The sequence below is a fragment of the Protopterus annectens genome, chromosome 6.part0, assembly GCF_019279795.1.
Source record: "Protopterus annectens isolate FY-2018-M chromosome 6.part0, PAN1.0, whole genome shotgun sequence".
NCBI classification, from domain to species: domain Eukaryota; kingdom Metazoa; phylum Chordata; order Ceratodontiformes; family Protopteridae; genus Protopterus; species Protopterus annectens.
Window position 1 is genome coordinate 1,610,550,329 of NC_056737.1, and position 72,089 is coordinate 1,610,622,417.

The following is a 72,089-nucleotide window of genomic DNA, read 5'->3' on the forward strand; positions in this document are numbered from 1 at the left end:
CATTAGAGACAGGTAAAGACTGCCATATAGTGGGCAAAACCTGACATAGCACAGAGTGGTGACCACAGGAGAAGGCTGGAGGTAATAAGAAAATTAGAAAGGAAGGCTTGAAAAAATATTGCTACTAAAAGGCTAGGATAACGTGGGTGGGGGGTTCAGAGAAGAAAGCAAAACAGAGGGGGGTATGACTGCTGGCTATTCTGGTGGGTTTACACTACAGACTTAGCAAGTTAGTCAACAATATCATGTGGAGGGAGGTATAACCTCATTTGACATACTTTCTTTAGTTATCTTGGAGTACAATTCAAGGAATACTTTGGTTTCCCAGAATGGAGTAGGACAAACAGGGTATGGTAGTTGAATTTTATTGGTCTTGGATGTCCAGCAGGGCACGACCAGTAGCAGAAAAGATTAGGTAAAAGTAATGAACAGTTTCTTTAGTTATCTTGGAGTACAGTTCAAGGAATACTTTGGTTTCCCAGGATGGAGTAGGACAAACAGGGTATGGTAGTTGAATTTTGTTGGTCTTGGATGTCCAGCGGGGCACGACCAGTAGCAGAAAAAATTAGATAAAAGTAGTGTGAGCAGTTTCTTTAGTTATCTTGGAGTACAGTTCAAGGAATACTTTGGTTTCACAGGATGGAGTAGGACAAACAGGGTATGGTAGTTGAATTTTGTTGGTCTTGGATGTCCAGCGGGGCACGACCAGTAGCAGAAAAGATTAGGTAAAAGTAGTGTGAACAGAATATAAATAGAAGATAAAGTATAACAGGATAGGAATAGGATAGAAACAGAATATAAATAGAAGATAAAGTATAACAGGATAGGCTATGTAAGATGCAATGAGCACAATGTAAACTGGCAAAAAGGTTCTGGGTAGATGCCACCTAATTTTTGTGTTCTGTAACAGGTATCTTACCATATTTGTCAAAGTGAATATTAGATGGAATTTTCGATAATCAATTTGTGTATAAGGCCGAGAGAGATCCTGATTACTGTTGGCTTACTTATCAGTCAGTAAAATATATAATTTTAGAAAGATTGACAGAATCTAGGTTACTTTCAGTAGAAAAAAAGGTTTTTGATTCTTGGAAACTTTTTGAGGGATACATCCTGTATTACTTTCCAGAATTTATAGTTTAGGTTAGTAAGTGCATAGCAATCATTTAAAATATTTTTCATCAGTTAGCCTAATATACCCTTGAGATAGGCTACATAAGTGTTTAGTATTTTTTTCTGCAGACTCACTGATTGAGACTTTACAATTTCTCCACACTGAATTCATGTCCTTCATGTGGCTCCTAATACTATGTTCTAGCCAGGGCAGCATACCATTTGTAATCTTGCATAATCTTTAGGAAGCATATTTATCCAATAAACTTGAATGCTTTTAAGAAATGTAGTTGCATCATAAATGATGATGACTTAAGTTAATACACCGAGCAGTTGACAGAATGTTTTCAGCTAGGATTTTTTTTTGTTTGTCATTATCTTTGTTTTGTTCAGGAGGACAAGGAGTATGTATTTACATGTGGGGAAATAACTTAAACACAAAATAGCATTAAAAGAAAGAATATTCTGAAACAAAGTGAAGGGAGAGAGAGACAGAAAGAAAGAGAGAAATTGCATAACATCAGTATAATTAATCTATGAAATGCATGACTAGGGACATCATACAAATATAGACATGTTGCTGTATAATGCTACAAATATGATTAACTGCATTGGTGCCAGATGTAACTGCTGCTATGCTACAATGTGCTAGCTTAACAGGGTGAATGCAGGTAGCCATCCTGACACTTTTGTAGTTGGTCCTATGACAGTCATGTGTAGGAGTTCTAATCTGACTCAAAACTGCTGGGACATAACAGTGAGCCAGTGGCCATCTGCAATTTTATACCTGTCCTGTGGTCCAGCTAGTGCAGGTGTAGCAGACTGACAACCTGAATAACTGTATTCGTCATACTCTGGCTATCATCCAAACTGCACTTGGAATGCCTGCACATCTAAACATACTCAAATTTACCAGTCCAGGGTGACTCACATGCATTAAGCTGTCAGATAATGCAATAACAGAACTTTTCAATAGAATTTTAATTACTGAAAGAAATTAATACATACCCTTGCACCCAGAAAGCCTTTCCATTCTTCTCTGAAATAGAAGATGATTCTTCTGTATGGCCTCAGGAGCTATAGAATAAAATATAAAATTCAGTATCATGCCTGCAACCCATACTTTAATACTTTACTAAACAGGATAGCAATATATTTTTATAAACTGGGCGGATGCAATACATCTCAGGTGCTCTTGTTTTGGCCTCTTCTTCCCATCAGCTGAGAAAGTCAGAATGGTATTTATATAGGTCAGTGTAGTGGTACCAGTACTGTTTCAGAGAATGGAGTATGCCAGGGTTATCAGACACCAGTCTGGTAATACTGCACCGGGCAGTCCCAGTGATCTGTATACAGCAGATACAGGAAGATTATTGATTACATGCTGTATCACAAGATGTCCTCACACACACACACACACACACACACACACACACACACACACACACGCACACACGCACACACGCACACACACACACACACACACACACACACACACACACACACACACACACACACACACACACACACACACACACAGTGCAATTAGAAGCCATGGCCATTTAGTAGGTCTCACTCCAGAGAATTTAGGCATCTTGTGCTCATGTCCATTGTTTGTTTCAGCACGCGTTGCACAATAAAGACCATTTCAGCAGTGTGACCTATGGTGAGGTATCCATTATGTAGTGCAGAAAATGATGGCATGTTAATGGGGCACATATGTATGAAAAATGGCTTGAAATATTTGTACTATGCTTATGTGTGAGACAATATTTGCTCTATGGCACCTCCATCAGCTGCAAAGCATATGTTGAAAGATGCCCTTGTTGAGGTCACTGACCTGCAGACTCAAACTTAGTGCATTCTGCAAGTGTTCATGTGACTCTCTTTCTCTCTCTCTATATATATATATATATATATATATACATATACATATATATATATATATATATATATATATATATATATATATATATATACATATACATATATATACATATACATATATATATATATATATATATATATATATATATATATATATATATATATATGTGAGATGTTTAAAAAGAGTGATTTAGTAACATTCTTTATTTTGTGTGTCATTGGCATATGTGCCACACTCAAAGGCTCAAATTTACATAGTATAAACCCTGTCTGTGACCAAGAGCCTCAAAACACTATAGAAACTTATTGGCAGCAACCAAATACTCAACAGATACAGGTTTACAGACTGTGTATATTAGAAGCTACTTTTCATCCTTGTGAGGTAAGGCTGTTTCTACATTTTCACTTAACTCTTCCGTGCCCAATAGGTACTGTTCTGTTAAACTGCCTAGCAATGAGTTGTATGAAAGGGGTGGCAGCAGAAGTCAAGTGCATTTATATAAGTTGTGTCAGTAAAAGGGGGCTTACCTAGGATTAAAATGCTGGAAGTGAATGAACAATTTAGAATTAAAATTGCAAAGCATATACTGTACTGATATTTTGAAAGTTAAATTGAAGAAAAGTTTTGCATGTGTTGGGTTGGTCTGCTGTTGTATCAGCCTGTGTCCAGGTTTTGTTATAAGGACAACAGTACAGGTAAGCCAGGATTGCTTTTTCCTAGGGAATGGGGGAGACACTTGTATACCAGGCATACATAAATAGTGGTGAAGAGGATTGTTAAGGCTTGATATATGTAGTTTGACTGTCTGTTGCTAGCTGCAATATAGATTGTTATGTAGTACCAACATGAAACACGTAATGTCACGATTCTGAGCAGTCACATACTTCATCATCATCATGGTCATCGTGATGATGATGAGGATGATGACAATGATTATCATCATTATCAGCCTCCTTTTTCCACGTTTTTACGTAGGGTTGGAGTGTTGCATCAATTGTCAACATCTCTCTCATTTCTCTCTCCTACCTTCTTCGACAATCATGCCTGGCTGTCACAGGTCTTCTCTCACACAGCCCATCCATCTCTTTACTGGATGCCCTCAATTCCTCTTGAATTCTTGCTGCCTGTCCCAAATCTTCTTCACCAGATTAGCTTCTGCTTTTCTGCACATGTGCCTGAACCACTGTAATCTGTTCTCCTTGACCTTCTCTCCAATTGGAGCTACTCAGACGTCTGCTCTGATGTCCTCATTTCTTTGTCTGTCCCATAGTATGCATCTTATCACCTATCTCAGACACTTCATCTCCATCACCTCTATCTTTCTTAACTGCTGTTCCTTCACTGTCCAGGTTTCTGTACCATACAGTAGTACTGGTTACACCACTGGTTTATACATCTTACTTTTTAGCTTCTTTGACATTCTTCTGTTATACACTACCTCTGACACTCTGTGCCAGTTGGCTGCACTCTCTGTAATTCTATCTTTGACCTCCTCATTCAGACTTCCTTTCTCCAGTCAGACTTCCTTTCTCCATGACCACCCTTCCCAGGTACTTGAAGCTGTTAACTTGCCCTACTATTTTCCCTTCTATTTCAATTGTCAGCTTCTACTGATTTCCCCCATTTTCTGTCACTATAACTGTCTTATCCATACTCAATTTCATCCCATGTACCTTCAGTTTTGCACTCCATTCTCCTATCATTTGCTAAAGTTCTTGTTCAGAGTTTTCCTGTAATGTCATGTTATTTGCATACTTCAACTTAGTTGATCTGTTCTCTCTGACCTCGCTAATGAAGCCCATCACCAGTATGAACACAAATGGGCTCACAGATGAACCCTGATGCATACCCATTCCCACCGAGAGCACCTCTGTGAGTCCAAACATTGATCATACTTACATCATTGGTTCCTTGTACACAGCCAACATTAATTCTATCAGTGTTTCTGGGATGTCAAACCATCGCAGGACAGTCCAGATCAGCTTTCTTGGGACCCTGACATATGCTTTCCCCAAGTTTAGCAATGCCCATTTGGACTCTTTCTTCATCTCTAGCTTCTTCTCAACTATCTGTCTCACTGGAAGCATTGGATTGGTTGTGCTACATCGTAATCTGAATCTGAACTTCTCATCTTCCTTCTTACTTTCTACTATTCTGTATATTCATTTATGAGTCATCCTCTTTAGCACTTTCATGCAGTGTGACAGGAGTTGATACCTCTGTATTCCCCAGAGTTGTGAACATCTCCTTTCTTCTTGTACACTTGGACAAGTATGCTTATTCTCCAATCATGTGGGATACACATTTCTCCCCATACTGCTTTGAGTATCCTCAGGAGCTATGTCTCCCTAAATCACCCAGCATCTTGACCATATCTGCTGTGACCTCATCTGAGCATGCTGCTTTACCTGATTTCATGTTTTTAATGCTGATCTTACTTCTGCTTGAGAGAGCTCCTTTTCTTCTTTCATTGTAGTCTGTTTCTGGGGCAGTACAGCTTCTGTGGGGTTTTCTTCATTGAGAAGCTGCTGGATATACTCCTTCCATCTGCTTTTGATGTCCTGTGGACTGGTGAGCAGGTTGTTGCTGGCATCCAATATGAGGGGTGTCTGACTACCTTCTTTATCTTTCTGTCTTTAACTAGCAACCTGATAGAATTTCTTTGTGCCGCTGGCATCCAATATGAGGGGTGTCTGACTACCTTCTTTATCTTTCTGTCTTTAACTAGCAATCTGATAGAATTTCTTTGTGCCAGTTACTGAGTCACTTCCAGAAGATGGTAGATTGCCTCTGATTTTCTTCGCTATTACAACTGCTCTCTTAGCCTCTTTGCTATCCAACCAGTATTCCTTCTTGGTCTGTTCCATCTTTTCTATTTCTCACTTTGTCATACACTCCTTCCTTCATTGATAACTTTCTAGACTTCTGCATTCCACCACCAGCTTTACTTATGTACCTCATTTCCATACCTGGCTCAGCCACATATCTGTACTATAGTCCTCACAAATGCTGCTTCGAGGTGCTGCCATTCTTCTTCATCTCCACATATTTTGTCTTCTTCGTGAGGTGCTAGAACCTTGAGCATTTCCTTATACTCTTGTGGTTTCTCTTCAATCAACTTTCAGGTCTTCAGCTTAGTCTCTACTGACCACTGCCTACAGCTGATTGTGGCACCAGTGGTTTATGCAGGGGCTGACTATTTCCTCTGGAGATATCTTTGCAATCACTAACTCTGCCCTTTCTTTATCAGGAAGAAGTCAAACTGAGTTGCATGTTGACCACTCTTCAATGTGATCTTGTGACTGTCTCTTTTGTTAAACCATGTATTGGCCACCATCAAGCCATTTGCCAGACAGAAGTCTAAAATAGCCTCTGTTGCTTTATCACTGTTGTCTCACCCATGTGAACTCAAGCAGTCCTCATATCCTCTTCTATCTATCTTAGCATGTGCGTTTAGGTCCCTGATTATCAACAACAACTCCTGTTGTTTTGCTTTTTCTACAAGGTCCTGCAACTTCTTCCTGATTACACTCTTTTCCTTGGTATCACAACCCTGCTATGGGGCATAGGCTGACATTATGAGTATTGCCCTATCCTTACACTAGAGTCTGATCAACATGAGTCTGTCACTAATTCTGATGATATCCATCACTGTTTTCTAAAACCTCTCCCTCACCATAATTCTTTTCCACACCATTTTTAGTCTGTCCTCCCAAAGAGTAGTAGAGTCTAGATCCCATGCCAAGTGGCTTTGCTGCACTGCTCTTTCATCTTGTCTTCCTGGATACATAGAATGTCCAGCCTCCCTCTTACCATCATGTCATCTACTTCTAAGATCTATCCTGTCAGTAAACCTATATACTGAGTACAGCAATCCTTCTTTCATGTTTGGCAGGTTCATTGGTTTGACATCCAGCTTTCACTTAACAGAGTTATATCAGGTAAATGACTGGCCAGTAGCATATTTATCCAGGGCTACTGGGCTTTATGGCTGGCACACACTGTCCAATAGGGACACATAGACTCCTGCTACCATTAGCATGTGCTCCTAACATAGGTAAGGGTAAGCCACTTATTACTGGCAAATACCCCTACACATTTTTGGTGACATTAGTCAACTTGACTCAATCACCTCGAGCCAAGATTTACACCATAGAGTGGCTAGCCTTGCCATGGTACACAGTCTGTGATCCGTGTTCTGCTATCTAGAGGATACTGTGCAAAATAGTTGATACCCAAGGCGGTTAGTCTGACAACTCTTTACCTCAATACGCATAATTTAGAATGTGTGGTGTTGCCAACATCTCCATTCTTTTGAGTGAATTTGAGGTGGAAACACTCACCATGTTTTTGGGAGATGGAAGGAACCCCAAAGAGACACTGGGAGAAAATGCAAACTCCGTACAGGCATTGGCTGCTGGTCAGAATTGAAACTTGTACCCTATGCATGGGAGGCAAAACACCTTAACCATTATGCCAATTATGCTGTGGGTGGTGACACACCTGTAGGACAGAAATATAGAATGTGTTTTTGTGGCTGCTTAGCACAACATAGCACAGCATGCAACTAAAACACTCAGCTGTTTACCTCTGGGTAAAGCACATGTATTGTGCCTGCAGGCAGTCTGTCCTTATACAGGCTGTGTACCATTTGTTATCTTTGCTTCTAGCCATATAGATACTTACAGAGGTATTTATATATACAATCTCATGCAATCAAATGCATGCCATATGCAGGATTAGCAGCCACAGTCAACAGAATCACAGATGATTCTTGACAGATGCTTTTGAATTGAGGCTGTTGCCTGTTGATGTCAACTGCAGGCTGAATATAACGAGTATTGGCCACCTTTTCCCTTTGAGGGCACAATGTTACAAAGCTATATGAATAGTGGGAATGGTTATGCAAGTGTGTTTGTGCTTGTGTGTGTGTTACAATCAGCTTTTACATAGAATGGGCAGCTATCAGCAGAATGGACAACAGTAGAATGCATAAGTTTGTGTGGAAGAAATGCATGATAGCCATACTCAGAAATAATTTATTCTTTCTCACACAGCATTACATCTGGCACATGAAAGCCACATAAATGCACTCCCATACAGGGAATGACATATTGCTGCAGATTGTCCATCTCCATGGTCAGTGGATGATCAGTCATGATAAATCTGACCAGCTCTATTGTGACTGTGCTTAGTGGAATGGAATATGATTAATAACATTAATATCAGTGCTGTTAGTGGCCAGAGCAGGGATTATCAGCAAGCCAGATGCCGGACCAACAACATGATTTAAGTTAACTTTTAAGGTAGAGTACCCTCACAGAAACTTTGTCCTCCGCTCCATTGCAGAAGCAAAGTGAAGCACAGAAAAGCTCACCCACCCACTCTGAGGACTGAACCCAGCATCCAGGAGCCAGTCTATATGGTGTTTAAGTACAGAACTCTCACAGAAACTTTATCCTCCACTCCATTGTAGAAGGACCCAAGCAAAGTAAAGCACAGAAAAGCTCACCCACCCACTCTGAGGACTGAACCCAGCATCGAGAAGCCAGTCTACAGGGCATTTAAGTACATCATAATGTATCTTTTTACCTATCTATGTATTACCCCTCAGGCTCAGATTACTCCGCTCCCTAGTATAGCCTCTCTTGACCTCTACCACTCTCTACCCTATTCTTTCATCCTATCTCCCAACTATCAGTAATAACCACTTCTAGACCCTGTATTCCCAAAACTAATCTTTCATTTTTCTCTGCACACTCTTCTCTGTGACCACTGCTTCCCCTACAATGTAATTCTCTCATTAACATAAGTAGCTTATATACCTTTACCACATCTACTATCCTTACCCATGCTTTCCTTGGCTGCTCTCTGCCCCTCAGAAATAACTTCCAGGCTTTAAGTCAGCTGCATACTCTGTTCTATCTGCTACAATCCATGATTATCTGCCTAATTTAACAAGTAAGCTAAAGCTTACTGGCTGATTGTTTTTGCCACATTAGTATCTCCAGGGCCAGGGACACTACATATCCCCGCCCCTCACACCTATTCTATTTCCTGTTCTTTGCTCTAAACCTGTCTTTCATGCCCTTTTACTCCCCATGCGCTGTCCTTAAACATTCCCACTTTCCCATGCTCCCTTTGTCATTTAAAAACCTCCCTCATTTTGGCACCTTTCCCTTTCCATACACTCTCTCCAACTAAACGCAAGACACCAGGATTACTGCTAGAAGCCGAGCAAGTACCAAAACCTGAGTTAACTTTTAAGGTATGCATTATAATTGTTTGGTGTATTACTGTCACTGTGAGCATAAGACCTGTTATATTTGCATGGTGCACCATTAAAACAGCTGAATATAGCTAATGGAACTTTACTATATGTGGCATAAAGCAAAACACTGAACCTTAGCATGACTGCTGGGTCTAAGTTGTCTAAAAGCAGTTAGCTATCTGCCTCTGTCTAACAAATCATTTGCTAGATGTGCGGTTTAAACTAGAACTGCATTTTGCTGTTAACCGTCTGTTCAGTAGATCATTGTTAGTGCTGCCGTCTGCACTGCATAACATAAAGGCTGTTAACTCTCACTGAACTAGCAATATATAATGGTGGAATATCTTCTTTAGCCAAAACAGCAGTTGCTATAGCATAGATGGCTCTGTAGGTCATCTGTTTTAATTCTAATATGCAGCAAAGGTGTCGCTAATACTGGGGATTGTTTAGCACATGAAAAATAAGTTTACAGTTATCTGCTCTACAAATAGTGATCTCTGCTCATTAACTGCTTTCCACAACATATCACAGACATTGAGATAGAAATGTTGATGTCTATATCTCCGGTAACATATTGGAAATACTTAGTTCTCATACTGTGCGTATTATAAGCTGCCTCTTCTAGATGGAAAGCCCATGTTCGGGCATAACACGGGTTTTGAGACTGAAATTGTATAACATGCAGTTTCTATAAGGCTATTGTGTTCTAGGGATCTGGCAATACACTACTATTAGGCTTAATGTACTGCAGTCTTGGTAATATACTGTTTATATTGTTAATACAGTTTATACTGTTTTAACTTTATTTTTCATTGCTAGATACTGTTTCATTACTCTAATTGCATGTTTACTGAATTACTTAACTGTAAACTGCTTTTTCATACTGAGAGTTGTATTTTCTGTTTGTGAGTGCTCTATCCGAGCTTTTCTGTGCATTTTTGATTTTTTGAGGGTTCTGTGTTCTAATCTAGTCTGTTTACAGTTAAAAGCATTCTCTAGAGTCTGCTTGCTCCTTGATCTGTTTAAAACTTTCATTTAGTGACTACAGCTAGGAACTGTAATTTTTCCCACCCACCGTCCCTAGTGTTGTGGTGTTCTTACACTTGGTGGCTTTGCAGTTGCCCGCACATACTGTATATTTGATTTGTGACACTCCTCCCAGTCTAGTGTCATTAGTTCATTCAATCTAATAGAGAACATTTGTGAAGGCCAACCCACTTAGATTCTTAACCTTGAATTAACTTCTGTTCCAGCTTTCTCCATTTCCACTTTACTGAAAAAAAAAAAATTACTGGAAAAAAATTCTAAGCTTGCTTCCCCCCTTTTCTGTGGCAGATCTTGTCCAGATACGGATTTGCTGTGTCCAGGACTGTTTGTGAGCTCCTGAGCCTCCCCCCGCACTTAACTAGGGTTAAACTATTCCTGGTGCCATAAAGTCTGCTCTTCAAATTTTCCCTTGCAACTAGTCAGCTTTTTAGTTTTAGCACTCAAATCTGTTTCTTTGAGCTCAGCACTTGTTCAGAACTCATTGTAAGCACTAAATAAGCTACAAATTACTACAGCACTCAACTTTCCTCACTTGTCTAGAGGAAAACAGTTTTTAGTACTTAATAAATAAGCACCTATCCAGGCATGTCTAAAGGTCAGCTCCCAGTGTTTTCTCCTGTCTACCTGATGAATCTGGGCATCTTGGGACAATGCAGCAATTGCCTCATGTACACAGACAACCCTTTCCTCCTACCACCCAACACTACGACCTGTATGAGATGCACTTATATAGCCAAACTGGAAGCAAAGCTCTCTTCACCGAAGACTGGACTAGACAGTCAAGAGGAGAAGGTAAACACTTGCACCGCACCACACTCATCACATAGTCCCTCAAAACCTACACCACCAAAACACATACACAGAAGCACAAAACACACACCTACATTTGTGGAGGCTCTCAGTAAATATCTGGCCAAACAACCGAGACCTTCAAAGCAGAAATGCAAGCAACCTCCACCTCCCAACACAACCCAAATGACACATAGCCCACATACTCAGTGTGCCACTCAACTACAGCCCATAAGGCATAACATACCCAATACTCTAGTCATAGGTGACGCTATAATCAGGCACACTGATGTTCCACTCACCAGGCTAAACAAGGAGAAAGTTACTGTCAGCTGCCTGTCAGGTGCCAGGATCCACCACGTAATGCACACACTCAGGTCACTCCACAACAAGTACAAATATGACTCTGTCATTGTCCATGTTGGTGTGAATGACCTGAGACATACCTCCCTGGACTACATGAAAAGAGACATGGAGGAGCTCTCCAATCTTGTAGCCCAGGCAGGTATGACCCTAGCCCTGAGTAGCATCTTGCCATCACCTAGAATGATAACACAGTACAAGGACAAAATGATTGACTTCAACAATTGGCTAAGCTTCTGGTGCTATTCTAAGGGAATCCAGTATCTGTCTGCCTGGGATGACATGATCAACAGACCACACTGCTTTGCCAGAGATGGCCTGCACCTGTTGCCCTTGGGATTCCAGATACTGGCAAAGGCTCTTGCCACCCCTATAGTGCCTTTTTTAGGCAAGGTTCAAATGACAAATTCACCACTGTAATGGGTACAAGCAAGCAAAATCTGAGGGTAATGCTACTCAATGCTAGAAGTCTAAACCTCAAAATGCACTCACTCGAGGCACTCCTTAAAATGGAGAACATCAAAATCTGTGCAGTGACAGAGACTTGGTTCAAAGCTCCAGTGAGCACCCCTGCATTACCAGGCTATAATTCATACTACACCTTTCGGCCACCAAACCCAGATCGAAACACTAAAGGTGGAGGCGTGTCCATATTCATTAAGGATATCCATACCTTCAAGCTAGTTGCTCAGCATAATGCATCCTAGATTATCCAAGTTCAACTAACTCTGGGCAAAACCACAATCCAGTTTGTAGCTTGCTACAGACCCTCCACCATTTCCACTCCTCTTTACTTGATAATATTGAAAATATTAAGGAACAACCCAACACCCTAATAATGGGTGATTTCAATTACCCCACCATTAACTGGGAAAACTACTCATGTACCAGCACTTTTGCTCAGCGTTTTCTGGAATTCATCAATTCCAATGCCTTGGATCAACTTATTCACACCCCCACCAGGGGCGGCAATATCCTAGACCTGGTCATCACCAACATGGGTGACCAGTGTTCTACACCAGAGGTCAGCTCCTCGTTGGTCAGATCTGACCACAAGCTGATCACCCTAGACATCCACATCCCACTCCCACCCCCCCATGAGGAAAACAACTGTAAAACATTTCTCCAAAGCCAACTTCACTCTTCTTAAGACAGAAGTGGCAAACTTCATGACACCCATGCAGATGGACAATAGAGGTACGACTGCTGAATCCTACATAAATGCACTTTATAAGCACTTACATGAGTGCATGGATTGTGCTATCCCTAACAAAACCAATATACTATCCTCCAAAAAAAAGAAGCCAATCTGGTGGTCTTCTGCCATAAACAAACTCTAGACCAGAAGAAAGAAACTGTTGCAAAAAAAAGTAAAATCCCACGATTGGAGGAACTCCCTGGTCAGCCTCAGTAAGAAGCGGAGATCCCTCATAAAATCCTCCAAAGCTAGTTATGAAAATAAAATTGCCACTGATTCTAAAGACAACCACAAAGCATTCTATAGCTATGTCAAGAATCTCAATGGCAACACTCAGATCTGCTCTGAGTTACAGCACAATGACACTAAATATACAGAACCAACTGATATTGTTAACATCCTGGCAGATAGGTTCAGTGCTAACTTTACCCCCCTCTCACCCTCTAAAGGGCCCATTTTTATACTGTAAGAATGCAAAGTTCCTGTAATCACGGCTGCACAGGTAAAAACCTAACTCTCCAAAGTCAAGAACACAGCATCCATGGGACCTGACAGCATCCCAGGCTGCCTTCTACATGAACTACAGAATGAACTGGCACCCCACCTAAGTACCATGTTCAATCATAGCCTCACCTCAGGCTTTGTGCCCATTGAATGGTGCACTGTGGCAGTTATCCCACTCCACAAAGGGGGGGGGGTAACAACAGACCCCAGGAACTACTGCCTCATTAGTCTGACGAGCCTGGTCTGCAAGGCCATGGAACGTATCATCATGGAACTCATAAACAAAGACATTGGAGATCCCAAACTCTGGACCCCACACAGTTCGGGTTTGTAAAAGGCAGATCATGTCTCCTAAACCTGATAGACTTCTTTGAAGCAGTCACCAAAGCCATAGATGAGGCTAAGGTGGCTCACACAGCCTATCTAGATCTCGCCAAGGCGTTCAACACCATCCCCCACTCTGGAATTATAGATAAACTCACTAAACTAGGTATAAATCCCTATGTCACAAGATGGGCTGCCAACTGGCTTACTGACAGAACCCACACTGTGAAAGTAGCAGACTCCAAATCAGACTGCAGACCAGTGACAAGTGGAGTACCACAGGGTTCAGTCCTGGGTCCTCTCCTGTTTGGTATCTACTTCTCTGAAGTACAGGCTAACACAGAAGGTCTTTGGCTAACTAAATTCACAGATGACTGCAAACTAGGAGCCATAATCGAAACTCCTAATGATGTGGACATCCTACAAAAGGGCCTTACTGAGACAGATGCCTGGTGTCAAAACCATGGTCTCAAGCTCAATGCCAAAAAGTGCATTGTCATCCCCTTTGGTAAAAACGCTGTACCCATGAACTACCACATAGGTGGTAGTCTACTTAACACTGAAAGTGTGATAAGAGACCTAGGGACACAGGTGGACAGTAGTCTCTCCTTTGATAATCACATTGTCACAGTGGTCAGGAAATCCTTCTACGTGGCACACCTCATCACAAAAGGTTTCTCATCCAGAAAAAAAGAGGTCATTGTTCCCCTGTACTCATCACTCATTAGACCCATTATAGAGTACAACGCCCCTTTTGGTATGTACCTCACAAGACATCTACAACAACTGGAAAGGCCGCAGAAATACCTCACAAAGAGGATTACTGGCCTCAAACAAATGCCTTAAGCAGACCGACTCAAAAAAACTCCAGCTTTACTCCGTTGCATATCGCCTACTCAGAGGCGATATCTGCCTAACATACAAAGCTATGTCAAACCCAGAGCTGTTGGACATGTTCCACTTAAATAAATACCAGTCCCTCCGAGCTACACTCTCTAGGGACCTAAACCTTGTCACTACAATAAACAGAACGTACTGGAGGGATAGATTCCTGTTCCAGAGACTTCCCATACTCTGGAACAGACTACCTATCTATGTCAAACAGAGCTCCTCATTAGCACTCTTCAAGAAAAATCTTGATGATTGGATGGGTAATAGGAAATTCACCCCGGGGATCACTTCTGTGGTTCTGCTTGACAGGGGCACAGGAAAATAATTTTCTTGGGTGGCGAAAGCCAGGGTACCTTTTTGGCTAGGCTTATGTAGGCCCTAGGGCCAATAGCCTAGTACCTGCCTATGAACCTATGAACCTATATACGGATACTCACCCTGGGGCATAGGCATCTTACATGGAATAATGCTTATATACCTAGGAACTATTAAAATTGTGTGTTAAGTGGTATAACCTGTATCCCTTAAGTTAGCTAAGCACATGCTGCTTATTATACTTAACATTCATGAATGTCTTAGAACTGGGTAGCTGCATTACTGTATATAATTACTAAGGATTGAAATACTGCATTTTACTTATGCTGTTTGGTCATGCTTTACTGACATTGAATGTGGTTATTTTGAAGCTAATCATTTTGAATGTACAAACACACCTGCTGGGTTATAATAGTGCACTGTTAAATTTCTAGTCTAGTTTACACCACCTAAAATTGCAAATAATCTATCCGTCTGTCTGATTCAAGAGTTAACTTATTCCTATCTTCCTACTGTCTTGCCCTTTATTAGGTAGAGTACCCTCACAGAAACTTTCACCTCCACTCCATTGCAGAAGGACCCAAGCAAAGTGCAGCACAGAAAAGATCACCCACCCACTCTAAGGACTGAACCCAGCATCCAGGAGCCAGTCTATAGGGCGTTTAAGTATGTCATAGTGTACCTTTTTACCTATCTATGTATTAGCCCTCAGACTTGGCTTACTCAGCTCCCTAGTATATTCTCCCTCGACCCCTACCACTCTCTACTCTGTTCTTTCATCCCATCTTCCAACTATCAGTAATAACCACCTCTAGACCCTCTACTCCCAAGACTAATCTTTCATTTCTCTCTGTACACTCTTCTCTGTGACCACTGCTTCCCCTACAGTATCATTCTCTCAATAACCTAAGCAGCTTATATTCCTTTACCACATCTACTATCCTTCCCCTGCTTTCCTCGGCTGTTCTCTGCCCCTCAGAAATAACTTCCAGGCTTTAAGCCAGCTGCATACTATGTTCTATCTGCTACCATCCAGTATTATCTGATAAATTTAACAAGTAAGCTAAATCTTACCTGGTTGATTGTCTTTGTCACATTAGTTTCTCTAGGGCCAGGGCCATCCTGGTCCGTTTGCCCTCCGCTTTGCTCCAGGCTCACTCTTCTCCCCTACCCTTTCCCCTTCTCACCCTCCACTGCATCAATTTTATTTATAGTTACAAACCACACCCTCAATTACCACTCAGTACTTGCCACCAACCCAATTACCCTATCACACATCACTACAACTTGAACCACACCACAGCAACCATGCCTCATTCTCATTCTATCTAATCTTACCAAATAGACTTACTGAAATACTCCACTTACTCCATCTGCTTATACTCCTAAAGGGAACAATGTTGCATAGTTTACAAAATCACATACTAAAATCTCTATTCTATACAGTTATAACTATCATACTGCTCCAACTCTCAGCCCTAACTACCTACCACATTCAACTCCAAAACAACAATTCCTCTCCATGGCAAACTGTAAATATTGGCCATCACATTGTACCTCAAAACATACACATAGTTCCATGCCTGTTCAAACCCTCCCATACTGACTATTACGTACATAAAATACAGCCACTTAAATACAAAACCCAGACCTCTCTAAAACACTGCATGGTAATCCATAAGTTTAACAAACTCTACTTACATATACTAAATAAACTAACATGTAGTGGTAACATGCACCACAACCCTGGTCCCACCACTCTACCCAACCCAGACCCTGAGCACCTTTCTCCTGTTATCCATAGACACATGGTCTCTCTCCTCTTTCTTAACCTTAATGTAAGAAGCATTTTAAATAAGGTTCTTGAGCTTCATGCCCTATTAGCTCTACATAAACCTGAAATTGTATTGCTGACAGAAACCTGGCTAAAACCAGAAATTAATAACAATGAAATAACTGAAACAGGTTATAACATCATATGCAAGGACAGAAAAGGCAGAAGGGGTGAGGTTGTAGCATTACTCTTCCGAAACCATCTCATCTTAGAACAACCTGATACTAATATACCAAAAATAGACAATGCAGAAATCATCCTTACAAGACTAAAACTGAACCCCAATAAACAAATAAATATTATAGGCTGCTACTGTCCACCAGGCAACAACATTACCAGTATGGAAAACCTACTAGAATGGATCTCAAATTCCGTTCCTCAAGAAAATATTTTGTTAGGAGATTTTAATATGGACTGGCACAACTGCTCTGGCCACAATCCATCCACCCACATTAACCTCCATGGGTTTACCCAGCTAATCTCATTCCCTACTAGAACTGATAAAATTTACAAGCATCAGTCCATTCTGGACTGGATTCTTATATCTCATTCCTCACTCGCATCTCAAGCAGGATGTCTTTCCGACAGACTTAGCGGCCATCAAGCTACCTTCCTTCTTAGGAGTAGAACTCACCAAATTAACCAGACAACCTTTAGAGAGGTCAGAAAAAAAGAGCTTCTAGCCAGATGAGTTTATACATGCCCTAAAATGTTGCACTTGGAAACCACTAACCCAACTATCTCTAGATGTGGCAGTTCACTACTTTAACTCATCTTTCCTACAACTAAATAAATAAAATGAGAACTGGTGCAGACTCGGATGACTTCCAACACAGCTCGAACAAATATACTTTTATTGCGATAAAAATCTTCCACAGGTTAAGCGCTTTCAACTGCCTAAAACACAGTCTTCATCAGAACCAGCTAACTTGATAACTGCCCTGTTTATATATTAAATACTTGAAAAAAGGCGCCAACTTATTTAAAGCTGTAGCTCTCCATAGTTCAATATTATAATATATAAATATATAAATATTTAAATATTTAAATAATTATTTCAACTCATCCAAATTAATCAAGTATAAAACACAATATGTACATAATAAATCATGTATATTGAAATATAATACATTATACTGTAGTTAATATAAAAATATAGTATAATAAAATAATAATCATATTGCATTTTAACTATCATTTAAAAATTATAAAAATGTTAAAATAGTATCACACTACATATAAATTTCATTAAATTCATATCTACTATACACATCTATCTACTATAGAATGTAATACTTAGCCTAATATTAAAAAAGGTTTAATACTGATGCTATCATTAATACCAGGTAGTCTAGTGGCATCAGTATATATTTGCCACTTACTTTCTTTCAACGCTAAAGACGTTTTCCAGTCCCCTCCATATAAATGACTGGTAACCTGGTCAATTATAGCAAATTTAAATAAATGTTCTCCACCTTTCTCTTGTATATGCCTAGATAAAGCATTATTCTTATCCTGTACTTGTATTTTATAATAATGTTCATAGATACGTTTTTTCAATTGCCTCTCTGTTTTGCCTATGTAAAATGCAGGGCAGGCAATACAGGTGGCAAGGTATACCACCTGTTTGGTGTTACAATTGCCTGCCCTGCACCTCACAATGGTATTATTAATATCTGCCAGTCTAATGAATGCTGCTTCATTAATACGACTACATTGTTTACATGTTCCACATTTTTTAGTAGTCTTCTGAGTATCCTTATCTTTTCCATAGCTGTCAGCCCTTTCTAATAACCTTTTGAGATTAGGAGCAGTTTTATAAACAAAAGATGGATGACCCCCTAATTTAGTACCTATATGGTTGGAGGTCATTATCAAATCCCAATGTCTGCATACAATATCCTTTATATAATTTACATACGGTGTGTACATTAACACACACACCCTGTTATAGACCACATCCCTAGGTTCATTTTCCAACTTAACCAAATTTGTTTCTCCATTATTTTGATTGAATTTTCCCATCAAAGGCACATATTTTTTACCCCATTGTTTGGATACATAATCTATTGTATCCTTTAACATTATCACAGGATATCCTCTATTCTCAAACATCCTAAAAATCTCCTGCAATTCAGCATCCATAACTTCCCTTGTGGATGACATGCGCGCCGCTCTAATACATTGCCCTTTAACAACGCTTTTAAAAATATATGATGGATGATTACTATTAAACTGGATATAATCATTTGAGAAAGTAGTTTTTCTATATATCCTTGATGTAAAACCTTCATCCGTGTGGCTTATAAATGTGTCTAAATAAGCAATTCCCTGGCTGCTTAAATTATGTGTAAACTTTAAAAATTGTGTAGTACTGTTTATATACTCCATAAATTCACCTATTGTCTCCTTTTGGCCATTCCATAATATAAATAAATCATCTAGATATCTAGCATAAAATGCTATGTCTGTATAGAATCACTTGTAAACAAAAATTCTGATTCCCATTCCAACATTACAAGGTTGGCAAAAATGGGGGCACAAGACGCCCCCATAGCTACTCCCTTGCTCTGCCTAAAATACTCTCCTTGGAATGTAATATAATTATGATCAAGTATTAATGCCATCATATCCGTTATTAAGCAAATCCTATCCCAACTTAAATCAGAAAATTTCCTCAGACTGTTGCAACAATATTCTAGTCCGATATCCTTAGGTATACTTGAAAATAAGTCTATAACATCTATTGTCAAATAAGTTAGACCTGCATTCCACAAATCAGGTGTAAGTTTACCTAAGAAATTCCAAGAATCTATCATTAAATGTGGAATGTGTCTATACATGTGTTTGGTCCATCTATCAATAACCACCCCTATATTAAATGTTTTGGACTTAGAACCGGAGATAATAGGTCTAAATGGGGGGTTTTCTATAGATTTATGGACCTTAGGTATACCAATAATTTTGGCCAAAATAGGGAAATCAATTTTCATAAACAAGTATATTTCATTCGAAATTCTGTCATCTAATAGATATTCTTCTAGGGCCAAGTCAATTCTTTTGTATCCGGTATTAATTTGATTAATAGAAACTTCTTCATAGTTGCCAGACTCATGCAATATGCTATGTATTTCCATATTGTAATCCAACGTATAATAAACTACAATGCCTCCCCCCTTGTCGGGCTTCATGATTCTTATATCATTATTGTGCATCAACTGGTTCAGACAATTCCGTTCATTTACTGTTAAATTATCTTGATATATATTATTGTATGAATTGTCTTTTTTATTCCTAATTGTTTTGTTAAACCAATATATATCTTTACATACCATTTTTTCAAATTGTGCTACTTGCAAATTGGATACTGGAACATATGAACTTTTTTTCTTGAGTTCATTATTCCTAATTACTTCATTATTAGTATCACTTTGTCCAAATTGTAACGCTAGATTCAGCCTTCTGCAGTAAAATTTAATCTCCTTAATAGTATCCACTAAATTGATACCTGTAGTGGGAACAAATTTCATACCTTTACTTAACAGCTGAACCAGTACCTTACTAATATCTAAATCTGTGTAATTAAACACATTAAAACCATTGTGTGTGCTTAATATATGTGTAACATCACCTTTACAATTAATAACTTCCACTTCTACAACCAAATCATAACCCTGTTGTATGCCGTCATCAATCTTTAACTCAACATACTGTTGTGTGGTATTAATATTAAGGGGGTGAGGTAACATATCTAACTCCTTATTCTGGATAACATTTATCTTACTACTTTGTTCCACTGGTTGTACTGCCTCTTGGGGGCTGGAAAAAATCTTCCCCCTTGAAAATTCTCTTCTCTTTCCACACTCGTTAATCTATTTCTATTGCTCATATATCTCTCCTTTTGTATGTTGCTTCTATCCTGTGGCCACACATAAGCTCTATTATTCTGATATAATTTTATATCTCGTTGGATCTTTCTATTTTTCCTTTGATAAATACTATTTGCTTTATTTTCAGCTAAAGTAAATTACTTATTATATAATTCCTTCCATATTTCAAATTCCATATGCCTAACAATATTGTCATTCAATCCTTCCACCTCACTAACTAAAGTGGTCAGCTTTTCATCATTTAATTTGATAAGTAATTTCATATATGAAAATCCAAAACCATCAAACAAGTTATTAAATTCATTAATAACTACCGCTTTGTAATCAAGACCCAACGGTAGTTTAAATAAGGTTCTTGAGCTTCATGCCCTATTAGCTCTACATAAACCTGAAATTGTATTGCTGACAGAAACCTTGGTAAAACCAGAAATTAATAACAATGAAATAACTGAAACAGGTTATAACATCATATGCAAGGACAGAAAAGGCAGAAGGGGTGAGGTTGTAGCACTACTCTTCCGAAACCATCTCATCTTAGAACAACCTGATGCTAATATACCAAACATAGACAATGCAAAAATCATCCTTACAAGACTAAAACTGAACTCCAATAAACAAATAAATATTATAGGCTGCTACTGTCCACCAGGCAACAACATTACCAGTATGGAAAACCTACTAGAATGGATCTCAAATTCTGTTCCTCAAGGAAATATTTTGTTAGGAGATTTTAATATAGACTGGCACAACTGCTCTGGCCACAATCCATCCACCCACATTAACCTCCATGGGTTTACCCAGCTAATCTCATTCCCTACTAGAACTGATAAAATTTACAAGCATCAGTCCATTCTGGACTGGATTCTTATATCTCATTCCTCACTCGCATCTCAAGTAGGATGTCTTTCCGACAGACTTAGCGACCATCAAGCTACCTTCCTTCTTAGGAGTAGAACTCACCAAATTAACCAGACAACCTTTAGAGAGGTCAGAAAAAAAGAGCTTCTAGCCAGATGAGTTTATACATGCCCTAAAATGTTGCACTTGGAAACCACTAACCCAACTATCTCTAGATGTGGCAGTTCACTACTTTAACTCATCTTTCCTACAAATATTAAAGCATCATGCACCCACCAGAACCATTAGAATAAAAGCAAAATATGCTCCCTGGCTAACTAAGGTACCTAAATTCATTCTCAAAGATACAGTTTCATAAAAAGAGGACCCGGTCAATAAAACAAAACTGCTTGGAACTCCATAATAAAGCCAAAAGACTCTTTAAACTAGACAAAATCAACTACTACCAAAACTTCCAGGAAAATATACTCACAATCCTCAAACATTCTGAACCACTACAAATTCTATACTTCCACCAGGCAAATCCAGTACCCCTACACCTGCAACCATAAACAACCATGATAATATCTCCACTCAGTTCAATAAATATTTCACAGGAAACAGTTGAGGCCCTAGCAGAAGCCCAAAGTAACAGTAGCTGTCATGTCTTACCAACCACACAAAATAGCACAAACACACATGATAACATCTCCCACTTTAGCTTGCATCCATTGTCAACCAAATCCATTTTAAAACTTCTCCACAAGCTTAAACCTACCAACCTGCTCGCATTTAATTTACCAACAGAATCCCCACAGCTAGCTGCAGAGGCTATAGCCTATCCTGTTGCTATTCTAATTAATAGGTCAATATTAGAGTGTAAAGTACCTACTATATGGAATATCTCCTAAATAATACCACTGCACAAGGTTGGCAGCTCCTTAGAACTCAATAACTACCAGCCAATTGCTATTCTATCACCCTTATCAAAAATACTAGAAAGAATTGTTCACACCCAGCTAATGGACTACCTTCTAAAAAACAATTTACTAACTAAATATCAGCATGGCTTTAGACCCTTCCACAGCACCACCACAGCTCTAATGCCATTTTCCAACACCGTTAACCACCACAGAAACAAGGAACAATTAGTTTCTGCCATTTTTTTAGATCTGTCCAAACTTTTGATATTGTCAGCCATAATAGACTCCTTAATACACTATCCACTCTAAACATCAACACCCCCTCTATCTAATGATTTAAAATCTACCTATCAGGATGCCAACAAGCAGTAAAATGTCAGTACCAACTAGCCTCTCTCCTACCAGTATCCTTAGGAGTCCCTCAAGGTTCCATACTGGGCCCACTACTCTTCTGTCTATTAACCAATCAGCTCTCATCCTCCACACCCAATGCCTCAGTAGTACAGTACGCTGGTGACACCATCCTCATATGTTCAGCCCATACACAAGATGACCTTCACTCCCTAACCCAAAACTGCTTCTCAGCTGAAACCTGCTTCACTAACTCCCAGCTTATCCTGAATCCAAATAAAACAAAACTTCTTATTTTCAGCCCTTGTAGATCCCCTCCCCATGTCAAAAATTTACAATCATGTCCAGTAACAAAACCATGATCACCCCTACCTCCCACACCAATCTGTTAGGTGTAGAAATAGAGAACAACCTAAAATATGACATTCATATAGCCCGAACTATCGAGAAGGTTCACAAAAAATGGGTCTCCTTTACCAGAACAAGGAATTTCTCACTAAACACACCAAAACCACTATAGCCAGGACACATCTGTTGTCCTCCATCCTCTATGCATTCCCAATATTAACCAACCTCTGCAAAGCCAACCTAAACAAATTAGAATCTTGTTATAACAAGATTGCTAGATTTGCTACTGAGACCCCATATAGGACCCGTCACTGTGTAGCTCTCAAACAATGAAACTGACTTGAGCTACCCCAGCTACTGAAACTCAATCAATCATCATTGGCACACAAACTATACTACTACACAGCTAAAACTGCAGCACTCCAGAATCTAATTATACCTTATTCTACAACAAGAACCTTAACATCTAGTACCCAAAACCACCTAGATGTCATCAAACATAATACTGATGCTGGGAAATCTCTTTTCAGTTATTCTATTTCTAAAGCTTGGAATACCCTACCTAGCCACCTGACCTCCATTAGCTCCACCACACAATTTAAAAAGCACACTATATGAATACCTAATTATGCTGTTGTGACTCCCCAGGATAAACACTTACTCAACAACCTATTCTCCATCAAAACCCAATATGCCTTACAAAGTCCTTCTCTATCTATTAGAACTAACCCATCTGTATTCTTGCTTAGATCCACAGATCTTGATTTTATTTTGCCCTTGTATTGATCCAGAAATCTTGTTTTCATTTTGCCCCTCTAAGCATTGTTTCACTAATCAATTCTGTTATGCTGCTTCACACCCTACTACTTAGTAACAACTTGACTATCCACAACATCTCTGCTGTTACGTTGTTTCACCCCTTTTACTTACCAACGTTTCAGTATTCCACACCATTACAATAAGTGTAGCATATTTATGTATCCCATCTATACTGCTATAAGTGATGTGTCTTCTAAGTGTGATTTCTATAGTAGTATCATCAACACTGTTGCAAGTAATATATATTTTTACTATGTACTATATGAAACTATATGCTAATGTTTCTCATTTTGTTTCCTATGTGTTATCTCAGAACATTTACTATCTTATAGCTTGATATCCGTAGCCTAAGTCTTGTTGATCTCTTCCTGTTTGATTTATGTATTTTATCCGGAGCTTTTCTCCCCGGGCCTCCGCTGAAAATGACCTGTGCCTAGTTGGACTTTCTTGGTAAAGAAATGTAAAATAAAAGAAATAAAAATGATTCATGCTATAAAAATGTGTGCTGCCTGTCTGGCAGAAAAACTTAATGTGATGGATGAGATGTAGTCTGCTGGCTGAACTGGAGTTCCATGTCTTTCTGCGTGGGGGATCACAATCATCCCTAATCCACATTAGGATGCTGGATATTGGAGAAGAACTGCAGCAGGCTCCAATAAATTCCACCAGGTATACCCGATGGTGTGTATCTTTGATGCGTTAGGTTATTGCATATTAGATAAATGCGTACAGCACTATATTCTACTGCATATTACTAAATGTTTTTTTTTATGTAGGAACATCAGGGCTTCAAACTAAAAGACCAGCTATACAAGGTAAAGTCTATGCTATTATTTTCTACCATTACACACACTATTTAGCATTCAATCAGTGGAATTAGAGTACTGGTGATGGATGTTATTTATTATGGGTATATTTATGTGGTTCACAGGTGATGTACTTATCCCGTGACTACTCCACCATGGCTATATCATTGCTCAATATTTGTGATGAAGTTTGCTCTGACAATGATGTTAGTGTAAAATATACATAAACTGCACACTCTGAGATGCCCTGGGTTTGTGACAGTGCATTTTTGTAACCAATGTCTGCCATGGTCTATGGATTTTTTTATGGGAGTCATCGATCATGGCAATAGGGCATATCCAGCATTGCCATTAAGATGCACCTGGTGGAAATCTCCCATCCCAGACTGTTGTTATAAATATGCCTTATCAGGGAAATGAAGGTACCATCTTTGTAGTACAAAGAAACCATATATACTCCCCAACATGTTGTAACATGGCATTAAGAAACTGGTGAAGCATCCTTAAGGCCAATGCCTGGGATACCCTGACCATGTTTCCTGCTGGTTTCTGAAAGGTCCATGTAGCTAATATTCTCAAAGCCAAGCATATTTTGGTCGCAACAATAATATGTGCTCCACAACTCCTAAGTGCTTACAAATGAGGGAGAAACATCTCAACCAGCTCTTTCTTGGGAATGTTATCCACACAGTAACAGTACTCAATTTCAGTGTCATAAAGGGAATGAATGGCTGATTATGGATGAATGATATGGCATCTCCATGAATGCTGATGCTCAACATCATGACTATGGCCCATGTGTACAGACTGCTGCATACAGAAATGTGTCATGATGAGACTGCCTCAAACATTGCTCCCTTATTCCTGTTTTGTAATACCAGATTTTGTTGATGGTTAGGTGGCCTACAGCTCATGCATGCAGTCAGAGAATTTATACATTTCTGAATCATGCCACCATATTGTTTATCTCATGTGATCCACTGAGTCCCTCATTTTAATACTGTTTCTCACTGCCATGTCATTGAACTGCCATTAGTATATGGTGTTAACCCCTGGGTTGTTTAACTCCCACTTCTCGGTCTCACTGCATTTATGGCTGCTCATTTAACATAATTGATGATTACAACTTGGAGATTGACAACTGCAACATAGAGAATGCTTCTGAATTCCACAGGAAGTCTACCACATCTGATCTGTATTCCAGTCTTTTTGTGTTTACTGATATTTGGAATTCTGGAATTTTACTACAGATACATTTTATATTTAAGTTAAAAAATTATAATAGTCAGTGTCACCTACAGCAGACAGAGTAAGCATGAATTAATTATTTGCTTTAAGTCATTTTTGACACATAGGCGAAGTATATTGAATGTCTGAGCTGAAATGTATATTTAAGGCTTAAAACAGGGAGGCGGTAAGTACATCTAATCATGGATATAATTACATCAGCATAGAGACAGCATTGAAGAATTTTAAGCCAGGATTGATACAGATGCATTGCAGATGCTACTGAGATGGAGGATCTGTGTAAGGAATGTCAGTGGTATAGTACACACCATACTCCGGTGGCCCAGTAGCAGAGGTGGACTGGTCTAGAAAATCCACAGTTTGATGCAGAAGGGTTGATGTGTAATGACCCAGTATGATGACTGTGAAGTCCCCACTCTGGGCCAGTAATCAAGGAGCCTAAATCTACACCACTGACACTGGAGAGGGACGTTCACTTGGAATACAAATGGATACACTCAGTATTTCCAGATGCAGACCTCTCTGCATCAAACACAATTTCCTTCAAGAGTACACAGGGAACACTGTCAGCCAAGGTCTGGACTTCTCTGTCTGTCTCCCTCCAGGTCCCCAGTAAGACTCTCCGCTGGCACAGCTTCAGAGTTAAGTTCTCAGCTGAGTGCCCAAGCCAAGTCCTCCACCACTCTCTCTGTGAATCTAGTGCTTTGTGCTCCTGCTCCAAGTAGCAGACACACACACACTTTGAGATTTGATTTACACACACACACACACACACACACACACACACACACACACTGGGAAAGGCTGGCACAGGTTTACTAGCTATGGCCCCTGTTGCCCAGACTATAAGGACATTATCACTGCCACCAATCACTACAAAGCCAGCTACCTAAGACTCTTGCAAGGGTACCCAATTATACTGAGTGAGATTAATATTAATACAAATGGTAATGCTGACCAAACAGCCAGGCTTTCAGGAATGACCAGAGTTATCACCAAATAAATATATGCAAATACTCTCAAAACTCAAATATTTTTTTTCTAGAAGGACTAGCCACAATGACAAGTTTAAATATATTTAATAATAAATAATAAAAGAACGCGAAAATACTAGATATCTATATACAGTAAAGATCAGAGTTTCAGTCACAGGAAGCATTAAAAATAACACAGCTGGAAAGATTCACACAATTACAGAAAAACAATACTTAACTATTCTCCCTATATTTTCCTAACTGATTTAGAGAAGACAAGATGAAGTGGGTGAGTGGTCTTTCTCCTTTGTCAGGTTCCAAGAACAGACTACTCCTGAGACTTCAGTCTCCCATGATATTAAAACATTATTTCTGTACAGAATGACATCTCATACATCTGGTTATCTGACTTCTGCTTCCCACACTATTACCAATGCTAGAAGCTGCTAGTGTTTAGCACCTATGTGCTGCCATACATATCTGGAGCTTTTGTAAGATCTGTTGTAGCATCTGGAAACCATAAAACAATAAAACTATTCCACTCTTCCTACAGGAGTTGCAAACTATTCTCTATCACAGATATTGCATATCTGGCTCCCTTCAAAACTGTGGGATAACATCGTTATGGCTTAACCCATAAAGTAATTTAATTTCAAGAATATTTTTTTCAAAGTCAGGTGGATTAACCTCTTCTCTTCCAGTATATGCTGTTACAATGTATACATCTAAACAGTTACAATAATGCATGTATATTTATTTTCTGTACAGCAGGAAACACTGTTGATACATTTTAACACAAGCAACTTTACAAATACATTTTTAAACACAAGCATCTGTGCAAATCAGTTTGATACACAAATGACATATAAAATGTTACACCTCCACTGCCCTACTTCTCCTGGCATAGCTGGCTATACCTCCTATTGTCACAATGACACTCAATTACCACCTCCACCACCATCTTCAGATGAGCTGGGTCAGCCAATTGGGGCAGGCTACTTGTCTGAGATAGGACAGAACCTCCATTGCTAGGCAGTCCTGTCCTGCTAACCCATGTAAGCTGTGGGTATGGTAGAAGTATGGGCAGGTGACTTCTGACATAGCTGTAGCTCAGTACTACCATAATGATCCGTAAAAGGGATGGGTAAAGAAAGGGAAGGGTGCCATTTTTGAGTATGTCCCACAAATGTTACAAACTATATGATTGGAGTTAAATCTCATACACCTCACAGTACTGAAAATCTTTGAACCATCTTGGGGTGAAATCATCTACACTGTTATATGCATGTGCAATGAAACAGAAGCCTGAGATGGTCCTTACAGGCTGTCAAATAATCAACACTACTACATGTGTGTGCATTGAAGCAAACGTCTGAGATTGGGCCACAGCCTGTGAAATAATCAAAGCTGCCACATGTATGTGCAATGAAATAGAAACCTGAGATGGCCCCTACAGGCTGTGAAATCATCTGTGTTACCAGATGCATTTGCAATGATGAAGAAGAAGCCTGAGATGGTCCCTACAGGCTCTGAAATCTTCTATACCATCAAGTGTATATGTAATGAATATGAGTCCTGAGATGGTCCTTACAGACTGTGAAATCATCTATACTGCCACATGTATGTGCAATGAAACAGAAGCCTGAGATGGTCTTTACAGGCTGTGAGATCATTTACACTACCACATGCATGTGCAATGAAGCAGAAGCCTGAGATGGAACCCACAGTCAGTGAAATTATGTACACTATTGCATTTGTGTGCAGTGAAAGAGAAGCTTGAGATGTTCCCGCCAGGTTTTGAAATGATTTTCACTATGACGTATGTATAAAGAAACAGAACCTTGTGATGGTCCCAACTGTCTTTAAAATCATCTACACAACCACATGCATGTGCAATGGATCAAAAGTGTGACAAGGTAAACACAGCTTGAGAAATCATTTACACTACCACATGTATGCACAATGAAGCAGAAGCCTAACATGATCTCTACTGTTTGTGAAATCATCTACACTACTGCATGTATGTGCAATGAAACTGAAGCCCGAGATGGTGCATACAAGCTGTGAAATCATCTGCATTACCACATGTATTTACAATGAAAAAGAAGCGTGAGATGGTGCTGACAGCCTGTGAAATCATCTATAATACCACACATACCTGCCTGATATAGTCCTTACAAGCTGTGAAATCATCTATGCTGCAAAATATATGTGTAATGAAACAGAAGCCTGAGGTGTTCCCTACAGGCTGCAAAATCACCTACACTGCCAAATGTATGTGCAATGAACCAGAATATCGAGATGATGTCTACAGCCTCATCTACACTACAACATGTATATTCAATAAAAAAGATGGCTGAGATGGAACCTAATGGCTGTGAGATTATGCATTAGTTTAAAAAAAACAAAATTCTTCTTTTAAACTGTAATAAACTGCTTGCTAGAAATTTAGCAGACAGTTGCTACAGTTTAGACCACATACAGAGCACTGCAGTGCTCAGGTTTAATTGCAAACGCATTACCAGATTTTAAAAGCCAGTATTGCACAAAAGGGAGAGAGAAATCATGATGAAGGATGGCTGATCATGCCCCCAACCCTTTCAGCCCGGGGCAATTGCCCTCTCGCCCTGCCTTAGCTACACTTCTGCATTGCTCTACAGGCTCTGAAATCATCTGCAGTACCACATGTATGCACAATGAAAAAGAAGCCTGAGATGTCCTCTGCAAGTTGTTAAATCAGTTTCACTACCAAATGTATGTGCGATGAAACAGAAGCCTGAGATGGTCCTACAGGCTATGAAATCATCTACACTGTCTCAAGTATGTACAATGAAACAGAAGACTGAGATGGTCCTTACAGGATGTGAAATAATCTATGCTACCACATGAGTTGGCAATGAAACAGAAGCCTAAGATTGTCCCTGTGAACTGTGAAATCATCAACACTACTACATGTATGTACAATGAAACAGAAGCTTGAGATAATCCTTACATGCTTTGAAATAATCTATACTTCCACATGTATGTCCAATGAAACAGAAGCCTGAGATGGTCCCTGCAGGCTGTGAAATCATCTACACTAACACATGTATGTGCACTGTGACAGAAACCTGAGATGGAGCCTTAGCCTGTGAAATAATTTACACTACCACAGGTATGTGCAATGAAACAAAAGCCTGAGATCTTTACTACAGGCTGAGAAATCTTCTTGACTATCACAGAACCCTGAGATGGTCCCTATAGAGGGTGAAATCATCTACACTAGCCCATGTATGTGCGATGAAACAGAAGTCAGAGATGGTGCATACAGTCTGTGAAATCATCTACACAAACAAATATATGTGAAATGAAACAGAAGCCTGACATGGTTGCCACTGGTGCAATGAAACAGAAGACTGAGATTGTCCTTACAGGCTGTGAAATCATGTACACTACATGTATGTGAAATGAAACAAAAGACTATGATTCTTCCTATAGGCTGTAAAATCACGTACATGACCTCATGTATGTGCAAGGAAATTGAAGCCTGAGATGGTCCCTACAGACTTTGAAATTATCTCCACTACCACATGTGCAATCAAGCAAAGGTCTGGGAAGGTGCTCACAGACTGTAAAATCATGCACTCTACCACACGTATGTGCAATTAAACAGAAGCTTGAGATGTTATCTAGAGCTTATGAAATCACCTACACTACACTTGTATGTTGAAAAAAACAGCATCCTGACAAAGGCTTTACAGACTGTGAAATCGCACTACCACATGTATGTGCAATGAAATAGAAGCCTGAGATGGTGTCTACTGACTGTGAAATCATCAACTCTATGACTTGTATGTGCAAAGAAACAGAATTCTTAGGTTGTCTCTACAGGCTGTAAATGTATCTACACTGCCACATGTGTGCACAATGAATCAGAAGCCAGAGTTGGTGCCCACAGCTTATGAAATCATCTATCTCACCAGATATATATGTAAGGAAGCAGAAACCTGAGATATGACCTGCAGCCTGTGAAATGATTTATGCTACCAAATGTATGTGCAATGAAATAGAAGCCAGAGATGGTCTCTACAGGCTGTGAAGTCATCTACAGTATTACTTGTATATGCAGTGAAGTAGAAGCCTGAGATAGTCCCTAAAGGCTGTGAAATAGTCTACAGTACCTTATGTATGTGCAATGAAACCATAGCGTATGATGTCCCTACAGACTGAAATTATCTACACACTGACTATTGTATTTACAATGAAACAGTAGCCAGAGATGGTGCAAGCAGCCTGTGAAATCATCTGCACTACCACATGTGTGTATGTAATGAAAAAGAAGCTTGAGATGGTCCCTACATGCTGGGAAATGATCTGCGCACTACATGCATGTGCATTCAATCAGAAGCCTGAGATTTTCCTTATAGGATATGAAATCATGTACACTATCTCATGTATGTGAAATGAAACCAAAGCCTGATATGGTGCTCACTGCTTGTGATATCTACTAAACCTCATGAATGTGCCATGAAATAGAAGACTGAGATGGTCCCTACATGTTGTGAAATAATTTACCCTACCATATGTATGTGCTATGAAACAAAAGCATGAGGTTGTTCCTACAGGCTGTGAAATCATGTGTACTACAACTTGTATGTGCAATAAAACAAAAGCCTGAGAAGATGCCCCAGGCTGTGAAGTCAACTACACTATGACATGCACATGCAATGAAACAAAAGCCTGAGATGGTCCTTACAGGCTCTGAAATCATCTAAACTGCCACATGTATGAACAATGAAATTGAAGACAGAGGTGGTGCCCACAGCCTCTGAAATTATTTACTCTACAACATGTATGTGCCATGAAAGAGAAGTGTGAGTTGGTGCCTACAGGCTTTAAATTCTTCTACATTACTAAATGGATCTGCAGTGAAATAGAAGCCAGAGATGGTCCTTATTACAGGCTGTGAAATCGGCTCCCTATTACACTGTCACAGACGCAGGTTATCAAATGCGTCTTTGTTGAACTGAAAAGTGCAAATTTCCCTGGGAAAGAATTTGCTTGCCCGCTTTCGCTAATTTGCCATTTTTGGCACTGTAGTGTGATGTCGGAGTTGGTATATTTAAGTAGAGGGGTGTAGGGGGCATAGCCACCCACATTATGTAATGTTTTACAGTTTTTTTTTTTTTTTGTTTCAGAAAGCGATTTTTTTTCCCCTTGGAAAAAAATCGCTGTTCTGAAGTTTCGACGTTGTAAGCTTTCGCTTATAGGGGGTCGATTATGTGTCGTTTGCTCTTCTGAGCATGCATATCATAATATAGATCCATGAAATCATCTACTCTACATCATGTATGTGGAATAAAGCAGAAGCCTGAGATGGCCACTATGGACTGTGAAATAATCTGCACTGCCAGATGTATGTGCAATGAAGCAGAAGCCTGAGATAGTACCTACAGGCTGTGAAATAATCAATATTACCACTTCTATGTGCAATGAAACAAAGCCTAATATGGTCCCTACAGGCTGTCAAATTGTCTGCACTACCACATGTTTGTACAATGAAACAGAAGTCTGTGGTTGTCCCTATATGCTGCAAAATCATGTACATAACCTCATGTCTATGCAATGAAACAGAAGCCTGAGATTGTCCCTACAAACTTTGATATCATCTGCACTACTGCATGTATGTGCATTCAAACAGAAGCCAGAAATGGACACTACAGGCTGTGAAATTATCTACACTGCCACATATATGTGCTATGAAACAAAAACTAGAGGTTGTTCCTACAGGGTGTGAAATCATCTGCACTACTACATACAGGGCCGACCTTTAGTCAACTGGTGCTCTAAGCAAAAGGTCTCCCCAATTCCTCCTAAACACCACTTTGTGCCCCCATTCTGGTGTACCTACACCATCCAGAATACTGAAAAAGTGCCCCTGATAGAGACTCACCCTAGGCAGCCACCTAGTTGGCCTATGCCTAAGGCCGGCTATGACTACATATATTTACAATGAAACAGAAGCCTGAAAAAGTACCCACAAGGTTATGAAATCATCTATACTAACAGATATGAGTGGAATGAAACAGAAGCCTGAGGTGGTCGCTACAGTCTGTGAAATCATTTTCACTACTGCAAGTATGTGTAAGGAAGCAGAAGCATGATATGGTCCCTATAGGCTGTGAAGTCATCTACACTATCACTTGTATGTGCAATGAAACATAGGCTTGAGATGGTCCCTACGGGCTGTGAAGTCATCTACACTATCACTTGTATGTGAAATGAAACATATGCTTGAGATGGTCCCTACGGGCTGTGAAGTCATCTACACTATCACTTGTATGTGCAATGAAACATATGCTTGAGATGGTCCCTACGGGCTGTGAAGTCATCTACACTATCACTTGTATGTGCAATGAAACATATGCTTGAGATGGTCCCTATGAGCTGTGAAGTCATCTACACTATCACTTGTATGTGCAATGAAACATATGCTTGAGATGGTCCCTACGGGCTGTGAAGTCATCTACACAGCCATATGCATGTTAAACATAAGAGAAGCCTTAGATGGTCCCTAAAGGCTGCAAAATGAAGTAACCTACCAAATGGATGTGCAATGAAACAGAAGCCTGAGATGGAGGGATGTACAATGAAACAGGAGCATTAGATGGAACAGAAACCTGTTACATCATCTATACTACCATTTATATGTGCAATGAAACAAAATCCAGAGATGATCTGTGGAAGCTGTGAAATCATCTGCACTATGACTTGTTTGAACAAAGAAACGGAAGTCTGAGATGGTCCCTAAAGGGTGTGAAATCATCCAGACTACCACATGCATGTGCAATGAGCCAGAATCTTGAGAATATGCCCATAAGCTGTAAAATAATCTACACTATCACATGCATGACCAATAAAGCACAAGCCAGACATGGTTCCTATAGGCTGTGAAATCAGCTACACTACCAAATAGATGTGCAATGAAACAAAAGCCTGAAAATGTCCCTAGAGGCTGTGAAATAATCTACACTACCACACATATGGTAAATAAAAGACAAGCCTGAGATGGTCCCTCCAGGCTGTGAAATCATTTATACTACCAAATGTATGTTTAATAAAACTGAAGCCTGAGATGCTGCTCACTGACTGTGAAATCATTTGCAATATCACATATATGTGCTAAGAAATAGAAGCCTGAGATGGTCCCTATGTGAAATCATTTACCCTACCATATGGATATGCTATGAAACAAAAGCTTGAGATTGTCCCTACATGCTGTGAAATCATGTATAGTATAACATGTATGTGCAATAAAGTAAAGCCTGAGAAGGTGCCCACAGCCTGTGAAATCATCTACACTACGGCATGCATGGGCAATGAAACAGAACCCAGACATGGTCCTTACAAGCTGTGAAATCGTGTATACTACCACATTTATGTGGAATAAAACAGAAGCCTGAGGAAGTCACCACAGACTGTCAAATCATCTATGCTGCCACATGTAGGTGCAATGAAGCAGAAGCCTGTGATAGTACCTAGACGCTCATCTACACCACATGCATGTTTAATGAAAGTGAAGCCTGACATAGTCCCTACGGGCAGTGAAATCACCTACACTACCAGATGTTTATGGTATATAACAGAAGCCATGCTTAAAAAATGAAGACAAACCTTAGAAATCCACAAAAAGAATGCAACAAAGTCCAAAAAGTCAAAGCCTTAACGCAGTTTAATGTTAAACTTTAAAAGACAGCGTTTTCGCTACTAAAACAGAGTAGCTTCTTCAGAGGCAAGCAAACACAGAAAAAGGCGCCAAACCAAATTTATAGTACCGGCTGCCTAATTAAAATCAGCTGAAAGATGTGACATCATTTCATAGCAAATCTAAACTATCAGCAAATGTTTTTAACTGAGTCACAATATATCAGTAAATGTAACTAAATCAAGCAAGTTTAAAAAAGCAAATTTTAAAGAAAGACATTTGACACATCCTCATGTTACTAAAAAGTAAGTCAATACAAATACATGTGATAAAAATTATTAATATTAAACAATAATTATGTTTAATATGAAATAATTAAATTTAATATAAAAAGTAATAATATTTAATATAAAAAATCTATTAAATAAAATTCGTAAACAATATTTTAATTCATTACCCAAAAATATGGGTATGTATATATAAGTAAACCCAATAGTATATTTCAATAAGAAACATACTTAGTATCACAGTGAATTCAAACTTAAACTGTGCATTAAAAATGAGTCTAAAGAGAAATACTAATATAGTGACTATTGGGAAGAGTAAGGGGATGAAGTAAAAACAAAGCTGTAAAAGAAATACCTAATCAACGGAGGTAAGATTTATATTTCAATACTGGCGAAATGTTGCAGCTCTCATTTAAGCCAGGTATATTGAATGCATCCAATTTCAGCTGCCATTGCAATTCTAATATTTCTAAAAGTAAAGAAGTAGGACCTCCCCTGATAGTTTTATATTTACAATCAATCCCCATAAACACAAAGCTGTGTCCTGAATTGGAAGAAACATGCTTCGCAAGTGCGTTTTCACAATTATTGTTCCTTATTGCATATATATGTTGATATATACGTTCCCTAAGCTTTTAATTAGGCAGCCGGTACTATAAATTTGGTTTGGCGCCTTTTTCTGTGTTTGCTTGCCTCTGAAGAAGCTACTCTGTTCTAGTAGCGAAAACGCTGTCTTTTAAAGTTTAACATTAAACTGCGTTAAGGCTTTGGCTTTTTGGACTTTGTTGCATTCTTTTTGTGTATATAACAGAAGCCTGAAATGGTTGCTACAGGCTGTGAAATCTTCTATACTGGTACATGTATGTGTAATGAAACAAAAGCTTAAGGTGGTGCTTAGGCTGTTACATTATCTACACTGCCTGATGCATGAGCAATGAAGCAGAAGCCTGAGACGGTCCCTACACACTGAGCCATAAAGTGTACTCAAACAGCTATGTTCAGTAAGGCAGAAAGATGAGTTTTTCAACCATGTTTTGCAAACAATAAGAAAATCAATCTTGTGGGAGCATAGCAAATCTTCCAATAAAGAAAAAGTTTATTATTAATGCTTCTAGCATTAACAACCATCAGAGATGCATCAAATGTTACTATCTATGAACTGTTAATTTTCGAACTGGCAAAAATCTTGCTTTGTATTTGTCAAATGTTGTAAAATATCTGTGGCACAAATTCTCTTCCCTGATCCTGACAAGTGCACGCCATCCTGTCTAACACATGTGTGCCAAAATTAGGCTCGGGTGCTCTACACATTTCCATTTTTTAAAACAGGACATTTTTTTCATGTAGGTATTTGTTGAAAAAAATCTTCTCATTCACAGTGACCTGATTCACCTTTCTATATGTGATTTTGAAAAATATGTCCTAATACCTGTACAAGCTATGCTGTCTAAGAGGGATGTAAGTTCCCTACTTATGTCAGAGTCCTCGAGGATGAGATCATTTGGCATTCTAAGACCTTTCTCACATCTTCTATTTTTGCGCCTGGCGAACATAGCACTACTCCATATTCATTATATTATCTGCAAATGTAAGTATCAATTCCTTCAATAACTGAATCTCCAATTACAAGAATATCTTTTCTGACCAGCTCTGAAGAATCTTTAACTTCTAATTCAGCAATATCTGCTCTATCAGTTGTTAGAAATGAATGATCTTCATCATGATTAGTCTTATCAGTCCCACTGTTTTCATTGCTTATTATATTTGCAAGCACGCAGTTGTCATCCAGCTGACTTTGTACATCCACAGCTTGACTCATGTAACCTGATGAAACTCCACAAACTTTTGAATGACAAGAAGAAAAGCAATACGCAATATGTAAGTACTCAGGATTGTCACACTCGAGGGTGTTAATGTTTCAAACTGTCATGGACATTATACTTAAAAACAAGTTAATTTTGTTTGAAGGACATTATTTCAAACAAAAAGTATGTGTAGCTATGGGTGCGTCTTGCGCGCACTTATTTGCCAATATTGTCCGGACCGAATGGGAAACTAATAAGGTATTCACCTCTGAGTTGTATAGGTATTGATCATTTTATGGGCGTTACCTAGATGACATACTTATTTTGTGGCAAGGGACCCAAGTTGCATTGGAAAAGTGCTTTGAGTTTTTAAATGAAAGTACTAGGTTTTTACAGTTCACCACGGAAACCAACAAAGAGTCTATACATTTTCTGGATATAACTTTTTCCAAAGACAAAATCAAACAAACGTTCACCTCCACATTGTATAGAAAGCCAACCTACTCCAACACATTGCTTCATTTTTCCAGTGCCCATCCAATACACCAAAAGAGATCACTGGTCAAAGGCCAAGGAGTTAGGTTGGCGGGGATGGTGAGTGATGAAGAAAAGTTTATTAAAGAAATCAAAACTTTGGAAAATATGTTGTCAGCAAGGGGATATCTGCCTCACATTCTCAAAACCTGTATTACAGGAAGTTATAACAAAAAGGAAGGAAGGTCACTTTGTACCTTTGCTGGGAGGATCGCACACCAGTAACATCAGTGGAATTATTAATTCATCGCTCCCAAAAGATGTAGAGGTACATCAACATTCTATGATACTTACTTTTACACCCCATTTTGGTATGATTAAAGATATATTACAACAAAATTGAGTATTGTTTGATATTGATCACCACTATAAAGAAAAAAATATATGATTACCCAATAGTGGTGTACAAAAAGGATAGCTCTTTTAAAAATTTGCTTGAACAAACTTTGGGACTGATAGGAAAGGAAAAATGGGTAAATGTGGGCATTGGTATTTTGGAGAATGAGTTTCTACACATAAGGGGTTTTGGAAAAGTAACTCAGAAATATAGGCTTAACTGTTTGAGTAAACAGCGAGTTTATATTGCGATTTGTCAGAATTGCTATTGTTTTTATATAGGTAAAACAATCAATAGTTTCAATAAGCAGATTTATCAACACCTATATGACATCCAGAAGGTTAACCTAAAAAATGCATTAAGCAAGCATGTTAAAGATTTTCCTGGACACACATTTAAATTTAGTGCCCTTGAACAAGTGCAACACAGAGACGGGGGGTGGGGTCCGTTGAACACCTACTTAGAATATAGAGAATTAATGTGGCAGCTTAAATGTAATGCCACAAACCCCCCAGGGCTTAATGAAACTGTCTCTATTTCCAGCTATTTAAAGCTGAAGGCAGATTTTCATATATAATGCGCGTATTTTTTGTTAAAAAACATTCATAAACTAGTTTTGTCTTCAAGTCTTAGTATTAGGCTTTATTAATTTCAACTAGCCCATTCTACCAGACTGGTAGAATTTCAAGTGAGTTTTAGAGGCAAATAGATTTGAATATTATTAGTTAAAACATTGTTTATGGGTTATAAAATGTTTAATTTTATACAAGTCTCCCTTTCCTTGTATAAGATTTATTCATAACAGTGTGTGTGTATATACATTTTCATTTTCTTTTAACATATTTTGTTTAGATAACAATATATGTTTTTAGATGTTTGTATGTTTTTAAGGAATTAATTGAGTGTTAATTAGGGACATGTGATTGAGTGTGTATTTAAATAGAAATGAAGTTAAAGTGGATTGTATTCTGAGGAAGTCAAGCTGTAAAACAGACAAAAGCGCTCAATAAAAAGTTCTGGTACGCCTGTGAGCCGTATTGCTTTTCTTCTTGTCGTTTACAGCTTGACTCATGTTGTCATCTTTTGTCATTCTCTTTTTTTTTTCCTTACAGTAATGTTCTTCAATCCTTCCACATTCAGTTATGATTTCTTCCTTTTCACCTTCCCCTTGCCTCTTTTTTCCGCATTTCCTTTTGGAAAATGATACATTTTTCTGTATATTGAAGTTTTTCAGATAGAACAATGCTATCATTCCCTGTAATCTGTGTGCTACATAACAAAGCAGTGTCCTTTTTGAATGTCTTCTCTTTGCTTTATAGACATTCTTTTCTTTCTTATAATTTGGTGTAAATTTCATCCTTTCCTTCTTCTTTTTATTTTCTTCTGTATGGTCTGAATCCTCAGATTGCTGAATACTTTTATCCAGAACTCCAAAGTTGTCAGGGGTATTATCTTGTTCAGTAGGGACTGAATGATCTTTACTGACAACAGACACTTTGTTTAATAAATGTATTCTATTTGCTATTTGTCTAACATTATTTATCTCATCAGTCCAGTCATTAATATATGTACCAAAAGTCCTCCAAGCTGTGCCAAGTCCACAAGCACTATTGCCATTAGGTAGTGTAGATTTACTACTAATAATGTAAGCAAATTATCTGAGTTTTGACATGAGTAACAAGTGCTACCTTTAAATATACATAACATTTAGTACACTGTAGAAGATACTTGTGCTTTAGCAAATCATTAATGGCCTATTCATTTAAGGAATCTATTTTTAGTTGCAAATTAATAAAGAATTCTAAAAGGAAAAAGGATAAATCAAAACCAGTTTTCACAGAATTTAAAGAGAGTTTAAGTCAGCTTCTATAAGAAAAATACCACAAACAATATAAAACTAAATATTAAATTAAGTAGAATCCGTGGTGGTGGTGCTTCGGTAGCGTTGTTGCCTCACAGCAAGACGTTGTCCCATTCAATTCTCAGCTAGAGCGTCTACTGTGGAGACATGCGTGAATGGGCGTACCTTCGTTGGAGGTTGTGCGTTAGGGCCAGCAACTCAGCACGTAAAAATCAACTGCCAATCATTAGCGGACCGGAGTTCCGCTGTGGCGACCCCTAACCGGGAAAAGCCGAAAGACACAACATTAAATTAAGTAGAATGTTTGTTTGTGTCTTTCGGCTTTTCCCGGTCAGGAGTCACCACAGCAGAACTCTGGTCCGCTAATGATTGGCAGTTGATTTTTATGTACCGGCTTGCCAGGCCTGACACACAACCTTCAATGAAGGTATGCCCATTCATGCATGTCTCCACGCAGAAGACGCTCTAGCTGAGAATCGAACTGCACAGCGTCTTACTGTGAGGTGACAACGCTACCGCAGCACCACCACCATGGGTATAATGTAGAATAATGTAGCTGCTCTGACTGTACCAGTTGTGAAAGTCACACAAAAGCTGAAATTCCTTTACATCACGCACAAATGTGCGCAGTAGCTTCAGCTCACTATCGATTGCTGTTGCTCCTCTTTTTAAGAATACCGATCAATAAATTACAAACCAGTGCAGGATTGTTTCAGATAAACTCTGGATTGCTGTCTCTGCATTTTGTGTGAATGTATAGCTTACTAGGCCCCCTTGAGATGACTGAGTTTGCCTGTAAAATATCTATCACTTTCTAACAACAAACAGTGAAAATCATAGGTAGAAAACAAGAGATAAATCAAAGTAAATCTTGTCTAGACACTATCCCACTCTTCCTAAAAACATTGAAAAACAGTGGAAAAAATAAAATCAAAATAAATCTTCGCTTACCAGGCAGCTGTACAGTCAGTCACAAACCAACAACTCTGCTTTCCATTCTCGAAAATCTTCAGGGCAACAGCACCACTGGTAATTATGCCATTGCCTGCATTACTTATTGGTTTGGGGATGCCAGTACAATTGGTCAACTGCCTTACAAAGTGGACATACATAGGGTCCCAGCAGCCACTCTGTGAAGTAGTTAAGATGTACAACATGATCTTAGCTTCATATGCACAACAGGCTCTGTGGGGCACTAGCACTGGCAACTGTCACCATCGATATCCAGACAAACCAAACTGCAGGCAATGATTCCCATTTTAAGCATGACTCTGAATCCAGTGTAATCTTAGTGCAAATTCGTAGCCTGACACACACACACACACACACACACACACACACACACACACACACACACACACACACACACACACACAAAACTGTCCTGCATGCATAAGCATTCATACTCAGCATGCTTGTAGTGTGGAACAAAATGTACCTATACATAATATCACTGATATGTGTCAGTGAAATACAATCATTTGTCAAGACTGGTAAAACCTATCCATATTAGCATATATTTGATGCAAACTAATTCTTCTTTGAGATTTTTCTTGATGAAACATGATTTCAGATGTGAAAACATACAGCAAGACTTCAGCACCAGCAGTGGCAGTAATTCAGCTGCTTGAAGCCTTGTCTGAATGCACAGAAGCAGCATTTCCATAGGAATGAGCCCTGGCAAGATACTTAGTGCCCCCCAGTACTGTGCTAATGTTTAGGTCACCAGTGTCTCAGACATGTTAGGCCTTCATTGGGAAAAGACTAGGGTAAAGCCAGTCTTGCTATGGTCTTCTTCTTCTGGTTAGTGGTTGCCACAGCAGATCACTTGTCCACTCATGATTGGCAGTAGAGTTTTACAGTGTCAAGTTGCCAGCCAACCTTCCACAGAAGACACTCACACACACACACACACACACACACACACACACACACACACACACACACACACATGCACACTCATGCCTAGGGCCAATTTAGAGTGTCCAATCCACCTATAGCATGTCTTAGGGAGGAAACCAGAGCACCCAGAGGAAACCCACGTGACCACAGGAAGGACATGCAGACTCTGCACAGAAGGCACCCCAGCCAACTGGAGAACCTCTTGCTGTGAGGCAACAATGCTAACCGCTGTACCACCATGGCTGCCTATACTAGTCTTGCTATGATAACTACTATTCTGTAGAACTGCTGAATGCAACTCCTGTTTGCATATATAGATAGTATATCTGATGTACCTGTATCTCTCTTTCATATATATATATATATATATATATATATATATATATATATATATATATATATATATATATGTGTGTATGGTTTACCATCAAGAGAAAAATGTGACATTCATAAATACTGAAGGTATGAAAATCAAAGTTTAAATAAGCAAAAAATGGATTCATTTGCCTTTAAGAATGTTGCATACGTGACTTTGGGCATTCAAACATCTGATAAAATAGTTTTAGAATGAGTAAGTTTCTAAAATAAGATTTAGTTGATTCAATCACTGAGAGTGGATATATTTTACACTACTCTGCTTGACAACTTAATTGGTAAGTGAGGAACTGATATATATATATATATATATATATATATATATATATATATATATATATATGCAGAAATGGATTTGTATCACTTCACTGAAAGACCATTTTGCTGACACCTATTTCACTGAGACCAAATCACCTAATGTTCAATTACACTGAAAGTTAATTTCACCTAAAACTCATTTCACTGACAAGTAGTACTCTAAGGCATTTCAAAGGTATATGTCCTTTTCCCCACTGTAGTGTGATCCTGGTGTTATTATATATAGTTAGGGGGGTGTGGGGGGCACAGCCCCCCACATTGGCTTGTTTTGGGGGTGCAGCTCCCACTTAATTTGGTTTTCTGTTGTCTGGTTTTGTTTTACATTATTTGGTAAAACTGAACTAGGTGGGGGGGGGGGCTAAGCCCCACAACCCCCCCCAATGTGGGGAGCACTGCCCCCCACCCCCCCAACTATATATACTAACACCAGGATCGCACTACAGTGGGGAAAAGGACATATACCTTTGACTTGCCTTAGAGTACTTCTTGTCAGTGAAATGAGTTTTAGGTGAAATGAGTTTTACATGAAATGAACTTTAGTTGCTTTGGTCTCAGAGAAATGGGTGTCAGTGAAATAGTCTTTCAGTGAAGTGATATGAAACTGCAGAAATGTACTGGGAAAACCAATAGTCATATTCATATGCATTATATTTTATTTTATTTAGATGCACCAGTTTGCAATGAATAAAACTGATATGTTTGATATTGTGCCTGGCAAAGTGTGTTCAATATATGTAACAACACAGACTCAAAAGTCTAAAAATATAATTAATGTGGGTGGTTATCTCTACTATTTGGAAAGATAAGTAGGAGTTCTAATCTCACAACAGTCAACTTGTATCTGTGTGTGTGTGAATTCAGTACAGTTATATCACCACCTTTAGTAACACAGTTAATGGAAGAATGGGAAAATAAAACTAGTAAATACAAACAATCCCGTAACAGAACTCGATGAAGGCTGTCCCACAAAAAACATCACCATCAAACAGACTCTTGAGTCCAGTGTAGTAATTCACGAAGATTTAATAAACACATAGCAAGATAAAAATACACAAGTTAAGCGCTTTCATTTCCTCAAACAACGGAAACTTCTTCAGAACAAACTAATCAACCATCTACCACTCATATATATTATCTAATTAATTAATCTAATTAAACTTTTAATTCACTTCCCAAACAAATTTAAAGAAACATAGTGGTGTGATTATTGTTACTTAAAACATGCAATTCATATATTTAACTTGTATTAATATACTAAATGTACACTTAATACTGTATTACAAAGCCACAATAAAAAAAGACTATAAAGATAAATAAGTTAAATTAAAATTATATCAACTTCTGACACTTATGATTTAAAATACGAATATTCAACATATCAAACATAAAATAAACATCCAAAAAAGTGTCCGATATGTACACTCATAAAATTATCTGTATGTCAAGTGTTTGTTTTAACAACAATGTATGTGAAAACCAAAACTATATTATTGTTATACCACAACACCAAAATAAAATTAATAAATTTATATATATATGAATATAAATATACAATGTATAATGTATATATGTAATGTACACAACTACATTGTTAGTTAAATAACTCCCTATGGTTTTTAACCTTGTCTTGTGTTTTCCTTTTAATTTTGTTAGCTCTCAGTTTTAAAGCTGGTAAAAGAGACATGTGATCGTTCAACCCAGGGGGTATGTTGGAATCCAGTCTCAGTTGCCAGATAAGTTCCCTGAAACTGAGCTGGTTTTCCCAGACACCACCTCTACTATTTTTAGGTACCTTTTCCATAACCCAAAATTTAAAGGTGGCCTGTTTACAAGTTAAGGTGTGCCTATAAAGGGCATTAGTTTCCTTTTTCCTGGTAATATCATATGTGTGTTCATATACCCTCTGACATAAGTGCCTTTCGGTCTTTCCCACATAGTGTGCCCAACATGAAGTACAATAAGCCAAATATACTACTCCACTAGTGTAACACATGCAATAGCATTTCCCTTTTAATGTAAACTGAATAGTGGGTAGTTTAATTTCATCCGTATTCGCCATAAATGTACATTGGGGGCATTTACCACAGCGGAATGTGCCCTTTCTTTTGTTGTTGTCCTCCCCTTGCCATTTCCTCTCAAAAATAGTTTTTAAATTTGCCCCTTTTCTAAAACTGTAACTTAAATGTCTAACAAATATACCTACACTATTAGGCATGCTCTTGAACATATCCCAGGTCCTATTAATAACCTTTTTTACTAAATTGGTATTAATGTTGTATGTCATAACCAAAAAGTGAGTTCCTAAGGGGATACTAGAAACTACGTGATTAACATCATCAAAATTGCTGTCCATAGTAGTGTGATCAATCGTATTCTCAATATTCAATAAGAGAATATATTTTGTCCCCCATCCCTTTAATATTTCCTCCTTTAATGGGGAAATGAGGGAGTTAGGGTAGCCTCTTTCCAAAAATAACTTCTGTACATAATCTAATTCATTGATCAATTCCTCATATCTTGCTGTCATCCGGGCCACCCTGACCATCTGTCCTTTAACAATATTCCTCTTCTGTAGTAGGGGATGGTTACTACTATAGTGGAGATAAGAATTCGAGAAACAAGCTTTCCTGTAAATACTAGATATAAATGTTCTATTGGTATAGTCCTTTTTAATAGTTAAGTCCAGGAAATGTGTTTCATCCATATTAAATTCATGTGTAAACTGGAGAAAGGTGGTGGACTCATTAAAATACTGTAAAGCCTCCAGGGCCTCTTCAAGTGTGCCCCCCCACACAATCAAAATGTCATCCAAAAAGCGGTAATATTTAATAATGTTGGTCATAAAAGGTGACTTGAAAACAAAATGTAATTCCCAAAATAACATAACGATGTTTGCAAAAATGGGGGCACAAGCTGCCCCCATTGCAACCCCATCAACCTGTTGATAAATTTCATCTTGAAAATAAATAAAATTATTTTTTAAGACTAGTTCTATATTCTCAAGAATTAGTCTAAATTCGTTGTTGGATAAAAATTTAAATTCAATTAACATATACTCAAACCAATCAAGTCCTATGTTATGCGGGATAACAGGAAAAAGGTCCTTAACATCTATGGTGAAAAATGCATAATGGGATTGAAAAGGCAATTGATTTAGTTTCTTTAATAGGTCCCAAGAATCAGTCAAAATGTGCGTATATAATTTATAAAAAGGTTTTAATTTTGAATCTATATATATGGCCAATGGTTGTGTTTTAGAGCCTTCTGATGTGACAATAGGTCTCAATGCCAAGTTTTCTATACCTTTATGTGTCTTAGGGATACCAAACATAGTGGATAAAAAAGTTTTTTCCACCTTAAAAAATCTATATAATCCCTCGTCAAACAAACCCTGCATTAAATTGTCTTCTATCACCATATCAATCTTTTGATAAGCTATGTTTAATTCATTTCTAGAAGAAATAGTGTACCTACCATACCCATTTAAAATGTCCATCATTTTGGCAGTGTACATCCAGTTGTTCATTAATACAACACCCCCTTTATCAGGCTTCATAATCCTAATATCAGGGTGTTGAAATCTAATTTCTTCCAAAGTTAAACTTTCTTCTGCTGTCAAATTGGATTTTACACTAAAATGTCTATTGTGACGTGCCAAAGTTTTCAGTTCGTTAATAACCACATTTTCAAAGTTATAAATATCACACTGTAAAGCGGGATTATAAGTACTTCTTCTGGTTAGAATGTTCACATAATCGTTTGTATTATTAATGATGTTACTGTTAGCATTACTATTTTGTTTTGCTAAAAATTCCAAATTTAATTTCCTAGTGAACAATTTGATGTCTAAAAATAATTCTGCCATGTCCAACCTCCTAGTTGGCACAAAGGTAAATCCCTTTTTAAATAGGGAAAAATGTCTGTTCTCAATTTTTATATCCGTATAATTGTAAATAAAAAATTCACTACCTGGTTGACTAACTATAATGTTTTCCTTATTTAATGTAAAAATATCTAATTCTGGGATCCTAGTGTCCTCAATCATATTTTCTCGTATGTTTAATGCACAACACAGGCCTGGACATTGTTCATTATTAACTATAGCAGACAGTATAACATTCTCTTGACTCATATATTGTTCACTGTCTAAATCAAAATGTTCATTATCATTTTCCACAATATTGTGCATATTAACCTCATGGTGAGGTATATCATAACTGGTATGGGAATCAACTACTGATATCTCTGGGCATATTGGTTCATCACTTGGGCATATGTAGGATGCGGGTGTAAATTCCGTATTCTTTCGGACCTTCTTGGTCCCTCCTGTTCTAAAGGGATATCATTGTCAAATTCATTATTCCCCCTTAAACAGATCACAGCATCCAAATCTATTTCGCCCCTGTTATCAAGATGTTCATATTGTCTAGGTTGATTAAACCTGGTATTACGTTGGTTCCATTGTGAATAAACGTGTTGGGGCCTCCCCCTAGTGTACCCATTATTTTGTCCATTGTGATTGTTATTGTGGTTGTTGTTGAAGGTTAATAAATACACTTGCTGATGTTCATAAGCCCAATCATCTCTCTCCAATTTACCCATCTTTCTTTTATAATTCTTTGTCACAGTGTTGTCAACATCGTTAAACAGCCTAAAGTAGTTGTGTTTGTATTCCCTTACTGTAAATAATAAATCTTCAGTTATCTCCTTATTAATTCTATCTATTTTACCTCTTAGTTCATCAATTAATACATTATTGTAGTTAATCATAGCCTTAATAATGGCTAAGCCACAACCATTCAAAATTTCCACAATATCATTATACAACGTAGAACCCATAAGAGTGTCGTTGGGAAATTTATTTAACCTAAGTCCCTTAGGGACATGTTTTCTTATCAAACACTCGTTTAAAAACCAATTGTCCAAGTTTAAATTTTAAAATTTTAACATATATTTTTTCAACAGCTTACATTTCTCCGCATATGAGGTATCATTCTGTTTCTGTTTTAGTCCCTGTTCAGGTCGCTCCACAGTCCCAAAACTCTTATTTAACCAGTCGGTTAAATTAATGTCCGCATATTTAGCAAACAAATTGTCATTATGTCCAGTAATATCCTCTTGACTGGAACTCTGTTCACCATTGTGCCGTCCTAGGCCTCCACTAGTTGCTCCATTTCTAGTGCTTTTCCTGTTAGAACTGATGTCACCACCTCGCACCGGTTGTGCGCATGGAATAAGGTCCTCCGAACCCTGCGTACTGGTTTCCGGTTGAGTAAAGGCTTGTAACAGCCTTGTAAGTTCGCCAATCAAGGATTGCTCATTTCTAAGCTGTGGGACTCCTCGGTTGTCCTGTGAATCCATAGGAAACGCCACTAGTAACACAGTTAATGGAAGAATGGGAAAATAAAACTAGTAAATACAAACAATCCCGTAACAGAACTCGATGAAGGCTGTCCCACAAAAAACGTCACCATCAAACAGACTCTTGAGTCCAGTGTAGTAATTCACGAAGATTTAATAAACACATAGCAAGATAAAAATACACAAGTTAAGCGCTTTCATTTCCTCAAGCAACGGAAACTTCTTCAGAACAAACTAATCAACCATCTACCACTCATATATATTATCTAATTAATTAATCTAATTAAACTTTTAATTCACTTCCCAAACAAATTTAAAGAAACATAGTGGTGTGATTATTGTTACTTAAAACATACAATTCATATATTTAACTAGTGTTAATATACTAAATGTACACTTAATACTGTATTACAAAGCCACAATAAAAAAGACTATAAAGATAAATAAGTTAAATTAAAATTATATCAACTTTTGACACTTATGATTTAAAATACGAATATTCAACATATCAAACATAAAATAAACATCCAAAAAAGTGTCCGATATGTACACTCATAAAATTATCTGTATGTCAAGTGTTTGTTTTAACAACAATGTATGTGAAAACCAAAACTATGTTAATTATGTTATGTTATCACCACCTTTATCTCCTTCAGTTATCACCACCTTTATCTCCTTCAGTTAGAATAATGTCACCATCACAGACATTGCCAACATCCTAGCTGACAGGTTCAGCACAAACTCCCCCCCCCCTCCCCACCAAAAGGGCAAATATCTATCCCAGCAGAGTGCTGCCCCCCTGACATCTCAGATGCTCAGGTAAGAGCCGCCGTCTCCAAAGCAAAAAACACAGCATCAATGGGACCAGACGGTGTCCCGGGCTGCGTCCTACATGAACTCCAAGAAGAGCTAAACCCAAACATAAAACTACTGTTCAATCTCAGCCTTACTATAGGATATGTGCCTAAAGAGTGGCGTACAGCAACAGTGGTCCCTCTCCATAAAGGTGGTGCCTCAACGGATCCTGGAAACTATCGCCCCATAAGCCTGACTAGCTTGGTCTGCAAAGCTATGGAAAGGATCATCATGGACCTCATAAATAAAGATATTGGGGACCTACAGACACTGGATCCTACCCAGTTCGGCTTTGTTAAGGGCAGATCCTGCCTCTTAAACCTGGTTGATTTCTTTGAAACAGTCACCAAGGTGATTGACGAGGGGAAGGTGGTCCACACAGCCTACCTGGACCTCGCAAAAGCCTTCGATACAATACCCCACTCGGGCATTATAGATAAGCTCACCAGCTTAAATATAAACCCCTATGTCACTAGATGGATTGCAAACTGGCTCAAGGACAGAACCCACATGGTTAGAATTGCTGGAGCCATGTCAGACTCCAAACCAGTTACAAGTGGTGTCCCACAAGGCTCAGTCCTGGGACCTCTCTTGTTCGGTATATATTTCTCAGAGGTACAGGCCAACACGGAAGGACTGTGGCTGACCAAGTTCGCAGATGACTGCAAACTGGGCACCATAATCAACTCTCCAGCCGACACAAGCATCCTCCAAAAGGCCTCATAGAAACAGACAACTGGTGCCAGAGCCATGGCCTCAAGCTAAATGCCAAAAAGTGTATAGTCATCCCCTTTGGCAAAAACAAAGTGCCACAAATTACCACATAGGTGGTAATCCATTAAGTACAGAAGAAGTAATTAGGGACCTGGGGACCCAAGTTGATAGCAATCTCTCATTTGAGAACCACGTGGCCAAAGTGGTTAGAAAAACATTTTATATAGCCCACCTAATCATGAAGGGATTCACATCTAGATCAGGGAGGTCATCGTGCCTCTTTACTCATCCCTCATCAGGCCCATAATTGAGTACAATGTCCCTTTTGGGATGTACCTTACCAGACACCTGCAGCAACTGGAAAGACCCCAAAAGTACCTCACCAAGAGGATCAAAGGGCTCAAACAGATGCCATATGCTGCCCGGTTAAAGAAACTCCAGCTCTACTCAGTGGCATACCGCCTGTTCAGAGGCGATCTGTGCCTGACGTATAAAGCCATGTCCAACCCAGAATTAATGGACATGCTGCACCTCAGAAAATCCAAATCCCATCGAGCTATGCGCTCAAGAGACTTGAACCTCAGCACTGAAATAAATAGGACATGCTGGAGGAACAGATTCATAACCCAGAGGCTCCCTTCACTCTGGAATAAAATCCCAGTCCAGGTTAGGCAGAGTCCCTCATTGACTCTCTTCAAGAGGAATCTTGATGAGTGGATGGGAGATCTTAGGTTTACCCCGGGTATCACTTCTGTGTCACTGTTAGACAGAGGCACAGTATACTAACCTCGAAAAAGGGCATAGCAAAATAAATTTAAAATAGGTGGCGAAAGCCAAACACATTCTGGCTAGGCTTATAAATGCCCTAGGGCAGATAGCCTAGTATGAACCTATGAACCTATGAACCTATGAACCTATTACTTTTTAGCCCTTCTAAAGCCTGATATTCATGTTTTGTCTTTTTATGAGAATAAAATTTGCAAAGATTTCTGCGGAATCAGGAGGTTGTGTTTTGGGATTGCACTATTCAAAATAAAAAAAAAAACAAAACTTTGGATGTCTGTTACTTTGGTGGCGGTAAACTTACGGACTTTACGGAACACTTGCATATTCTATTTCCCTTTTTTCCACATTTTTTTTCAACATCTGATTTCCGAAACTTTGCTGTTGATGATTTGACCTGTTACATATTAATGAGGCGATCTCGTATGTCGCATTAATGAACATTCGCGTATTTAAATAATGAACTTTTGATAGTAAACCTATGTATACGTGTGTGTGTGTGTGTGTGTGTGTGTGTGTGTGTGTGTGTGTGTGTGTGTGTGTGTGTTGGTCTACTTTGACCCACCAAATTTATGTTTCTACGAAAATCAAATTCCTGACTAGAAAGTGCATTTCTCCGAAAATGCACTTTCGTGAAAAAACAAACCACTGAACAGCAAAAAAAAAAAAAACTCCCCAAAACTACACTAAACACATGTATGCAGGCTCCAAGCCCAACACACCCCCACTACTTATATATTCTAACTCTGAGATCTCACTACAGTGGGGAAAAGGGAATATTCCCTTATCCTCACTGTGCCACGATCTACAACAACAAGCTCACTACCTGTTTGGTGATCTGTTTTTTCACGAATGTGCATTTTTAGAAAAATGCACTTTTGGTAAAAACGGACTCGTGACTTTGATTTTCGTAGAAACGTAAATTTGGTGGGTTAAAGTCAACGCATGTGTGTGCGTGCGCGCGCACACACACACACACACACACACACACACACACACACACACACACACACATATATATATATATATATATATATATATATATATGAATATAAATATTAATGACAATATCTGCAGGAAGGCATTCCACAACAACAGAACTGCCTAACCCTTCTCATGGTCGTGTATGACTTACACATGCATGTCATAGATTTATGCCAAAGGTACACCTGTAGTGGATGGCCGCACAAGCAACCTCTGTCAGCATTGCCCCAGAACAACTCTCACTGCTATGAGTTGCCTACCCTAGCTATATGTGTCTCCATACCACTGTTTTCTTTACCCCTTGTGCATCCCAATGTCCAAACCATATCTGTGGACCCTACTGTCTTCCTGTCATTACACAACCTTGTGGCATTATGTATATTTAGGCTAATCTATTGTTTCTTGTTTGTAGCCTACTATTCCCAGACATTATTGATGTACAACTATGTCCTTCAATTTTCATAGGTGTATTCATGACCTCCACAGGGAGCAGAAGGCAGAGGTTGGACATATTTATCCAATATGAGAGAGATGTCCTGATACAAGCATTCAGGACCCATGACCGAAACTTGCTGAGTTGAAGGGGTGCTTGATAGACTCTGGGACCATGTGTGAGACACAGTGGTCAAAGACATCAATGCTGTGGGAAGAAAGAATTGTATAATATAACAATGTTGAAAGTGCATCAATAACATGATCAGTGGGCCTTGAAAAAGGCTTGCAGTATAGCAGTGAACAAGATGTCAACTTGTGGGAGGTCGCCTCCCAGTGCAAGCCTCACAGATGATGATGCTTATTTCCTGTCCTTGCATGGAGAAGATGAAGGAGCAGCTGTAATACAGATCTGTACTGAGTTTCTTTGAGTGGCTAAATCTCATGCATCTCAGATCTAGAACAAACAAACATACATTCCAATGCTATATAGAAATACTATATGTACAGATTATAGGAAGAACTTAAATTTAAATGCATATGTTCCCCATCAGAACACCAGATATTCAGACACTGATGAATATACCATTTTAGGTGTGTACTTTTATATCTGCATGTTTCCTCTCATCATTTGCATGTACACCTGTGCAGCAGGAGTAGTCATAGTCTGTCTGTTATGTCTCGTATTATGTATTTACAGGCCAGAATAATGTCATGTTGACACCTGTAGAGGCTGTGGTAGGACATCAGGCTGTGGTTAGCCCTTATACAGGGTCTGACAATGATGATGACACTTACACTGAATCACAGTCCCAGGACATATTGGCACTGCCTGTCTCCCTCCTAGATTATCCTGTATCTATTGTACAAGATAAAAGTATGGCCTCACTCACACCTGTCCTATGAGCTGCACAGCATGAATGTGTGCCAGTCATGTCAAGAGTGGTGGTTCCTACATCTGAGAGCACCACTTCTAATCCTCATTGGCCTGCAGCACCAGATGAGTATGCTGATTTGACATTGGTGTACACACCATACAGCAGTCTCTCTGGAATTCCTGGCATCATCTGGTGTCTTAGCCAACCTCTAATATTCAAGCAGCACTTGGAATCAATCAACTGATGTACAGGGTTGTAATGCAGGCACAATATGCAGCAACCCATGAACCATGCATATGACTGGTATGCTACATGGCCTCTGGGAGGTAATGGAGACCTGGCATAATGCCATTATAGGTCTCATGAGGTCTATGTATTACATGCTGGCATAATGTCCACCTCATCCATGGTGGGAAGAGCATGTGCATGCTCATGTGGCTGTCCAGTGAGGCCATCATGGGGAACAGACTACCTGTGCAGTACTAGGGTTATCACATTCCATCATCTGTATTATGAGAAGCCACATCACCGAGCCATCTGGAGCAAATCATCTGAGTGATGGACCCTGTACAGTCCTGTTTCACCAGTACCAACATAATTTCATAGGGGCCCCTAGTCCCACCACATCCAGCTATTAGGGTAGCCACAGAGAATGATAATGTACTTTCATGCCCACCCTGTCCACAAAAGTAATTATCTATGACCTAGATGTATTTCCTCCATTAGACTCACACCTCTCAATCTGTTGACCTGTAAACCTCTCAGGTTATGTTGGTGCCTACATGTTAATACTGTCCCCATGCAGTTGTGCAGATAGTAATGGTTGTGACCACACCACACTCCATACTGGGAGGTATTAATGGAGATGTCTGATGCACAGCATGACTTGTCCATGTCTGGTCCAGCCTCACCTCTACATAGCAATGTATTCACTAATTGTGGTCTGAATGACATTGGATACATGCCTGTTTCCATAGAGGTAGACTAGACATTGTTGCTTCACACATATGCTGTGCACAAAATTGTCTGAAGGGGACTGTGGAGTGACCAGTAACTGTTCACTGTTAGCATCACTGTTATCACTGCTGAAGGATGTTGTTGCAGTAGATGGCACAGGTTTTGCTGCTGCAGGTCCAGAGGTTTCTTGGACTAAGAGCTGTGTTGCCTACTTCCTGGTGATCATATTATGTAGCATGCAGCATGCAAACAGCTTACAAGCAGTGTCAAGGTTATACTGCAGTACTCTCCCCCAGAACTGACCTTTCAGCAGGCTGAAGACTTACTCTGTGATGTCTCTAATTTGGGCATGATTAGCAGTTGTAGTATATTCAATTTCATCCATATTTTGTGTTTTCATTATAGGCACCATTAACTAGGTTCTAGTGGGTATCTTGTGCCACCAGGAATAAAGCAGAAATATAAGGGGCTACCTATGGGTACATACCATCTGTATCTGTGGATATTTAAGACTACCAGTGTAGCTGTACTTACCTGCTAGGTGGCACTGTAGACTTTCAGTGCATAGAAAACAGTAATCCAGAATGATGACGTGAATGTCATATGTAGGAATAATGGGCATTGCCTGGGTACTTTGCTGATGCATTTACTATCAGCTCACGTGTGCTGCACACTGCCTGACAGTTGATAGAATGCATTCTCTTCCTACTGATATACCACTATTTATGGATAATAGGGAATTTATTTCCAGATTGCCACACTTGCAATCTATAGCTCCCACTGCTTTGTGGAGGTGAGCTAAGTCATAGATGTATGACATAGTGGTGGCTGTCTTCTCTGCAGTTTTATGGAAACAGATTTGCTCATCCACTTGAAGCTGAAATTTATTTAGTGTTCTCTAGGCTGACATCAGTGAAATATCCAAGGTGTACCTTGCTTGCCTCTGAAAGGTGACTGTAGCTAAAATACTAAGAGTTTCACATGCCATGATGTCTACAAGTATAGGATGTTCATGCATTCTTCCAGACCGAGGCTGTGATCTGTACATACCAGCTAACAGCCAAAAGACATATAATATCTCTATTGACACAGAACTGGTTCATTGGCTCCTGGTTAGGGAAGGGACAGTTTGTTATCCTCTGCCAATAATGTCTCTGAAAGCATAGCCTGCAGAGTCGTTATGCTTTCCAGGGCAGGCAGCAGTGCTGATGAATACTAAATGCTGCTGCTGTGCTACATTTGCTGCTGCACCAAATATATTTATCAGTTGCAACTCCACGTTTTAGTGCATGTTTTGCCCTTATATACAGTCTCAGCTACTTGTGTGCCTTCATTCCTGATGTCTCTGAGTAGCAGCCTGCTTTCACAGACTCTCATTTTCATTTCATTATGTGCTCATTAGATTGTCTCTTCATTTGCCTGTCATTATATAGTCATTTGTATACCTATATTCCCAAGCCTTTTTGCTTGGTGTCCTTTGGTGCTAGCTGATTCTATGATTCATTGCCTAACTGTCCATCCATTTATTTTTGCACAGCAATGCACTGTGTGCTATGCAGCTTGACTGTCAATACCCACCTTACAGACCAGCTTTTACAGCTAGTTGTGGGACCTTCTGTCACCTGCAGCAGGGCTAAATCAGTGACTACAGGAATGCGTAATAATATGAAAAGGATAGGAAAAGCATTTACTGATATGAATGGAGTAAGAAATATTGTGAATGGAAGAGCAAAAAAAGCATTTCAGTGACATCCAACTTTTTACTGACTTTGGCAGCCTTGGGTTATTTGACTTTAACACTCTTAAATGTGAGATTGCATGATTTTTAAATAAACCAAGTACAAGAAATAAATTTAAGGCAATATGATCAGTTAGTGCTGCAAGACTAAGGAATAGAGTTATGTAGTTATGCAGCCAAGAAATATCAGTCATGTTTTACCAGTATAGGGATGCTAAAGTTGCATAATATATATATATATATATATATATATATATATATATATATATATATATATATATATATATATATATATATATATATATATATAGTTCCCCTTTATAATCTGGAAATACTAAAATCTTGAATTTCAGTAACTCGAAACTATAAATGCGAACGACTCACAATCCCAAAACCCAAAAGCATGAAACACACAATCACGAACATACATACACCATACACCACACAACATACACACCATTCTACCCACACCACACATACTATACAACCCTACACTACATGTAAGCAGGGGGGCAAGTCCCTCTGCACACCCCATGTGGGGGGCCTCCCCACACCCTCCTACTTATATATACCAACTCCAAGATCACACAAACAGGAAAAAAAAAAACTCACACCCAGACATTCTATAGTCCTCACACACTCACATATGCACATCACAAATACACAAACACCAACACATCCAACACACACTCATACTTCTACCTCCCTACCCAAACCCACACGTACAACTTACAAAAACACTCACATACACTCACTCACCTTAAATTCCAGACACCATCCCAGCTAAACACTTCATTTAACATAGCGTAAATGCATAAGTGCGGATTCGAGATATTCGGATTCTCGCTTATGCACTTTCACTATTTTGAAGTTTCGCCTTTATGGTCTCGAGATACTGAAATTTGAGATTTCAGTATTTCGAGATTATAAAGGGGAGCCATATATATATATATATATATATATATATATATATATATATATATATATATATATACATATACATATATATATAGATACAGATATAGATAGTGATAGATAGAGATAGCTATAGATAGATAGATATGTATATGTGTGTGTGTGTGTGTGTGTGTGTGTGTGTGTGTGTGTGTGTGTGTGTGTGTGTGTGTTTGTGTGTGTGTGTAGTTTATTACACTGTGATAATCTGTCCTCAGTGCTATAAAGTTTAGCATTCCTACCTGATCGTTTTCAGTAATCTCTGTAGTCTATGATTGCCAGGCTTTAAGGTGATGGCTTCTGTATTCTGACTAATAGGTACATTGCTTCTGGGATAGACTCACTTTTGTATGAAAGAACTGATTACCAGACCATTTTAAAAGAAGATGCAACACACTGCAGATTCTCAGTAAGAAGATATATCGCAGGAAAATATAAAGGTTTATTTGTTGAGAAGCAAAACCAGCAGATCACGCAGTTTAGCATGAGACCAATAAAATAAGCAACTATTATTGTATAAAAGAAAATGTGGCCTGTATAATATGCCTGTTACAGATCCGATGTACAACATGGCATGGAAAGGAAAAGACGCATCAAGGCTGGAATAATAGGCAAATGCATGGCATCTTAAACTAAATGCAAATAAATATGAGAATTGCAGACAAAGATTAACAGGGAAGTGTCCATAGTTAGAGAGAGGCACTGCCAAGAAATAAACTGGAAAGAGACCTTGGAATAATCATGTAATTTGCCATAAAGGTGATAACCTAATACAGATAGGCAATACAGATGGTGTGGGGAAATGGCAGCAGAATGCACAAGAACAGTTATTACCTATCATAAATAGTAAACAGCATCGCTTTTTGCACAGACTTGTTGAGACTTCATCTGAAATACCATGAATTTCTTGAGTCCATTTCTCAAACACATAACAACTGGCTATAACTGGGGACTTGATCATGGTCAGTCATATATTTATTTTTATTTATTTTATTTCGTTTAGATTTGTTTACCTGGAAAGTCTGAATGGGCAGAGCCCATTTTCGGTGGAGGCCTGGGGAGAAAAGCTTCAGCATAGCAGCAATTACATAAGAAAATACATTATAGTGAGAATACAATTATACAATTTCATATAGTGTGAATACTGATACAGTGGTACAATCCATACATGGCAGAAATCACATAATTTAAATAACTTCAGTAGAGTAAGAACTAGGTAATAGTTTGCTTAGTTTTAAATGTGGTAAATCAGAGGAACTTGTACCTAGACCTGATTTACTCCTACTTATTCGTAATTATACATATACATTGCTCTAGCGTGTAGTCTATTCGTTATAAATACTTATTATAATAAAAGGCGGAGTTACTTTACACACATTTATGTTAGTTAAATTATAGTTGAGTGGTTTAATACAAAGAGGTGAGACAGTTGAAGGGAGAAAGGGAGTGAAAGAAAAAATGAGTGATATGGAGAAGAGGGGAGCTTAGCTGAGATGTGGTTATTTAGTGATCAAGGAGAGATAGGTAAAAGAAGGATGAAATGATTTAGAGAGAGAAATGTACGATAGTTGCTTTAAGGAAGAGGAGTGGGATCAATAGCTATTTTTGTTATCCTGAGGTATCACATCAACAAAGCCAGGAGTCTGATAAATAGCTTTTGAGTTGGTTTTTAATTAAGTTGCTAGTGGTTCTGATAGGATGGGGTTGTGCATTCCAGATTTTAGCAACATAGCTTGAATAAAGGGTGTCCCCAGCACTATTGGCAGATTTGGTAACTTGTAATAGTGATTTATTTGTTGATCAAAGTATACATTTGTTGGAATAAGGTTGAAATGTCTTTAGGAGAACAGGGGTTTTATCTGGGTAATTGAGTAGTTTGTGAGCCATGGTTAGCTGGTTGTAGGTCAGGAGATGTGGGGATTCTAGCCATGATAGTTTTCTTAGGGGAAGGCAGTGGTGTGTCCTATTTATTTATTTATTTATTTATTTATTTATTTATTATTTATTGGCATTTGTTGACCAGGAAAGTCCACTGGGCCTCAAAGGACCCATTTTCAGTGGAGGCCGGGGATAAAAGCTCGTTGTGTGAAGAGTTTGTGGCGAAGTTTGCTATTTTATTATATAATGTTTCTAGTTTGTCTTGATCTGTCTTTTTCAAGTTGGTAAGGATGGGAGAGGCATTGAGGAGAGATGATAGAAGATGTGCTCTATCTATGGCTAGTCTGGAACCGTTTGTTAGAAATTTTATATTTCTGTACAGTTCCATCTTTTTATATACTTTCTTAACTGTTTGTGAAATGTGTAGATCAAATCTCAGTTTATTGTCAGTATGGACTCCTAGTAGTTTTGTTTGTTGTTCTGGGGTTATTATTGTATTGTCTCAGGCAGTGATGTAGAATGTGGGCGGGGTCTGGGGTTCTGGTAGGATGAAAGATCATGAGCTTGGTTTGTTGGGAACAAGAACAAGTTGTGAGTTGGCCAGCTGTGTTTCAAATTCACTGAAGGATTTTTGAGTTACGGTGGCAGGTGGTGCACATATAAGAGCCGAATTGTCAGCATATTGGATAGTTGAAGCTAGTGGGCAGACAATACTAAGGCCATTAGTAAATATGCTGAATAGAAGGGGTCCTAGATTAGGGCCTTGTGGGACACCAAGTGTGACTGAGCATAGAGGCGAGAGGTCATGTAGCCACCTTACTGCCTGCTGGTGGTCAGTTAGGTAGCTTAGGAACCAGGAGAGAGCAAAAGGGCTAAGGTTAAAGTTGGAGAGCATGGTTAATAACTTGCAATGTGAGATGGTATCAGAGGCTTTGGAGATATCAAGGAATACAGATGAAACTATTTTTTTCCTTCATTTCTGTAATGTTTTATAGTATTGGTGAAGCTGAGAAGTGCAGTGGTGGTACTATGAAAGGGTCTGAAGCCATGTTGGGATTTGGCTAGTAGGTTATTGTTTGTAAGACAATTGAGGAGTTAAGAGTGGATGCATCTTTCTAGTAGCTTTAACAGAGGGGATAGGATAGAGATGGGTCTATAGTTTGTGAGTTCAGTGGACTGTCCGCCTTTGTGGAGAGGGATTATGGGTGGGATTTTCCAGATAAATTTCCAGATTATGGGGACATATTGTTTATATATATATATATATATATATATATATATATATATATATATATATATGTGTGTGTGTATATGGATTCACTTTATCATCTTGAAATACCGAAAGGTCGAATTTCAGTATCTAGAGACCATAAAGTCGAATCTTCAAAATAGCGAAAGTGCATAATCGTGAATCTAAGTCAAATTCAAGGTTATGGCTTTACGTTACATGATGTGTAGTGTATTGTGTGGATGGTGTCCAGTGTAATGTGTGGATTTAGGTGGAATTTAAGGTAAATGAGTGTTTTGTAAGGGTTTTGGGTAGGTATTTGAGTGCATGTGAGTGTGTTTGTAAGTTGTACATGTGGGTTGGGGTAGGCAGGTAAAAGTATGAGTGTTGAAGTGTTGGATGTGGTGGTGTTTGTATATGTGTGATGTGTGTGTGTGTGATGTGTGTGTGTGTGTGTGTGTGTGTGTGTGTGTGTGTGTGTGTGTGTGTGTGTGTGTGTGTGTGTGTGTGTGTCCGAGGAACTGTAGAATGTCTGGGTGTGAGTTTACTGTCTTTTTCTATTTGTGCAACCTCGGAGTTAGTATATATAAGTAGGGAGGTGTGGGGGTGCAGGGGGGGGGGCTTGCCTCCCTGCTTATATGTCGTGTAGGTTTGTAGATGTGTGGTGTTATGTTTGTTTGTGTATGTTTTTTTTTTTTGTAGTGTGAGTATTAGGGTCTATATTACATAGTTGAAGTTCCGTAACTTTGACTGACATATGTTCAAACACAAATGGCCGAAGTTACGGAACTTCGAGTATGAATAAAAAAAAAAACAAAAGGAAAAAGAAAATAAAAGGGTATATGCAGGGGGGCAAGCCCCCCTGCACCCCCCGCTAGCGCGACCTCGGAGTTGGTGTATTTAAAGAGCGGGGGGGGGTGTGGGGGGTGCAGGGCGGCTTGTCCCCCGGCATATACCCTTTTATTTTCTTTTACGTTTTTTTTTTTTTTTTTATTTTTTTATTCATAGTCGAAGTTCTGTTACTTCGGACATATGTGTTTGAACATATGTCAGTCGAAGTTATGGAACTTGGACTATGTAATATAGACCCTGGGTATTGTGGTGTATGTGTGGTGTGGTGTATAGTTTGTGTCCACGATTTGAAGTTTTGCGGTTTTGGGCTCAGTGTTTTGTGGATTCGACTTTATGGTCTCGAGATACTGAAATTCGACCTTTCAGTATTTCAAGATTATAAAGTGAGTCTATATACATATATATATATATATATATATATATATATATATATATGTGTGTGTGTGTGTGTGTGTGTGTGTGTGTGTATATATATATATATATATATATATATATATATATATATATATATATATATATATATATGATTTACCATCATAAGGTTGAACCTGACCCCATCGAATGATGGGATCATCGACCCCTTTCCGCAAAACCAACAATATCGGAAATACGATTCGCCGTAAGTCTCAGAACGGGCTTTAACATGGGTTGAGATGGGGGTGAGATTTGTACTTCGACAATGTCAGATTTGACATTGTTGCCATTCGGCCTCCAGACTTCGACTAAAGTGGGTTTGACCTCTGTTTTTTCTAGTCACAAGATACATATATGCACCTAATACAAGTACTGAAAGCACACATTTTATAAACACCTGCCACAGGAAAGTATTTTTTTTTTACAGGGCATCAAATCTTGCTGCACTCCTTGTGTGGAGCCAAGCCCTACACACTGCACATCTCCAAAATTCTATTCTTCTCATTCTGAGGTTGCTGCACCTTGGAGAATGAGACATTACTGATAAGTAATATAAGGCTTTATGAAGCAGATAGCACTTGCAGCCCAAGCAAATGCCAACTCGAGCCAGCATGCTTGAACAAGTGTGCAGAGAGCTTCAGAGTTCAAAGAAATGAATGTGGGCTATCCAGAAAAGAACAACTGAAATTGTGCATTCTGCACTGGGGGGGTACATGAAAAAAAGCATCAAAAGAAATATGTATGTTGTTGTTGTTGGTCTTTTTGGCTTTTCCTGGTAAGGGGTCGCCACAGCGGAACTCCGGTCCGCTAATGATTGGCAGTAGATTTTTATGGTGCTGAGTTGCCAGCCTGATGCCCAACCTTCAGCGAAGGCACGCCCATTCACACATATCTTTCGGAGGCCACTTGACCACAGGGAGGACATGCAGACTCCACACAGAAGGCACTCCCCGCACACTAGCTGAGAATCGAATGGGAGAACTTCTTGCTGTGAGGCAACAATGCAGCCGCTGTACCACTGCGGCTTGTATGTATATATATATATATATATATATATATATATATATATATATATATATATATATATATATATATATATATATATATATATATATATATATATAAATGTATATATATATATATATATATATATATATATATATATATATATGTAGATATACTTTTGTAAAACAATGTGTGAGAAAATACGACAGAAACTACTGAGTACAACAACAAATGAACCAACTACAGTCAGGCAACCCATTCCAGTTAAATAGCTGCATAAGAAAAAGTGGGTGCAATCTGAAATTGCAAACTGAAGAAGTGAGGTCAGAGGTAATGAATTAATGTTTTGGAGAGAAGTTTTAGATCTGAAAAGATGTGATGGACTTTATGAATGCATGATTCAGGCAAGAGATGACATTAACAAAGAAGGAGTAAAAGCAGGGTTTGGTAGTTAGCATAGGCTGCAGCTTGCCATGTTACAAGGGTGATAGGAAGACTAGGTGATCTATAAAGTCATAAACTAACTGCAGGATTATGTGCCACTGAGTTTCTCTTAAAAGTACATCTGTGTGCTGTTAAAAATTATATGCCATTCCTAATCTGTGATGTTTAGATTATGCAGCATAAATTAATCGTATTCTTTAAGGATGCTTTTCATTAGCGTTTAAATATTAAGCTATCAATTTATGTTATTTTGCAGAGACAGAGAGAGACTTCAGGGAATATTCGGAGGACACGAAACCTCTTATTAATATAATTTCCATGCAGTAAGGAGGACATGGTGGTTTCACACATACTGCTGCATTGCTGTGATGAGAAAAAGACATCAGTCTTCTGATGACAGAATAACATGAGGGGGCATACAATTGTCTGTTGGTAGAGATAACAGCATGCCATCCCTCATATGTGCTTTTAGGAGGTTAATACAAATGGATCAGGATGCATTCTGCCTAATGTTTTGTTACAGTGACTTACTTAGCACTGGCCTGCTAAAAATTAAATTGCTTATATTTAATTTCATCATACATTTGCTGATTGCTGTGAAGGGGTTGGAATCTCTTTGATTATGTCCCTCCACTGTTCTCATTTTGAGTTCTGTACTCCCACGCATATGTGTGTGTGTAGTTGTCCATGATTACACAATGTAGGCTGAAAGTACATTTTCTGAATCACCAAGATGAGTCATTTCCACAAAAAAGACATGAAAAGCGCAGTTTGTATCTCACAGTCCTGCAGCATGTGTACTTCCTGACTTAAACAATCATTCATAATTGTATAATGAAGTTACTTATACAGAGTAAGCCTGGCCCCCTCTACTGCTACCAGTATAATGAAATTGCATCAAATCCATCAGTCTGATCAGTTAAGCTAATCTAACATTTTGCTTGGCTCTATCTTGAATTATTACTGAAATGCAATTTTCCTCTGTTGAACCTGCAGTTGAATATTAAGTATATCAGAAAAGATCGAACAAAATAGCAAGTTTAAAGATAAATAACACGAAAAGCAGTATTTCAGCCACACAGACTTCACTCTGAGGGTAATACAGGTGTATGTTTTGTGTAGGAGAGATGGGCAGCCTTAGAGTGTTTGTGGGTCAGTGAGTGTTTGTTGGTCAGTAAGTAAGTGGGTCTTACCTATGCAAAAAAAAAAAACAGGGCTATGATAAAATGACAGGCATTTTTTGTTATAGATTGTTTCATAGCAGTTTTCTGACACATACCTTTTAAGTTTCATTTGTCTTCCTGTGATTTGTTTTTGTTTTTATACACTATTTAGAATGTGTTAGACAAAATGAAGTCATTGTGTTGGACTCTTGAAAATATTCATGCCATAAGTGTGAGCTGAAGTTTAAGGTTTAGATGCACGGCATTAGATAAGAAAAGGAGTAAAGCCTATACACTGGAAACCAGAAACACTGCTTCACTGTGATGGTTTTATTTTTCCATTCCCCTTTCCCCTTTTTAAACCAGGTAAGTGATATGAAATTAATATCACTTAGATAATTATATTTTAAGAAGTAAGCTTAACAGCAGTGATGATCCTGAGAGGCCATTTTCAGTTACACCTGGAAATGCATGTTAAGCTATTATTTTCATACAGTATTAACCATCAAGTTTAACAGCCATAGGAATACATTACAAATAGACTGTCATATCACAATTTGCTAAATTTAATTACTGCATGTAAATTAATATTTTGAAAGTAGGCAAGGGTTTTTATTTTCTCTGGGGCTGAGTGACCTTTGAGTTGTAACCATTGCGCATCATGGATGCAGGGATTAGACAGGAGTTTGCCTGTACAAAATGGCTTGTATTTATGTGCAGTGAGTAAATATGGCACACTGCCTGCTCAATCTGTTAATTTTGACAAACTGTGATTTGTCAATTATGGAGTCAGTAAACTGTTATAAATACCAATGTCATTTACTCTAATATTAAGATTTTGATGCATTTCTATTGAACTTCAAGGAAATGTACTAATTAAATATAAATATAGATTTGCTTTATAAGAGTGCAGTGGTCAAATGGGGTTCTTTCTCAGGATGGAAGTATATTCTATAAGCTATACTCCAGTATTGAGAAGACCTTACTTCCAAGCATTAAATCTGTGAGAGGGAATGTGGAGATGATTTTAGGAACTTAATGACTTATACCTCTCAACCTGCTAGTACAAGAAATTTGGGCAAAGTGGGACAAAGGACTAAAAATAGGACAGATTTTAAATATTGCTCTTATAAACTTAAAACATTGATAGAATAACTGGATTTATGTTAACATGCATTTTCTGAAGGCTATGAAGTCATAAACTCAAATGCATGTCATTATTTAGTAACTTCAATCCCCAGTGATTTGCCAGAAAACCACACATTTTATGACAAAGAGACCAAAACATGAATCAAAAATCTGGATAGTCTGCGAAGATCTGGAGAGTTGAGAGGTATGAAATGAAGATTTCAGAGACCTGGCAAATGGGATATTTTTAAGTAATCACCTAAAGAGAGACAACAGTTTAGCCACATTAGTTAAGGAGAAAGCTATATTCAGATATCTTTCACTGTGGAGTTGGCTAACTTTCTGCACTGATGTGATTTTGTTGTGGTGGGAGATGAAGAAAACCAATATATTCTGTGCAACACCTTTGCCTAGATGTGTTCTGAAATAACAAGGAGACAATAACCTAAAAGGTTTACTTCATCTGAGAGATGAATTCTGAAATACCCAAAGTTGCTTTGGTAGCAGGAAAACATAGACCAAAGAGTAAATAATGTGCAACAGGTAATTAAGGCTGAATCAATGGATGCTCTGTAAGCCAGGCAAAGGTCATCTCTCAGCAACCTGTAGGAGACCGAGTACAAGGGCAAGGCTTTGGGGCAGTCTGCATAGGACTTGTTTGCTATGCCTTGTATTCTTTTTGTGAGGAACCTCTGTGGATGCACCAGTTATTGTGTATGCTTTGTCAAGAACATGCCAAAAGGGGCATTATACTCAATGATAGGTTTTATGAGGGCACAGTACAATGGAAAAATGACATCTTTGAACCTGGATGCCATACATTTGCTTATACATTGCGCAACATAAAATGACTTTAGTCACTACCGTCAACACATGATGTTAAAAGGTCAAGTCACTGTCTACATGTGTTCCCAAATCCATGACTACTCTTTGGGGTGGATTACTGATGTGGTAATTTGCAGGTGTGGGCATCTTACCAAGGGATCCTATTCAGCATTTGTTGGCATTGAGTTTAAGGCCAAGACTCTGGTACCAACTATTAGTCTGTGTCAGGCCCTCTTGGAGGATGTTTGTGTCTTGGGAGGATTCAATGACTACACGTAATTTGCAATCATTTGCAAATTTGGTTAGTCAGAGGCCTTTGACAATAACCATGATCTCAGAGGAATAGATATCAAACAGGAGTGACTCCAACACTGAGCCCTGAGGGACCCCACTAGTGAGTGACCTTTTTTGTGGAGGCAGATTCCAATATCCTAACTTCTTTGGTAATTTGGTGGGTGATGTAAGTGTTTATACCTAATTCATTGAGCTTGTCTGCAATACCTGAGCAGGGAATTGTGTCAAATGCCTTGGTCAGGCCAAGACAGGGAGTATGTACCATTTTTCCTCATCTGTTGCATTAGTGACCTCCTCGAAGAAGTCCACCAGGTTGAGTAGGCATGATTTTCCCTTGATGAAACCATACTAGGATGGATTCAGCATCTGAAGGTTTCCTGTTTGTTAATTATCATATTATTGATTATTCTTTCCATGGTCGTACATATGAGACTAGTCAGGCTGGGTTGATAGTTTTCTCAGTCTGTGGATGGTGTGGGAACATTCTCACAAGCAGATAGCTAGGCAATGTTTTGTATTAATTTGTTAACAAGGCAATGATTGCCAGTTAAGGCTGTATAAAAGGAAGCAGACTGGAGGTCTAGAATCAGGAAAACAGTTCCTCACCTACGGAGATGCAAGCATGAGCACCATGGCAGTGTGAAGATGCCAGCCCAAGTAGGGACGGGCATATTACTTATATCTCGTGAAGTATCTTAACTACAGAGCTGGAATTAAAATATGTATGAGATGTGCAGCCACAGAGTTATAAATACAGTATGTTGGTTGGAAGGTTGTGAGATACTGAAAAAGTACTGAGAAAAAATTATTGCATAAAATTCAAAGAAGCCAAGATGTGCTGTTTTTTCATTGTATTTGGATTTGCTGCTCTAAGTGTAGTAATGGACTTATCTTTTATATATTTGTGCCTCCAGTGTCTCCTTGGACTTCCTCTGTTGGTGTGTGGGTGAGAGCAGTTGACAAGAGCTATTTTCAGATCCTCATAGTACCTCTGTTGCCAAGTACAAAGAATATTTAGGGCTACTACTTCCCTAATGTACTGTGACTGTAGTGTACGTTGCATGGCTTCCTTCTTGAGTGGTCGAGCATTTACAAGATTCCCCCCTCTCTAATAGAGACATTGATGCCAGATAAGGGTGTAAATTTACAATTCCCCACTCACTGATCCAAGTTTTGCTTGAATAAGTGCAGGGTAGAAATTTGCTTCACATGGACTGGAAGCTTTTTCCTAAAGAAGAGACTGTCTCTGAGGCATATACCTGTCTCTCATACATGTCCTATTTATGTTGCAGGTCAGGTTTAGATCCCTGGAACAGGTATTTCTGGTGCTATTAGTTTTGCTGATGTGCAACCAGCCCATTAAGGCTGGATCAGAGGGCGGTCTGTATGCCAGGCAAAAGCCACCTCACAGCAATTTGCTGGAGACTGATTACAAGGACAAGGCTTTGAGGCAGACTGCATAAGACTTATTTTCTACACCATGTGTTCTTTTTGATAGGAATCTCCATGGATGCCCCAGTTGTTGCATATGCCTGGTCAGGTACATGTTGAAGGGGACATTGTACTCAATGACAACTCTTATGAGGGCAGAGTACAGTGGAACAATCACATCTTTAGACTTGGATGCAAGACCTTAGCTTATAAGTTGTGCAACATAGAATGATTTTTTTTCACTACTGTCAACACATGATGCTCAAAGGCCAAGTCTCTGCCCAATGTGTTCCCAAATCCCTGACTACTATTTCTGCCCTTAGGGATGTACTATCAATGTGATAATCTGCTTTACTGGCCATTTTCCAAGGAATACTATTATACATTTATTGGTGTTGAGTTTAAGGCCAAGACTCTGGTACCAGTTATTAGTGTGTGCCAGCCCCTCTTAGAAGGTGTTTGTGTCTTGAGAAGATTCTGTGACTGCACCTAGTTTGCAATCATCTGAAAATTTAGTCAGCTAAAGGCCTTTGTTCCTATCTTTGATTTCAAAGAAATAGATGTCAGACAAGAATGGCCCCAGCACTGAGCCCTGAGGGACTCCACTAATGTCTGTCCTTTTCATAGAGATAGATTCCCCTATCCTAACTTCTTGGGACCTATCTGTGAGCCATTTGGCTATCTGGTGAGTGACATAGATGCTTATACCTAATTCATTGACCTTATTTATAATGTCACAGTGGGGAATTATTGTCAAATGCCTTGGCCAGGTTGTGGTAGGCAGTATGTACTATTTTACCCTTGAACATTGTTTTGGTGACCTTATCAAATAAGTCCACCAGGTTGAGTAGGCATGACCTTCCCTTAATGAAATCTAACTGGGATGGATCTAGTGCCTGAAGTTTCCTATGTTGTTATTTATCATATCTTTGATTATTCTTTCCATGGCCTTACATATGAGACTAGTCAGGGATATGGGTTACTAGTTTCCCAGGTCCATGGAAAGTGTGGAACATTCTCATATCCATGTAGCTAGGCAGCACTTTGTATTAATTAATTAACTAGGTGATGATTGCGAGTTAATGATATATAAAATGAAAGAGCCCAGAGGGATGGAATCAGAAAGAGAGTTTTTTTTATCAGAGCTCAACTGGGGAAGGGCATGTTACTTATATCTGGTGAAGTACCTTCACTACAGATCTGGAATTAAAGCCTGGATGAGACCTGCAGCCACAGAGTTGTAAATATAGTCTGCTGTTTGGAAGGTTGTGAGACACTGAAAAAGTACTGAGAAAAAAATTATTGCATAAAATTCAGAGAAGCCAGGGTGTGCTGATTTTTACTGTATTTAGATTTCGTGCTCCAAGTGGAGTAATGTACTTAATTTTTATATATGTATGTCTGCAGTGCCTCCTTGGACTTCCCCTGGTGATTGTGTGTGTGGGGCAGCTGACCAGAGCCATTTTTAGACCCTCACAGTACCTCTGTTGCCAACTACAGAGACTACAGAGACTATTTGAGGCTGCTAATTCCCTGCAGTGCTGTGACTGTAGTAGTATACCTTGCATGGTTTCCATAAAGACTTATGGACTAACACGTGGGGAATAATCAAGTTTGTACAACTACAGAAACAGATAATTGCACTGGCAAAAATAGCTGTCAATCCCATAATTGTGCCTACTGTGGAAAAAACTAACTAAGGAAGATGACCTGAAATCCTTCTCAATGGCCTTTGAGTTTAATGCTGTGACAGAGAACTGGGATTGAGCAGATTGGGCAGCACTGAAAATGTATATGGACTTTGAGGGAACTGATTATGTCAACTATGATAAACTTAATAAAGAACTTTTGGACAGGGTTTGTATAACCCTGAAGTGTAAGTGATAAAACATGATAACCGGACTTTTAATGTTGATAAGCTGGTTAGATCAAAGATGCATCATTTACAGCATATTATAAAGTCTTGTACTGAGCTTGATAGCAAAAGTAAGTTGAAAATGTTGAAAATGTTAGATATTTTATCAGTAGATATTTTAAAAGAGCTTTGCCTGGTAATGTAAGACATGGGTATTGCGAAATGATCCCAAGAATTTTGACACTTTAGTAGAACATTTATTTAATGATACGATATTTAAACTGTTTGGTCTGATCCTAAACTTACAACTGTTGTAAGAAATATACTACCTACTGTGAAACAAAAAGCAACATGCAGTCTGTTGATTTTTTCCAGCTGTGTTGGAGGGTTCAAATTGCTAACTTTTTTTAAAATGCTACTACTACTACTGAAGAAAGCACAAATACCACTAGCAGAAATGTGGAAACTAAATGCATGCCTAAAATGAAGAAATTCCTATTGGGTGTGACAAGACTAAAGCTAGAACAAGCGAGTGTATGTTTTGTTAATGTTAACAACTAAATGAATTAAATGCATTGTGTTTTTAGAGGGAAGGGAGGTTCAGGCACTACTAGATTCTAGAAGCATGATTACCCTTGCTAAAGGTCCAGATTTGCAAGCCTAAAATTAGTAACAACTGAAAAATAGAGGTAATGCACATTCTCCTTATGGGTTCCGGACACGTGCTTGACTAGAATATGTCCGAATCACAAAACAGCGAACACACATACACGAAAGCGCTTAACATCGACAAGCGCTTCTGTGTATGTGTGCCTGTTTTGTAAATCAGACTACAGTGCGGGTAAGGGAAAATTCCCTTTTCCCCACTGTAGTGCGATCTCGGAGTGAGAATAATAAAGTAGGGGAGGGGGTGCAGGGAAGCCCCCCCCCTGCAGAAACGTAGATTTTTTTTTTGAACTACACATATACACGGAAGCGCTTTTTGATGTTAAGCGCTTTCGTGTATGTGTGTTTGATGTTTTGTGATTCGGACATATGCTAGTCGAGCATGTGTCCTAGACCCCTCCTTACATATGAAGAAATTCAAAAAGTTCAGGTAAAGGTGTCATATCATGTGGCTGTAATCCATGCTTTGACTCATGATGTACTGTTAGGAGATTTTCCCCACTTTAAATCATTATGGAAATGTGGGAAGATGGAAATCCATAGGCAGTGTGGCAGACTGATAAACTTAACAAGAAGGAAATAAAGAAGCAGCTTGATATGCCGAATTCATTATAAACATTGAATGTGGAACAGCAAGGCAGTAACACTCAATGAGAGCTCCAGAATCAAAGCCAAGGAAAGAGGGCTGGCATAGAGGCTACAAAAGGGGACTAGAATTTAGTTATGATTAGACAGTAAAACAAATATTGTCTGTTATCAGAAACATTTTAGTTATGATTAGACAGTAAAACAAATCATGTTTGTTATCAGAAGCATTTATTTATGATTACACACTAAAACAAATCATGTCTGTTATCAGAAACATGCCCTAATGATAGAACAAAAAAACTTAAAAACTGTAATAAATGTCAGTATAAAAACTGAAGGTGAACAAATAAGGAATTATGGAGTAAAATAAATTATAGGACAGGTGTCTGCACAGAATGGTAGCAGTTGTTTAGATCTAGAGGAGATGCCTTTGGAAATTAGATAGAAGGCGTTTCTAACTACTGCAGAGACATGATGATCAAAGATAAGGAATTATTAACAAGAGACCCAAGATCTTAAAAGGAGGGGTGTGTCACTTACATGGTATGGAAAATATTTTGTTCATTAAAATTAACTATAATACATTTTATCACATTACATTTAAGACCATTGTCTTTGCACTAATTGCTTACAAGAAAGGCTCACCCAGACTCTGCTACACTTTGCTGTGAGGGAAAGGTTAGTTTGTTTTTTATTTGTTGTATTACTTTATTGCCTTTTTCTATTTTGAATATTGTGATTTGTTTTATTTGCCTTGTGTTTTACTTCTATTCTGCTTTTAACTGGATATTAAAACTTGAAAAGAGACCACAGCTCTGTCTCTTGTGAGTCAAGCAAAAATTAGTATAGGTCAATAGAACAGGTCAGTTAAGGTTAATCATGTGTGAACTAAGGGGGTGGAGCTAGGAACTAAACTTTCTATTTAAGGGGTAAAATAAAACATTTCAGAGCTTTACTAGAAAGGCTCACCCAGACTCTGCTACACTTTGCTGTGAGGGAAAAGGTTAGTTTGCTTTTTATTTGTTGTATTCCTTTATTGCCTTTTTCTATTTTGAATACTGTGATTTGTTTTATTTACATTGTGTTTTATTTGTATTCTGCTTTTAACTGCATATTAAAACTTGAAAAGAGACCACAGCTCTGTCTCTTGTGAGTCAGGCAAATAAAATTTCCCCACCCTCCCAACTGGTTGCTGTAGTGTTCTTAAACACCACTGTCTTTCTAGTTGCCTTCCCCTTATGTTAATTTGACCATATATCTCATTTACTCTCTGTTTTACTGACTTGTGTGAGTAAGCACAACATTATCATTTTGTGAAATCACTCCCCTTCAACTATTTAAATTTATTGTCCATCCTATTATATTCCATAGTACCAGAATGCAAAAGTGACCACCCCCTTTCAATCTATCTTACTGTTTTATAAATAGTGACTCTCCACTAAAACGTAACTTTTTAGACAGGTATAACTTAAGTTACCTACTTTCACATCTAACTCCTCTAAGTGCACACTGCAGTGTTTAGGATAAACCATTTTTTCATCTTACCTTTAAGCATCCTTGTGACTAGCACTTGCTTTAAAACCTGCTGGAAAAGCACTAGGAAGTCTTAAACTGATACAAGCACTCAACTCTCCTTGTTAATAAGGAGAAATTAATTGTAGGCACTAAACAGCCTATAATTGCAAAGTACCTTGCTAAGGTAAGGGAAAACAGCTCTTGTACTTTACAAAAAAAAGCACCAAACCAGGCATGTCCAAGGGTCACCTTCCGGTGATTTCTCCTGTCCACCTGGTGAATCTGGGCATACTGGGGCAATGAAAGCAATTGCCTCATGTACACAGACAACCGTCTCCCCCTACCACCCAACACTACAACCTGCAAAAGATGCACTTACATAGCCAAACTGGAAGCAAAGCTCTCTCCACCCAAGATTGTGCTAGACAATCTAGAGGAGAATGTTAACATCCACACTACACCTCAAGCAACACATACTCCTTCTAAACCCACACCACCAACACCCACACATAGCAACACTAAATCCACATATGTGGAGGCCCTTAACAGTAACCTGCCCAAGCAACAAGGACCTCTGAAGCTGAAACGCAAATACCAATCACAACCAAAGTGTCACATAGCTCACAAAACCAGTGTGCCACCAACAACAGCCCCTAGGATAAGACACTGTACCCAACACTTTAGTCATAGGTGACTCTATAGTCAGGCACACTGATGTTCCACTCACCAGGCTGAACAAGGAGAAAATTACAGTCAGCTGCCTGTCAGGTGCCAGGATCCGCCACATAATGCATGCACTCAAGTCACTCCACAACAAGTGCAAATATGACTCTGTCATTGTCCATGTTGGAGTGAATGACTCGAGACGTACCTACCTGGACTACATGGAAAGAGACATGGAAGAGCTCTCGGATCATGTAGCCCAGGCAGGTATGACCCTAGCCCAGAGTAGCATCCTGCCTTCGCCCAGAATGATACCACATTATAAGGACAAAATGACTGACTTCAAGCTTCTGGTGTCATTCAAAGGGGATCCAGTATCTGTCTGCCTGGGATGACATGATTGACAGACCATGATGCTTTGCCAGAGATGGTCTGCACCTGTCGGCCCTGGGATTCAGGTTACTGGCTAAGGCTCTTGCCACCCATATAGTGCCTTTTTTAGGCAAAGTTCAAAATCTGAAGGTAATGCTACTCAATGCTAAAAGTCTAAACCTCAAAATGCACTCTCTGAAGGCACTCCTAAAGATGGAGAACATTGATATATGTGCAGTAACTGAGACCTGATTCAAGGATCCAGAGAGCACCCCT